This window comes from Mus musculus, chromosome X, assembly GCF_000001635.26.
Source record: "Mus musculus strain C57BL/6J chromosome X, GRCm38.p6 C57BL/6J".
Taxonomy (NCBI): Eukaryota; Metazoa; Chordata; class Mammalia; order Rodentia; family Muridae; genus Mus; species Mus musculus.
The window spans coordinates 104800292-104872380 of NC_000086.7; the positions used below are offsets into that span (position 1 = coordinate 104800292).

General features: G+C 41.0%; 1 protein-coding gene and 1 long non-coding RNA gene across 2 annotated transcripts; one reads left to right on the forward strand and one right to left on the reverse strand.

Annotated features, from left to right (window-relative positions):
* Positions 1 to 16484: 16484 nt before the first annotated feature.
* 1700121L16Rik (RIKEN cDNA 1700121L16 gene) lies at positions 16485 to 42164 on the forward strand. The gene is made up of 3 exons (NR_045453.1): positions 16485 to 16551; positions 32752 to 32847; positions 41767 to 42164. It is a non-coding gene; the product is annotated as an RIKEN cDNA 1700121L16 gene (long non-coding RNA).
* Positions 42165 to 54660: 12496 nt separating this feature from the next.
* Magee2 (melanoma antigen, family E, 2) lies at positions 54661 to 56976 on the reverse strand. The gene has a single exon (NM_053206.2). The coding sequence runs from the start codon at positions 56750 to 56752 to the stop codon at positions 55181 to 55183; it is 1572 nt and encodes a 523-aa protein (NP_444436.1). The 5' UTR covers positions 56753 to 56976; the 3' UTR covers positions 54661 to 55180.
* Between the last annotated feature and the right edge of the window lie 15113 nt (positions 56977 to 72089).

Below are 72089 nucleotides of genomic sequence, written 5' to 3' on the forward strand. Positions count from 1 at the left end.
ATGAAAGGCTGGAAAACAATTTTCCAAGCAAATGGTATGAAGAAACAAGCAGGAGTAGCCATCCTAATATCTGATAAGATTGACTTCCAACCCAAAGTCATCAAAAAAGACAAGGAGGGACACTTCATTCTCATCAAAGGTAAAATCCTCCAAGAGGAACTCTCAATTCTGAATATCTATGCTCCAAATACAAGAGCAGCCACATTCACTAAAGAAACTTTAGTAAAGCTCAAAGCACACATTGCACCTCACACAATAATAGTGGGAGACTTCAACACACCACTTTCACCAATGGACAGATCATGGAAACAGAAACTAAACAGGGACACACTGAAACTAACAGAAGTGATGAAACAAATGGATCTGACAGATATCTACAGAACATTTTATCCTAAAACAAAAGGATATACCTTCTTCTCAGCACCTCATGGTACCTTCTCCAAAATTGACCACATAATAGGTCACAAATCAGGCCTCAACAGATTCAAAAATATTGAAATTGTCCCATGTATCCTATCAGATCACCATGCACTAAGGCTGATCTTCAATAACAAAATAAATAACAGAAAGCCAACATTCACATGGAAACTGAACAACACTCTTCTCAATGATACCTTGGTCAAGGAAGGAATAAAGAAAGAAATTAAAGACTTTTTAGAGTTTAATGACAATGAAGCCACAACGTACCCAAACCTTTGGGACACAATGAAAGCATTTCTAAGAGGGAAACTCATAGCTATGAGTGCCTTCAAGAAAAAACGGGAGAGAGCACATACTAGCAGCTTGACAACACATCTAAAAGCTCTAGAAAAAAAGGAAGCAAATTCACCCAAGAGGAGTAGACGGCAGGAAATAATCAAACTCAGGGGTGAAATCAACCAAGTGGAAACAAGAAGAACTATTCAAAGAATTAACCAAACGAGGAGTTGGTTCTTTGAGAAAATCAACAAGATAGATAAACCCTTAGCTAGACTCACTAAAGGGCACAGGGACAAAATCCTAATTAACAAAATCAGAAATGAAAAGGGAGACATAACAACAGATCCTGAAGAAATCCAAAACACCATCAGATCCTTCTACAAAAGGCTATACTCAACAAAACTGGAAAACCTGGACGAAATGGACAAATTTCTGGACAGATACCAGGTACCAAAGTTGAATCAGGATCAAGTTGACCTTCTAAACAGTCCCATATCCCCTAAAGAAATAGAAGCAGTTATTAATAGTCTCCCAGCCAAAAAAAGCCCAGGACCAGACGGGTTTAGTGCAGAGTTCTATCAGACCTTCAAAGAAGATCTAACTCCAGTTCTGCACAAACTTTTTCACAAGATAGAAGTAGAAGGTATTCTACCCAACTCATTTTATGAAGCCACTATTACTCTGATACCTAAACCACAGAAAGATCCAACAAAGATAGAGAACTTCAGACCAATTTCTCTTATGAACATCGATGCAAAAATTCTTAATAAAATTCTCGCTAACCGAATCCAAGAACACATTAAAGCAATCATCCATCCTGACCAAGTAGGTTTTATTCCAGGGATGCAGGGATGGTTTAATATACGAAAATCCATCAATGTAATCCATTATATAAACAAACTCAAAGACAAAAACAACATGATCATCTCGTTAGATGCAGAAAAAGCATTTGACAAGATCCAACACCCATTCATGATAAAAGTTCTGGAAAGATCAGGAATTCAAGGCCAATACCTAAACATGATAAAAGCAATCTACAGCAAACCAGTAGCCAACATCAAAGTAAATGGAGAGAAGCTGGAAGCAATCCCACTAAAATCAGGGACTAGACAAGGCTGCCCACTTTCTCCCTACCTTTTCAACATAGTACTTGAAGTATTAGCCAGAGCAATTCGACAACAAAAGGAGATCAAGGGGATACAAATTGGAAAAGAGGAAGTCAAAATATCACTTTTTGCAGATGATATGATAGTATATATAAGTGACCCTAAAAATTCCAACAGAGAACTCCTAAACCTGATAAACAGCTTCGGTGAAGTAGCTGGATATAAAATTAACTCAAACAAGTCAATGGCCTTTCTCTACACAAAGAATAAACAGGCTGAGAAAGAAATTAGGGAAACAACACCCTTCTCAATAGCCACAAATAATATAAAATATCTCGGCGTGACTCTAACGAAGGAAGTGAAAGATCTGTATGATAAAAACTTCAAGTCCCTGAAGAAAGAAATTAAAGAAGATCTCAGAAGATGGAAAGATCTCCCATGCTCATGGATTGGCAGGACCAACATTGTAAAAATGGCTATCTTGCCAAAAGCAATCTACAGATTCAATGCAATCCCCATTAAAATTCCAACTCAATTCTTCAACGAATTAGAAGGAGCAATTTGCAAATTCATCTGGAATAACAAAAAACCGAGGATAGCAAAAACTCTTCTCAAGGATAAAAGAACCTCTGGTGGAATCACCATGCCTGACCTAAAGCTTTACTACAGAGCAATTGTGATAAAAACTGCATGGTACTGGTATAGAGACAGACAAGTGGAACAATGGAATAGAATTGAAGACCCAGAAATGAACCCACACACCTATGGTCGCTTGATCTTCGACAAGGGAGCCAAAACCATCCAGTGGAAGAAAGACAGCATTTTCAACAATTGGTGCTGGCACAACTGGTTGTTATCATGTAGAAGAATGCGAATCGATCCATACTTATCTCCTTGTACTAAGGTCAAATCTAAGTGGATCAAGGAACTTCACATAAAACCAGAGACACTGAAACTTATAGAGGAGAAAGTGGGGAAAAGCCTTGAAGATATGGGCACAGGGGAAAAATTCCTGAACAGAACAGCAGTGGCTTGTGCTGTAAGATCGAGAATTGACAAATGGGACCTAATGAAACTCCAAAGTTTCTGCAAGGCAAAAGACACTGTCTATAAGACAAAAAGACCACCAACAGACTGGGAAAGGATCTTTACCTATCCTAAATCAGATAGGGGACTAATATCCAACATATATAAAGAACTCAAGAAGGTGGACCTCAGAAAATCAAATAACCCCCTTAAAAAATGGGGCTCAGAACTGAACAAAGAATTCTCACCTGAGGAATACCGAATGGCAGAGAAGCACCTGAAAAAATGTTCAACATCCTTAATCATCAGGGAAATGCAAATCAAAACAACCCTGAGATTCCACCTCACACCAGTGAGAATGGCTAAGATCAAAAATTCAGGTGACAGCAGATGCTGGCGAGAATGTGGAGAAAGAGGAACACTCCTCCATTGTTGGTGGGATTGCAGGCTTGTACAACCACTCTGGAAATCAGTCTGGCGGTTCCTCAGAAAATTGGACATAGTACTACCGGAGGATCCAGCAATACCTCTCCTGGGCATATATCCAGAAGAAGCCCCAACTGGTAAGAAGGACACATGCTCCACTATGTTCATAGCAGCCTTATTTATAATAGCCAGAAACTGGAAAGAACCCAGATGCCCCTCAACAGAGGAATGGATACAGAAAATGTGGTACATCTACACAATGGAGTACTACTCAGCTATTAAAAAGAATGAATTTATGAAATTCCTAGCCAAATGGATGGACCTGGAGAGCATCATCCTGAGTGAGGTAACACAATCACAAAGGAACTCACACAATATGTACTCACTGATAAGTGGATACTAGCCCAAAACCTAGGATACCCACGATATAAGATACAATTTCCTAAACACATGAAACTCAAGAAAAATGAAGACTGAAGTGTGGACACTATGCCCCTCCTTAGAAGTGGGAACAAAACACCCATGGAAGGAGTTACAGAAACAAAGTTTGGAGCTGAGATGAAAGGATGGACCATGTAGAGACTGCCATATCCAGGGATCCACCCCATAATCAGCATCCAAACGCTGACACCATTGCATATACTAGCAAGATTTTATCGAAAGGACCCAGATGTAGCTGTCTCTTGTGAGACTATGCCGGGGCCCAGCAAACACAGAAGTGGATGCTCACAGTCAGCTAATGGATGGATCACAGGGCTCCCAATGGAGGAGCTAGAGAAAGTACCCAAGGAGCTAAAGGGATCTTCAACCCTATAGGTGGAACAACACTATGAACTAACCAGTACCCCTGAGCTCTTGACTCTAGCTGCATATGTATCAAAAGATGGCCTAGTCGGCCATCACTGGAAAGAGAGGCCCATTGGACACGCAGACTTTGTGTGCCCCGGTACAGGGGAACGCCAGGGCCAAAGGGGGGGAGTGGGTGGGTAGGGGAGTGGGGGTGGGTGGGTAAGGGGGACTTTTGGTATAGCATTGGAAATGTAAATGAGCTAAATACCTAATAAAAAATGGAAAAAAAAAAGAAAGAAAGAAAGAAAGAAAATGTGCAGAAAAGGATAGATAGAACTTTTAGAGACCACATTCAGCGGATAAGCACTGTCTCCCTGGTTGAGGGATGGTGCCACCCACTCATCTCAAAGTTTTTAACTCAGAAATGTTCCTGTCCAAAGGAAAGACAGACAATAAATGGAGCAGAGACTGAAGGAAGAGCCATTCGGGACCAACCAACCCTGGGGATCGATCCTGTCTGAAAACACCAAATATACTCTGTTTCTGTTGCTAAGAGGTGCTTACTGACAAGAACCTGGTGTAGCTGTTCCCTGGGAGGTTCTGCTAGCACCTGACCAATGCAGATGAGGATGCATACAGCATATGAGCTCTGGTGCATCGGGGAGTAGGGGAGCTGGCAGAAGAACTGGAGGAGCAAAGGGGGATTGTAACATCATAAGAAGAACAATGTTGTAGAGACTGCCTTATCCAGGGATCCACCCCATAATCAGCATCCAAACGCTGACACCATTGCATACCCTAGCAAGATTTTATCGAAAGGACCCAGATGTAGCTGTCTCTTGTGAGACTATGCCGGGACCTAGCAAACACAGAAGTGGATGCTCACAGTCAGCTAATGGATGGATCACAGGGCTCCCAATGGAGGAGCTAGAGAAAGTACCCAAGGAGATAAAGGGATCTGCAACCCTATAGGTGGACCAACATTATGAACTAACCAGTACCCCGGAGCTCTTGACTCTAGCTGCATATGTATCAAAAGATGGCCTAGTCGGCCATCACTGGAAAGAGAGGCCCATTGGACACGCAAACTTTATATGCCCCAGTACAGGGGAACGCCAGGGCCAAAAAAAGGGAGTGGGTGGGTAGGGGAGTGGGGGTGGGTGGGTATGGGGGACTTTTGATATAGCATTGGGAATGTAAATGAGCTAAATACCTAATAAAAAATGGGAAAAAAAAAGAAGAACAATGTTGGCTGGCCTGACCACCCAGTGCTCCTAGGGACTAAACCACCAACCAAAGAACACACATGGAGGGACCAGCTGCATATGTAGCAGAAGATGGCCTTTTCTGACATAAATGAGAGGGAAGCCTCTTGTTCTTGTTGAGGTTTAATGTCCTAGAATTAGGGAATTCTGTAGTGGTGGGGTGGGGCTGTATGAATGGGTAGGGGAGCACCCTCAGAGAGAAAGGGAAGTGGGGAGAGGGCAGATGGGATGGAGGGTTGTAAAGGAGTAACTGAGAAGGGGAATATCATTTGAGATGTAAACAAATTGAATGATTAATAAAAATCATTAATTATAAAAAAGAAAAAATACGCCCACCTGGGAGGGCTTTGCAGAGCACCTGGGGGAGCCATCTTGGTCCCCAGATCCCTCAGAGACTAGTCTGCGCAGGTGAGAGTGCGGACTACAGAAGCTAACAGATTCAGGGACAGGCAGAAGCCACACAGCTTCTGGGGCAGACACTGTTTCAGGCTCCAGACATTTGGGCACCTTCCCTGCCAGAGGAGAAGAGTCCACCCCACCTGGGAGGACTTTGCCAGAGCACCTGGGGAGCCATCTCTGGTCCAGGATCTCCCAGAGACTAGACTGTGTAGGAGAGAGTGCTGACTACAGAAGCTACACAGCAGAAACCAAGACCACTCACCATCATCAAAACACAGCACTCCCAACTCACCCAGTCCTGGGCACCCCAACACACCCGAAAACCTAGACCTGGATTTAAAAGCATAACTCATGATGATGGTAGAGGACATCAAAAAGGGCATTAATAACTCACTTAAAGAAATACAGGAGAACACTGCTAAAGAGTTACAAGTCCTTAAAGAAATACAGGAAAACACAACCAAACAGGTAGAAGTCCTTAAGAAAAACAGGAAAACACAACCAAACAGGTGATGGAATTGAACAAAACGAAACAAGACCTAAAAAGGAAAGTAGACACAATAAAGAAAACCCAAAGTGAGGCAACACTGGAGATAGAAACCCTAGGAAAAAATCTGGAACCATAGATGCGAGCATCAGCAACAGAATACAAGAGATGGAAGAGAGAATCTCAGGTGCAGAAGATTCCATAGAGAACATCAGCACAACAATCAAAGAAAATGGAAAATGCAAATAGATCCTAACTCAAAACATCCAGGAAATCTAGGACAAAAGGAGAAGACCAAACCTACAGATAATAGGAGTAGATGAGAATGAAGATTTTCAACTTAAAGGGCCAGCAAATATCTTTAACAAAATTATAGAAGAAAACTTCCCAAACCTAAAGAATGACATGCCCATGAACATACAAGAAGCCTACAGAACTCCAAATAGACTGGACCAGAAAAGAAATTCCTCCCGACACATAATAATCAGAAAAACAAATGCATTAAATTAAAATGGAATATTAAGAGCAGTAAGGGGAAAGGTCAAGTAACATATAAAGGCAGGCCTATTAAAATTACACCAGACTTTTCATCAGAGACTATGAAAGCCAGAAGAGCCTGGACAGATGTTATACAGACACTAAGAGAACACAAATGCCAGCCCAGGCTACTATACCCAGCCAAACTTCCAATTACCATAGATGGAGAAACCAAAGTATTCCATGACAAAACCAAATTCACACAATATCTTTCCATGAATCCAGCCCGTCAAAGGAAAATAAAAGAACAAAAAACACTACAAGGATGAAAACTATGCCCTAGAAAAAGCAAGAAAGTAATCCTTCAACAAATCTTAAAGAAGACAGCCACAAGAACAGAATGCCAACTCTCACAACAAAAATAATAGGAAGCAACAATTACTTTTCTTTAATATCTCTTAGTATCAATGGACTCAATTCCCCAATAAAAAGACATAGACTAACAGTCTGGCTACACAAACAGGACCCAACATTTTGCTGCTTACAGGAAACCCATCTCAGGGAAAAAGACAGACACTACCTCAGAGTGAAAGGCTGGAAAACAATTTTCCAAGAAAATGGTCTGAAGAAACAAGCTGGAATAGCCATTTTAATATCGAATAAAATCGACTTCCAACCCAAAGTTATGAAAAAAGACACGGAGGAGCACTTCATACTAATCAAAGGTAAAATCTTCCAAGAAGAACTCTTAATTCTGAATATCTATGCTCCAAATGCAAAGGCAGCCACATTCATTAAAGAAACTTTAGTAAATCTCAAAGCACACATTGCATCTCACACAGTAATAGTGGGAGACTTCAACACACCACTTTCATCAATGGACAGATCATGGAAACAGAAACTAAACAGGGACACAGTGAATGTAACAGAATTTATGAAACTAATGGATTTAACAAATATCTGCAGAACATTTGATCCTAGAACAAAAGGATATACCTTTTTCTCAGCACCTCATGGTACCTTCTCCAAAATTGACCACATAATTGGTCACAAAACAGGCCTCAACAGATACAAAAATATTGAAATTGTCCCATGCATCCTATCAGATCACCATGGACTAAGGCTGATCTTCAATAACAACATAAATAATAGAAAGCCAACATTCACGTAGAAACTGAACAACACTCTACTCAGTGATACCTTGGTCAAGGAAGGAATAAAGAAAGAAATTGAAGACTTTTTAGAGTTTAATGAAAATGAATTCACAACATACCCAAACTTAGGGGACACAATGAAAGCATTTCTAAGAGGAAATCTCATAGCTCTGAGTGCCTCCAAAAAGAAACTAGAGAGAGCACACACTAGCAGATTGACAACACACCTAAAACCTCTAGAACAAAAAGGAAGCAAATTCACCCAAGAGGAGTAGACAGCAGGAAACAATCAAACTCAGGGGCGAAATCAATCAAGTGGAAACAAGAAGAACTATTCAAAGAATCAACCAAAAGAGGAGCTGGTTCTTTGTGAAAATCAACAAGATAGATAAATTCTTAGCCAGACTCCCTAGAGGGCACAGGGAAAGCATCCTAATTAACAAAATCAGAAATGAAAAGGGAGACTTAACAACAGATACTGAAGAAATACAAAACACCATCAGATCCTTCTACAAAATGCTATACTCAACAAAACTGTAGAGCCTGGATGAAATGAACAAATTTCTGGACAGATACCAGGTACCAAAGTTAAATCAGGATCTGGTTAATGATCTAAACAGTCCTATATCCCTTAAAGAAATAGAAGCAGTCATTAATAGTCTCCCAACCAATAAAAGCCCAGGACCAGATGGGTTTAATGCAGAGTTCTATCAGACCTTCAAATAAGATCTAATTCCAGTTCTTCTCAAACTATTCCTAAAATAGAAGCAGAAGGTGTTGCGTCCAACTCATCCAGCAAGAAAAAAAATGCAACCACCGGTTCTTCTTAAAGCAGTTTACTCAGGTAGCTTCTCTCTTCAAATCCCCTGGGCCTCGGGGTACAAGCGTTTTTATCAACTCAAGCCACAACCACGACTCAACCAATCACCTAGGTCACATACCTCACCAGGCAGGCCTGCTCAGCCAATCAGGGATTAAGGGCGAGCCAACCACCAAATATGGGCTTGTTTACTGCCTGGCACAGATTTTAGTCTGGGCTGGCCAGGGAGTCCGGAATGGCTTTCCACAATTCCCCCTCTTATATTCTTTTGAAGCAAGCTCCATGGGTGAAGATAGAGGTCTGGTCCCCAGTGTGCAGAAATAGGGGCTATGTACAGGATTGACTCTTAGGCTCACAGGTTTTTACTCAGAGCAACCCTGACCTGCTCCCGTGCCGTTTTTCCTGGGGGAAAGAAACTAGGACACTCAACCCTCATGTAATCAGACATACCCCCCAGAGATTGTTAAACAGCTTCCAGACTAACCTCTGTGCAGTGCTTAGACTTACAACCCTACTTTCACTACCCTCTTACTTTCACTTTCTCCTCTGCAGAGCCGGAGAGCCTTATTGTCTCTTACCAAGAGCCTTATTGTCTCTTACCGAGAGCCTTATTGTCTCTTTACTGAGAGCCTTATTGTTTCTTTACCGAGAGCCTTATTGTCTCTTTACTGAGAGCCTTATTGTCTCTTTACCAAGAGCCTTATTGTCTCTTTACTGGGAGCCTTATTGTCTCTTTACCGAGAGCCGAATTGTCTCTTTACTGAGAGCCTTATTGTCTCTTTACCGAGAGCCTAATCCCAACCCTGGGATGGTGAGCTACTTACCGTACTCATCCTGTCAACAGACCCTGACTGCAGAAAGTTCTGAACCTCTTCAGTGGGGGAGTCGGGTCCCGGATTTCGGCACCGTTGAGTCCAACTCGACCAGCGAGAAAAAAATGCAACCACCGGTTCTTCTTAAAGCAGTTTACTCAGGCAGCTTCTCTCTTCAAATCCTCTGAGCCTCGGGGTACAAGCGTTTTTATCCACTCAAGCCACAACCACGCCTCAACCAATCAGCACAGGTCACATACCTCACCAGGCAGGCCTGCTCAGCCAATCAGGGATTAAGGGAGAGCCATCCACCACATATGGGCTTGTTTACTGCCTAGCACAGATTTCTGTCCGGGCTGGCCAGGGAGTCCGGAATGGCTTCCCACAAGAAGGTACTCTACACAATTCATTTTCGAAGCCACAATTTCTCTAATACCTAAACCACAGAAAGACCAAACAAAGATAGAGAACTTCAGACCAATTTCCCTTATGAATATCGATGCAAAAATACTCAATAAAATTCTCGTTCATTGATTCCAAGAATACATCAAAACAATCATCCATCTTGACCAAGTAGGTTTCATTCCAGGGATGCAGGGATGATTTAATATATGAAAATCCATCAACATAATCCACTATATAAACAAACTCAAAGACAAAAACCACACTATCATTTCGTTAGATGCAGAGAGAGCATTTGACAAAATCCAACACCCATTCATGATAAAAGACTTGGAAAGATCAGGAATTCAAGGCCCATACCTAAACATGATAAAAACAATCTACAGGAAACTAGTAACCAACATCAAAGTAAATGGCGAGAAGCTGGAAGCAATCCCACTAAAATCAGGGACTAGACAAGGCTGCTCACTTTCTCCCTACCTATTGAACATAGTCCTAGCCAGAGCAATTAGACAACAAAAGGAGATCAAGGGGATACAAATTGGAAAGGAAGAAATCAAAATATCACTTTTTGCAGATGATATGACCCTAAAAATTCTACCACATAACTCCTAAACCTGATAAACAGCTTCAATGAAGTAGCTGGATATAAAATTAACTCAAACAAGTCAATGGCCTGTCTCTACACAAAGGATAAACAGGCTGAGAATGAAATTAGGGAAACCACACCCTTCACAATAGTCACAAAAAATATAAAATACCTTGGTGTGACCCTAACTAAGGAAATGAAATATCTGTATGATAAGAACTTCAAGTCTCTGGAGAAAGAAATTAAAGAAGATCTCAGAAGATGGAAAGGTCTCCCATGATCATGGATTGGCAGGATCAATATAGTAAAAATGGCTATCTTGCCAAAAGCAATCTACAGATTCAATGCAATCCCCATCAAAATTCCAACTCAATTCTTCAACGAATTAGAAAGGGCAATCTGCAAATTCATCTGGAATAACAAAAAACCGAGGATAGCAAAAACTCTTCTCAAGGATAAAAGAACCTCTGGTGGAATCACCATGCCTGACCTAAAGCTGTACTACAGAGCAATTGTGATAAAAACTGTATGGTACTGGTATAGTTACAGATAAGTAGACCAATGGAATAGAATTGAAGACCCAGAAATGAACCCACACACCTATGGTCACTTGATCTTTGACAAGGGAGCTAAAACCATCCAGTGGAAAAAGACAGCATTTTCAACAATTGGTGCTGGCACAACTGGCGGTTATCATGTAGAACAATGCTAATTGATTCATTCCTATCTCCTTGTACTAAGGTCAAATCTAAGTGGATCAAGGAACTCCACATAAAACCAGAGACACTGAAACTTATATAGGAGAAAGTGGGGAAAAGACTCAAGGATATGGGCACAGGGGAAAAATTCCTGAATAGAACAGCATTGGCTTGTGCTGTAAGATCGTGAATCAACAAATGGGACTTCATAAAATTACAAAGCTTCTATAAGGCAAAAGACACTGTCAATAAGACAAAAAGGCCACCAACAGATTGGGAAAGGATCTTTACCAATCCTAAATCAGATAGGGGACTAATATCCAATATATATAAAGAACTCAAGAAGGTGGACTCCAGAAAAATCAAATAACCCCATTAAAAAATGGGGCTCAGAGCTGAACAAAGAATTCTCACCTGAGGAATACCGAATGGCTGAGAAGCACCTGAAAAAAAATGTTCAGCATCCTTAATTATCAGGGAAATGCAAATCAAAACAACCCTGAGAGTCCACCTCACACCAGTCAGAATGGCTAAGATCAAAAATTCAGGTGACACCAGATGCTGGCGAGGATGTGGAGAAAGAGGAACACTCCTTCATTGTTGGTGGGATTGCAAGCTTGTACAACCACTCTGGAAATCAGTCTGGCGGTTTCTCAGAAAATTGGACATGGTACTACCGGAGGATCCCGCAGTACCTCTCCTAGGCATATATCCAGAAGATGTTCCAACTGGTAAGAAGGACACATCCTCTGCTATGTTCACAGCAGCCTTATTTATAATAGCCAGAAGCTAGAACGAACCCAGATGTCCCTCAACAGAGGAATGGATACAGAAAATGTGGTACATTTACAAAATGGAGTACTACTCAGCTATTAAAAAGAATGAATTTATGAAATTCCTAGGTAAATGGATGGACCTGGAGGGCATTATCCTGAGTGAGGTAACCCAATCACAAAAGAACTCACATGATATGTACTCACTGATAAGTGGATATTAGAACAGAAACTTAGAATACACAAGATACAAGATACAATTTGCAAAACACATGAAACTCAAGAAGAACGAAGACCAAAATGTGGACACTTTGCCCCTTCTTAGAATTGGGAACAAAACACCCATGGAAGGAGTTACAGAGACAAAGTTTGGAGCTGTGACGAAAGAATGGACCATCTAGAGACTGCCATACTTGTGGATCCATCCCATAATCAGCCTCCAAACACTGACACCATTGCATACACCAGGAAGATTTTGCTGAAAGGACCCTGTTATAGCTGTCTCTTGTGAGGCTATGCCGGGGCCTGGCAAACACAGAAGTCCATGCTCACAGTCAGCTATAGGATGGAACACAGGGCCCCCAATGGAGAAGCTAGAGAAGTACCCTAGGAGCTAAAGGGGTCTGCAACCCTATAGGTGAAACAACAATATGAACTAACCAGTACCCCTGGAGCTCATGTCTCTAGCTGCATATGTAGCAGAAGATGGCCTATTCGGGCATCACTGGGAAGAGAGGCCCATTCCTCTTGGAAACTTTATATGCCTCAGTATGGGGGAACGCCAGAGCCAAGAATTGGGAGTGGGTGGGTAGGGGATTGGGGGGAGGGTCTTGGGGACTTTTGGAATAGCATTTGAAATGTAAATGAAGAAAATACCTAATGAAAAAAAGGGGAAAAAAAGAAGAAAAAAAAGAAAAAATACAACTTCTTTGCCATAGTATAACAGGACATTTTTTTTTATTCTCCATATTCTGCTTCATTCCCTAAGGTTATAACTTTTACTTTACTATTGGTAGTATACTGATTATTACATGTATATTCCATAACTTGAGATAAAATTACATTTCTAAAATTGTATGGAAATGTCCTAAATATTTGTTAAACCTATTAATCTTAATGAGCTATGTCATGGAATGTGTTTTGTCAGTAGTTTTATATGGAACCCTATTAAATTGAATGTGCTTTTAATTTCCAAGGTGTGAACATTTTCTGGACTGTTACATGGTTTTATATGAATGCAAAATATGACCTGCTTACTTTTTTCATTTTTATATTCATTAAAATTTTGTGGCCTATGTTACTTGGATATTTTCAAAAAGCAAGATTTCTGTTGCAGAGCAGTATTCCATGAGCAAATGCCATTGGAAACCAATACCAGAGAGAAAGGAGAAGAGAAAGGGAGTTTATTGCAAAACTTAACTGTAAAGGAGAGCTGATAAAGGTTGATTCCCCCACCCCCCAGAGACACATTGCCCATTGTCTCTGTGCATATGCAGATGCCTCTCCAACAGCAATCCTTTGTAGCTGTGCCTGTGTACCTCATAAAATCGCTTTTCCTGGCTTTCTACATAGTGCTCTATCATTGCCCTCTATTGCAGGATGCAGCAAGAGTTTCCCTAACAAACAGATCCGAGCTTCCTACAGAGACAGGCCTGGGTCATGAGCCCTACTCCTACACACATCCTCTCAGTAATGATGTGCACGCACACCCTGTGACCTCACAGCAGATGCTGCTTTCAACTGCAATTTCCTGGTAGATGTAGAGATGGAAAATGGAATTGCAGTTCTTCTAGGTGACAGAGGAGGGGCTTGCGTTCTCTCACCAAGCTCTCCCCTTGTCTGGGAGTGATCTTTGGACACTCTGTGGAGCACAAGGCCACCTCATTCTTGCAGCTGATGGAGCACACACCTGTGGATGTGTGGGACAGAACCCTCCATGAAATCCCAGAAGTCAGTAGGGTGTCAGAAGTAAAACATGTGTTGGCATTGTCCTCCATAGAAGAATGACGGGCAGTTGAAGGCTCTAGGGAGAGGGGCAGACTGCTATAGACATCGGGCTGGCTCAGAGACCTGATTCAGACATTTGAGTTTGGATTTTAAAGGACTTGTGGAGTGGGGAGCATTCTTCAAATGCCCACATGCAAATAAGTGTGGTGACAGTCTGACATAGAGCTGAGCAGTGTCTTCCCTTGTGTAAATTAAGGGGACATGATGTCCTGTTACTGGTCATGGAAGTTGCACCCATGTGACAGGACCCAACTGAGTGATTCTTTTCAGGAAGTGAAGACTGCAGCTATTCAGCTGTGCTCAGGGGGAGGGCATCATCAGTCAGTGCTCTAGGTGACAGGCAAGCAAACCCACAAATAGGGTGTCAGCTAATACCTTGGTATTCACCAGAGAGTAACTCTTGGCAACTGTGTGAGATATGACTGTATATAAGCAATAGCTTCTCACTGGGTAAACAGGACTGTAATGCCGCCCACACCCTCTTCATGTTTGTGAGTGTATAGCATTTGTGTGTATGTGTGTGTGTGTGTATGAGTGTGTGACTATGTGTGTTTGAGTGCGAGTGTGTGTATGGGTGTGTGTGTGTGTGTGTGTGTGTGTGTGTGTGTTTGACCTCCAGTGTCTCCCTCAGTCACCTCCCCCGTTATTGTGTGAGAGAGGGTCACTCATTGATCCTTGAGCTTTCTGGTCTAGTGAGACAGCTGACCAGCAAGCCCCAGGGATCATTCTGACCCTGCTTTCCCAGTACAGGGCTCAAACATGCATTCCCCAAGGCTAGCTTTTATTTGGGTGTTAGAGACTGAATTCAGGTGCCCAATATTGTGTAGCAAGCACTTTACCAACTGAGCCATGTCTCAAGACCCTGTCTGGCATTTATTAAAGCAATATGGCAGAGGTGGGCAGGGTTCAATCTTCTGTCTCCTGTCTTCTCTTTGTCCTCCCTTCCCCTTCTCTCCTCTCTCCCTTCATTTCCACTTTCGCTTTTGCTTTTTGCTCTCTCTCCAGCCCCAAATCTCCTCCATGTTCCACTTAAGATTCTGCTCTGCTATTTCCCTGCTCCAGATACCCATGCTTGGCCTGGCAAAGGGAGGCTTCCTGAACCATGTCTCCTCTTTCCTTACATTTCCTTGGTCCACCAGGAAAGTCTCCTCACTCTGACCCAGCTTGCCCGGGTCCAGCAACTCTGAAAAGTCAAAGGCCAGTATTAAAGTAACCCTGTAGTCTCCTCTGCCCTTTCTACATATAAGCCAGTATATTCCAGTGTCCCTCTAGTTTCTTATCACTGTTGGTTTTGACTCATTCTATGATGCTTTAGAACACAGCAAGGGTTCTTTCCTGGAACCCTTTCAAAGCCTCTGGGATCCGGGTGTGGTAGCTCAGACCTGTAATTCCAGAACTTGGGAAGAGCACAAGGGAAGATCAGGGCTCCAAAACTGTCCCTAGCTTTACAGGGAATTCAGACCTAGCCTGGACTTCCTGTATCACTGTCTCAAAATGAAAATAGGTTTTGATGGAGGGATGGAACAGACAGTCAATCACATGAGATATTGAAGTGAAATGCAGGAATACTGGGGGTAAATGGGAACAGCTGAGAAAATGAGAGTCAGTAATGTGGGTGTTCTGGTGTACAAGGCCAGAAGAAAGTCAACCAAAGCAAAGCATGTATGAAAATACTGGAAGGAAGCCTGTCATTTTTAAGTCAATTAAACAAAAGACACACACACACAAAAGAAAAGCATCCTGGTTAGAGTCTGAACCTTCCTCTGTGGTCAGGATCAGGGACCCAGGACCCTTGGAAAGTCACACAGTACCTTGTTCCCAGCACCTAGATGTCCCCTGACACCTAGGTGAGAGCATGTTCCCCAGGGAAGTTTGCATGAGAAGGGTGGGCATGTGCAAGTGGCTCTAACTGCAGCTGTGTACCTGATACACACAGCCCAGATTCCCTCATCATGAGACCCTGGCCCCACTCCCAGCCTTGCCAGTAGCCTGGAATCCAGCATAGGAGATGGTATCCCCTCATGGAGAAATGTTCCTTTGCAGCAAGCCTCACTGCCAAGAGGCTATCAGAACCATACAAATTAGCACCCTGTGTCCCCAGGCAAGTTGTCCCAGGGAAAACTGAAACTCACTTCCAGACACTATGCAGCAAGGAGCTAGTTCACAAGGACCTCACAGGGGCCAGCAGGGAGCAGGTTCTTCTTCCCTTCCCCTGCTTCATCACCTCCTTCTGAATGACCATTATCTCCTTCCAGAATGCAGAGTCTCTGAGAAACTTCTCATCTAGCCCTCCATGTCACACAGGCTGTCTATAAAATCCAGGGATCCTTCTGTGCTCCCATGGTCACTCTTGGCCACGTGACATGTGAGGAAAGCTGTATTCTGCCACAGAGGGCTTTGTGGCTATTGGCAGGCCGCTTTCTCTCAGTGGAGAACGAGGTGCACGTCCGCAGAGTTCTCAATTGGAGTCTTGGTGGGAGCCAGTGCTCTAGGTGCTCTGGAACTCAGAAGCCCACTGGCTTCTTTCCCAGCATGCATTTAACTCCAGTCTCCTCATTCCCGAGCCTCAGATTCCAGGGAATGGCATAACTGATAATTGAGGAGGAGTCATGCAGTATTCAGGTGAGGTTCCTGACCCCGTCCCATGCCAGTGTCTTTCTGAAACTCATACCAGAGAGCCCGAGCAGCTACAGAGTTCCTCTGTCATCCTCTGGACTTCTCCATCGTGTCTTATGCATCCCTTTATTTTGATGCCCAGATAAGTGTCCAGGCCCCTTGTCCTTGTCCCGTCACCCATGCTTATGGGCTTTTAATCACCAAAGGCTGTCAATTAGTGTAATTAATGATTTCTCATATTCAGTCTTGGACCATTTCGTTTTCTGTCCCCTCCCACTTCAGTTCTCTCCTATTTTAACTTAGTGAGCAGAGCTCCTGGCTGCATCACCATAGCAACCAGCGATGAGGGCCAATTAAGCCATGACTGAGCCATTAGACACCTAAGCTGATTATAGAGTCCAAAATATTGGCTTAAAGGAGACAAACATGGCAGATCTTCCCTGCAGAGGTGTGAGCAGAACAACCAGTGAATGGACCTGGGCTCCAAGCAGCTGAGCTGTGGGCCTGTGTGCAATCTCCAGGGCCTGTGTCCTAGCCCTCCAGGACAGAGAAGTGCTGTTCTCTTGTTGGGATAGCCATTCTGAATGCCCCTCTTTCAATAGGCTCCAAGTAACGACAGGAATCTTCAGTGTTAAAGGACATTCAGTGGGACATCCAGGGGCAGTCACCCAGTTCACCCCGAGTCCTAATTTCTTTGCACCTCCCTTACCTTTTGCATTCCTCGGTCGGGTTTTCTACAAAGAAATGGGCCTTTTCCAACTTGCTGGTCCTAAACATGTCCCCTGTTGCTCCAGTCTGTGTTTGTGCCTTTTGAATCACATGTGTATCAATTAGTGCAATTAAGACATTCAAATTATAATTGGACCCCCTTTCCTACATGCCTAAGCCCCCCAAGTTTCCTGCTGCCTTTCATTTCATTTACCGGGTAGAGCTCTTGCAGAATTGCCATAGCAACAGGCCATTGGGCAGATTAAGCCATTATGGGTCTGGACACTGACACTCAGAACTGATTACCGGTCTGGAAACTTGAATGGCTGAACAAGAACCCTGGAATTCGGACAAGGTGGCTCTTAGCCGGAGAGAAGGGGCAGTTCCACAACAGCACAGGACTTTGTTCAAATCCTGACCCCCGACTTCATCTTCTCCCCTGCTTGCTTCAGCAGAGATGAAGAACGAGACAGCAGGAGTTGTAGGTGGGAAGCCTGCTATTAAGCATGAGCGCCTGAGTTTTGATGACATATCTCTACTCTTTGAATAGCCTCTGCTCAGTGTCAACATCTCACTTCTGAGCATGATCTCCCTTGACTATACCTCATTCTCATGGTGAAGAGGGAGGTACAGGAACCTTTTGGGGAACAGATTATCATGAATGTATGTCTGAGTTTGCCCACATTCCTAACCCTGTTGTTGAACCTGCTGTGCCCATTGGCATCTCAAGTCCTAGTAAGGCACCTGGCCTTTGTGTTTACAAGATTGCTAAGCAGGGAAGATTAGGCACTGCTCTTTTAGAAGACCCAAATATGGATCTCAGAGTTCTGACTTCCTGTTATAGCTTCTAGAGTCTAGAGGGAAAGAAATGCTGCATACAGTCACACACACACACACACACACACACACACAGAGAGAGAGAGAGAGACATACACACACACAGAGAACAGAGAGACAGACACACACACACACACACAGAGAAAGATACACACAGAGAGAGAACAGAGAGAGACAGACAGACACACACACACAGAGAGAGAGAGAGAGAGAGAGAGAGAGAGAGAGAGAGAGAGAATCCATTACACCATGCAGTATACCAAAGCTTTAATAACAAGTACAATAAAAAATGTGATTTCACTTAATTTAGGGTGTCTTATGTTTTCATGTGGTGTTCTGTGATGATTTTGTGTAAGTGGAAGATATAGCACTCAATTCCAAGTACTGAATAAAAAGTAATTGTGTATCTTTTATGTCCTAGATTCTAGGACAATGTAGGTTATGTGTGTGTTGATAAGAGAGTAAAGCACTCAGAAGATTCTTGCTTAATATTGGCTCTTGGAAGGCATGTCCAAGAATGAGCCTAATCATTTTCAGAGGAGCCTAACTTAGTTTATTCAAGCAGAGAATCTTTCTTAGTCCCTGTTGTTATTGTACTATATAAGTCATTTGTTTATTCTGTAGTCCTGTTTCACTAAGGACACTCTAGCCATCTCTTGATATGTTATAGTATCAAGAGTATTAAAGAGTATTAACTGGAATCTGCAGGTAAAGCTGTATGGTAAAGCTCTTGCCAGGTATGTGTGAAGCATTGGTTCATTACCCAGTACCACAAAGATAATTAGATGAAAGGTAGTAGGAGAAGTAATGTATTCAGTGAGTAGAACATCTAAAATTAACTTCAAAAAAGATTAATAATGGAAACCTGGGTTTTATTCCAGAGCTCATCCAGAGAGCTGTTTAGACTTATGCTGTAAATATCTTTAAGTGGCACAGTAAGACAGTAAATACCAATAGACTGATCTCTCATATTGTAGGTTGAATGTGTCCAGTGCTAAGTTTCTGTGTTATATGTTCTTCCAACATTATGTGATAGCATCTAATTGCAGTATTTCTCTGAAGTTTATATTAAGCTGTTCAATTTTAGCTTGCAGGGCTGTGATAAAGAGATTGGCTATTGTCAAGTCAGGAGACTGGTGAAAATGAAAATATTAGTTTGTATAATTGCAATCAGAAATTGGAAGAAAGCAGAAATGAGAAATAATGGAAAGTACTATACTTTTCTACTGACACATAAAGATTTCACTATAATTACCCTGCTCTTTTGATCAAAAATGACCAAAGCATTAAACAAGAAATAAAATTGTATACAGAAAGTAAATTTGATCATATTAGATTTTACCTAAGGCAATACACACACACACACACACACACACACACACACACACACAGTGGGGGGGGACGGCAATTGGCCCTAGAGGCCTTTTCAGTTTGCTTTCCTGGAATTTTTTTTTAGTAATATCAGCGTAGACTTTTAAAAGCCTCTCAAGGTTAGAGCTCCAAGCCAAGCATTCACTAATGGGCTTCATTAGTAAAAGCTTTGGTTTGAGTGACACACACTCTCTTTCTTCCTAAGATCTCTATGATGTTGAGTATTTTTTGGTTCTGCCAGTTAATTTTATCTTACTTTTCTGTACAACTGTGCTCCCTGCAAATCAGGGCTATTTTCCTAAGAGGGTTTGCTAAACATTGAATCCAGAAAGTCATCTTTAATTCTTTAAATCTGACATTCCAATAAAAACATTGGTTTTATAACATTTTCAATTATATCTTGTTATAAGGAGGATAGTCTTATTGAACTTTCTCAAAAATTAATATTGCAATGCAAATAAGAATATTCAGTATGAGTTTCTGAAATTTGGAAGAGCCAGGTGCAGAGAAAAGATAAATATTTCATTGATATTTATAAAAGTATAAGCTACTAAGCTGGTGTAAGTATAGATACTTAAGAGAAAATGAAAAAATTTTCTTTATATCCAGAAAAGGACACACTCTAGGGCCAGCAACGTTTCAAGCAAAGCTATTAGCATCATTTATCAGTTCAGTCAGTCATATGCAATTAATTCTTTTGTTTGCTTGACCTAAACCTAGTAGCTTTATGAACTTGTCTATTTATCCACCAAAGTCTTAAAAATCCATATTAGGTCCAGTGGTATGATCTCATAAGTATGCAAGCAATGTACTCATGAAAATGTCTGGTTGATAATTTAGATTATCATATTTTAGATTAAAACAAAAGTGAAATAAAAGCTGTTTTTAGATAACATGCTTAAAAGACAGGTTTTGTCACATATGCCTGTAACCCCTGTACTTTGGCCTCAGATTCAGAAGGAACAATGGAAATCCAAGGCCAGCATGGAATGTATAGGGAGTTCCAGCCCAGCTTAGTGGTTACATAGCAAGAACCTATCTCAAAAAGACTAAATAAATAAAGCCTAAAGATAAGAGCTATGTCAGATGAAATCCAGACATGGAGGCACATGCCTGTAATTTTAGCACTAGGCAGGAGGATTGAAAGTTCCTGACTAGCTTGTGCTGGTATGTCATGAACCTGTTTTGAAGAAACAGAAATATTTGATAAAAAATTAGACAATGAAATTGTTTCTTTCTGTGCCTTACACAGTGCTTAAAGTAGTAGCTGAGATTAAAACTGACAGAATTATACTAGATGTACTATACACAAGCGTATTGACAAATGTCTATAAACATTTTATTGTATAAATATGGAGCTATCATTTTTTTAAAATCTTCAGATTCTTGGGACACTGTTCTCTTGTAACAAACTACTTTACAGTTTCTAAAAGTTATTGACCAAAGCTGGAAGAACTTGAGTCTTCTCAAGAGAGCATATGGACAAATAGGATAAACAAAAATAAAATGTTAAAAATATGATGCCTGACCCTCCAGAATGCACCAGAGACCTGGGAGGTGAGAGACTCTTAGGACTCAAAAGGAGGGACATTAGATGAAATGCCCAACAGTGGGGAGAGGGTAGAGTCCACCTCCAGCAGGAAGACAGGACATAAAGTGAGGAATGGGGTTGCCATCCCACAGTCACACCTCTGACCCATAATTGTTCTTGTCTGAAAGAACTGCAGGGACAGAAATGAAGAGGAGCTTGAGTAAAAGAAGGTCCAGTGATATGTCCAAAGTGGGATCCAGGTCAAGGGGAGGTCCCAAAGCCTGACACTATTACTGAGGCTATGGAGCACTCACAAAAAGGGACCTATCATGACTGCCCTCTGAAAGACCCAACAAGTGGCTGAGAGAGTCAGATGCAGATATTTGCACCCAAACAATGGACAGAAGCAGCTGACTCCTGTTGTTGAATTAGGGAAGGCTGAAAGAAGCTGAGGAGGAAGGGATCCTGTAGGAGGACCAGCAGTCTCAATTAATCTGGACCCCTCAGATCTCTCAAACACTGAACCGCCAAACAAGCAGCATATACCAGCTGATATGAGGCCCCCAACACACATACAGTAGAGGACTGCTGGGTCTGGGTTCAGTGAGAGATGATGTACCTAACTCTCAAGAGACTGGAGGTCCCAGGGAGTGTAGAGGTCAGGTAGGGACATCCACATGGAGACAGGGGGTGGGGAGGAGGTGTGGGATGTGGAACAACTGGACAGTCAGAGGGTGATAGGGAATAAAATATGTAGTGTAAAAAATTAAACCAATTAAAATAAAAACAAAACAAAACAAAAAAGGATGATGTCTGATAAGGGAGCAGCCAGATAAGAAAGTAGAAAAGAAACTGTAATTTAAAGTATGTTCTAATTATAATGTGGGTTCTTCTACTTTAAATCCTTTTTTTTTTCTAGTTTGACTATTTATTTTTTTAGTCTCATTAATTTATTTATTCACTTTGCATCTCAAACCCAGCCCCTCCCTCTTCTCTCCCCCAGTCCCACCCTCCCACTCTTGTTTTTTGTTTTTGTTTTGTTTTGGTTATTTTATTTATTTACATTTCACTCTAGAGCTGGTGAGACCTGGAAGAATGGAGCTGATAAATGAGGTGGGCTAAAGTCTCATGCAATAGCCATCTTTATTCAGACCATCATCCAATTTACACTCGTAGAGTCACCTGAATTAGGTGTTCGATCACATGAACAAGTCACATAAGGCAAATGCATATTTTTCCATAGAGGCACATGAATAACAACAACTGAAACTCACTCCTATCTGCTACACCTGGGAGGAGGCATGAAAGCATAATCGAAAAAATTCTGTGTTTTTAGAGAAATTGATGTCTTTCTTTCTTCCTTTCTCCTTTCTTTCTTTCTTTCTTTCTTTCTTTCTTTCTTTCTTTCTTTCTTTCTTTCTTTCTTTCTCTCACAAGCACTCAGAAATCTCCTCACAAGATTTCATTCTTGGACCATGTTCCAACACAAAAATACAATAAGAAGATGTGCTTTTTGAGTCCATTATTTTATTTTTATTTTTTTAAAGATTTATTATGTATACAGCCTTCTACCTGCAGATATGACTGCAGGCCAGAAGAGGGCACCAGATCTCATTATAGATGATTGTGAGCCACCATGTGGTTGCTGGGAATTGAACTCAGGACCTCTGGAAGAGCAGCCACTGCTCTTAACCTATAAGCCATCTCTCCAGCCCCTTTTGAGTCCATTCTTGAGATATTTTGTTGTCTATGTATCTGTCAGGTTTATGTATTTGTACACTGTCATGAAGGGAATCATCCGGATTTGGGTCACATACCAATGAACAAATAGAAGAACTTCGAGTTTGGGGTGTCAGGGAATTATTGTTTCTCTCACACTGGTTCTGCTAGGTACAGGTACTTTCACACTAAAATTAGGAGGCTGGAGCCGAAGGGTGGGGAACAGAGGCAGATCTTAGGATGGAGAGCCAGGAAGAATAGGCTAGTTTTCTTTTCTTTTTTTTTTTTTTTTTTGATTTGATGATGCTTTTGATGCAACTGAGCATATATAATATATAAATTATTTTAATACTTGTATTTTCACAAGGTAAAAGAAATTATGTTATGGTCACTTTCAGATCAAGAAGTATCATTTAAAGTTTAATTTTAGGAAAACAAAATTGTCAAATGAAAACAAAACAAAATTTAAAAAGTCTTATCTCATTTAAAAGTAAAAAAAAATCTAGGTTCCTATTATCTTGATAAAACACAAAAGTTTAGTTTTCTAGGCAGGTGTTTTTAGTAAAGAAAAACCTTTTATAGTTATTTTAACGAGCAGAAAAACAATCCAAGAAAACCAAATTAAAGTTGACTTTTATATCAGCACTTTATTGGATTTGAACTTTACTGTAAACTTTTCATAACTTTCTTTTTTATGAGTATTTTTATTAGATATTTTCTTCATATACATTTCAAATGCTATCCCGAAAGTTCCCTATACCCTCCCCCCCCCCCGTCCTGCTCCCCTAGCCACCCACTCCTGATTCTTGGCCCTGGCATTCCTCTGTACAGGGGCATAAAAAGTTTGCAATACCAAGGGGCCTCTCTTCTCAGTGATGGCTGACTAGGCAATCTTCTGCTATATATGCTGCTAGAGACACGAGCTCTGGGGGGTACTGGTTAGTTCATATTGTTGTTCCACCTATAGGGTTGCAGACCCCTTCAGCTCCTTGGGTAATTTCTCTAGCTTCTCCCTTGGGGGCCCTGTGTTCAATCCAATAGATGACTGTGAGCATCCACTTCTGTATTTGCAAGGCGCTGGCATAGCCTCATATGAGACAGCTATACCAGGGTCCCTTCAGAAAATCTTTCTGGCATACGCAATAGTGTCTGGGTTTGGTGGCTGATTATGGGATGGATCCCCAGGTGGGGTAGTCTCTACATAGTCCATCCTTTCATCTTAGCTCCAAACTTTGCCTCTGTAACTCCTTTAATAGGTATTTTGTTCCCTATTCTAAGGAGGGTTGAATTATCCACCCATTGGTCTTCCCTTTTCTTGATTTTCTTTTGTTTTGCAAATTGTATCTTGGGTGTTCTATGTTTCTGGGCTAATATCCACTTATCAGTGAGTGCATATCTAATGACTTCTTTTGTGATTGGGTTATCTCACTAAGGATGATATCCTCCAGATACATCCATTTGTCCAAGAATTTCATAAATCTATTGTTTTTAATAGCTGAGTAGTACTCCATTGTGTAAATGTACCACATTTTCTGTATCCATTCTTCTGTTGAGGGAAATCTGGGTTCTTTCCAGCTTCTGGCTATTATAAATAAGGCTGTTATGAACATAGTAGAGCATGTGTTCTTATTACCAGTTGGAACATCTTCTGGGTATATGCCCAGGAGAGGTATTGCTGGATCTTCTGATAGTAGTATGTCCAATTTTCTGAGGAACATCAAGACTGACTTCCAGAGTGGTTGTACAAGCTTGCAATCCCACCAACAATGGAGGAGTGTTCCTCTTTCTCCACATCCTCGCCAGCATCTGCTGTCATCTGAATTTTCGATCTTAGCCATTCTGACTGGTGTGAGGTGGACTCTTAGGGTTGCTTTGATTTGCATTTCCCTGATAATTAAGGATGCTGAATATTTTTTTCAGGTGCTTCTCAGCCATTCGGTATTCCTCAGGTGAGAATTCTTTGTTCAGCTCTGAGCCCCATTTTTTAATGGGGTTATTTGATTTTCTGGAGTCCACTTTCTTGAGTTCTTTATATATATTGGATATTAGTCCCCTTTCTGATTTAGGATTGGTAAAGATCCTTTCCCAATCTGTTGGTGGTCTTTTTGTCTTATTGACAGTGTCTTTTGCCTTACAGAAGCTTTGTAGTTTTATGAAGTCCCATTCGTTGATTCACGATCTTACAGCACAAGCCAATGCTGTTCTATTCAGGAATTTTTCCCCTGTGCCCATATCCTTGAGTCTTTTCCCCACTTTCTCCTCTATAAGTTTCAGTGTCTCTGGTTTTATGTGGAGGTCTTTGATCCACTTAGACTTGAGCTTTGTACAAAGAGCTAAGAATGCATCAATTTGTATTTTCCTACATGATAGCCACCAGTTGTGCCAGCACCATTTGTTGGAAATGCTGTCTTAGATCTATTTAGTTTCACCTAATTTTCCTCTCTTATTATATCTTTAAAAATTATACAATTTCCTTAAGAAAACACATTTTCATTCCTTTCGTACATTTCCTTACCAAATATATCATATTTTTCTTAAAAACCTTGTATATAGAGGTTTTGTTCTTTTATCTTTATTCCTCCTAATAGTTCACTTTAATATATTGATTAGAATTCTTAACTCTAAGTGATTTTAATTTCTAGGAAAAAAATGAAAATGTAAGCAATTGTGAAATGTCATTTGTCAGCATTCTATAAGATATTAGGACGGGGCTCAAGTCCCTTCCAGCCGGCCCACTGCAGCACCGTGGTCCCTGGCCCGGGGGAATCTGCAGACACCCGCAAGGACCCACACAGGATCCGCCACGGGATCCTAAGTCCTCTGGTGGGTGGAACACAACTTCTGCCAGGAGGCAGGTTCAAACACCAGATATCTGGGCACCATCCCTGCAAGAGTGGAGCTTGCATGCAGAGAGTACTCTGACCACTGAAACTAAGGATAGAGCTAGTCTCCCAGGTCTGCTGATAGAGGCTAACATAATACCTGAGGAACAAGCTCTAACCAGAGACAACTAGCTCCAGAGAATACAAGATGGCAAAAGGCAAACGTAAGAATCCTACTAACAGAAATCAAGACCGCTCACCATCATCAGAACGCAGCACTCCCATACCACCTAGTCCTGGGCACCCCAACACAACTGAAAAGCTAGACCCGGATTTAAAAGCATATCTCATGATAATGGTAGAGGACATCAAGAAGGACTTTAATAACTCACTTAAAGAAATACAGGAGAACACTGTTAAAGAGTTACAAGTCCTTAAAAAAAAACAGGAAAACACAACCAAACAGGTAGAAGTCCTTATAGAAAAACAGGAAAACACATCCAAACAGGTGATGGAAATGAACAAAACCATACTAGACCTAAAAAGGGAAGTAGACACAATAAAGAAAACCCAAAGTGAGGCAATGCTGGAGATAGAACCCCTAGGAAAGAAATCTGGAACCATAGACGCGAGCATCAGCAACAGAATACAAGAGATGGAAGAGAGAATCTCAGGTGTAGAAGATTCCATAGAGAACATCTGCACAACAATCAAAGAAAATACAAAACGCAAAAAGATCCTAACTCAAAACATCCAGGAAATCCAGGACATAATGATAAGACCAAACCTACAGATAATAGGAGTTGATGAGAATCAAGATTTTAAACTTAAAGGGCCGGCAAATGTCTTCAACAAAATTATAGAAGAAAACTTTACAAACCTAAAGAATGACATGCCCATGAACATACAAGAAGCCTACAGAACTCCAAATATACTGGAACAGAAAAGGAATTCCTCCCGACACATAATAATCAGAACAACAAATGCATTAAATAAAGATAGAATATTAAAAGCAGTAAGGGAGAAAGGTCAAGTAACATATAAAGGAAGGCCTATCAGAATTACACCAGACTTTTCACCAGAGACTATGAAAGCCAGAAGAGCCTGGACAGATGTTATACAGACACTAAGAGAACACAAATGCCAGCCCAGGCTACTATACCCGGCCAAACTCTCAATTACCATAGATGGAGAAACCAAAGTATTCCACGAAAAAACCAAATTCACACATATTCTTCCCACGAATCCAGCCCTTCAAAGGATAATAACAGAAAAGAAGCAATATAGGGACGGAACTCACGCCCTAGTACAAGCAAGAAAGTAATCCCTCAACAAACCAAAACGAAGACAGCCACAAGAACAGAATGCCAAGTGCAACAACAAAAATAAAAGGAAGCAACAATTACTTTTCCTTAATATCTCTTAATATCAATGGACTCAATTCCCCAATAAAAAGACATAGACTAACAGACTGGCTATACAAACAAGACCCAACATTCTGCTGCTTACAGGAAACCCATCTCACGGAAAAAGACAGACACTACCTCAGAGTGAAAGGCTGGAAAACAATTTTCCAAGCAAATGGTCTGAAGAAACAAGCTGGAGTCAATTTTATTCTAATATCGGATAAAATCGACTTCCAACCCAAAGTTATCAAAAAAGACAAGGAGGGACACTCATACTCATCAAAGGTAATATCCTCCAAGAGGAACTCTAACTTCTGAATATCTATGCTCCAAATGCAAGGGCAGCCACATTCATTAAAGACACTTTAGTAAAGATCAAAGAACACATTGCACCTCACACAATAATAGTGGGAGACTTCAACACACCACTTTCATCAATGGACAGATCGTGGAAACAGAAACTAAACAGGGACACAGTGAAACTAACAGAAGTTATGAAACAAATGGACCTGACAGATATCTACAGAACATTTTATCCTAAAACAAAAGGATATACCTTCTTCTCAGCACCTTAAGGGACCTTCTCCAAAATTGACCATATAATTGGTCACAAAACAGGCCTCAACAGATACAAAAATATTGAAATTGTCACATGTATCCTATCAGACCACCATGGCCTAAGGCTGATCTTCAATAACAACATAAATAATGGAAAGCCAACATTCACGTGGAAACTGAACAACACTCTTCTCAATGATACCTTGGTCAAGGAAGGAATAAAGAAAGAAATTAAAGACTTTTTTAGAGTTTAATGAAAATGAAGCCACAACATACCCAAACCTATGGGACACCATGAAAGCATTTCTAAGAGGGAAACTCATAGCTTGAGTGCCTCCAAGAAGAAACGGGAGAGAGCACATAATAGCAGCTTGAAAACACATCTAAAAGCTCTAGAAAAAAAGTAAGCAAATTCACCCAAGAGGAGTAGACGGCAGGAAATAATGAAACTCATGGGTGAAATCAACCAAGTAGAAACAAGAACTATTCAAAGAATTAACCAAACGAGGAGTTGGTTCTTTGAGAAAATCAACAAGAACGATAAACCCTTAGCTAGACTCACTAGAGGGCACAGGGACAAAATCCTAATTAACAAAATCAGAAATGAAAAGGGAGACATAACAACAGATCCTGAAGAAATCCAAAACACCATCTGATCCTTCTACAAAAGGCTATACTCAACAAAACAGGAAAACCTGGATGAAATGGACAAATTTCTAGACAGATACCAGGTACCAAAGTTAAATCAGGATCAAGTTAATGATCTAAACAGTCCCAATTCCCCTAAAGAAATAGAAGCAGTCATTAATAGTCTCCCAGCCAAACAAAGCCCAAGACCAGATGGGTTTAGTGCAGAGTTCTACCAGACCTTCAAAGAAGATCTAATCCCAGTTCTGCACAAACTATTCCACAAAATAGAAGTAGAGGGAAGTCTACCCAACTCATTCTATGAAGCCACTATTACTCTGATACCTAAACCACAGAAAGATCCAACAAAGATAGAGAACTTCAGACCAATTTCCCTTATGAATATCGATGCAAAAATCCTCAATAAAATTCTCTCGAACCGAATCCAAGAACACATTAAAGCAATCATCCATACTGACCAAGTAGGTTTTATTCAAGGGATGCAGGGATGGTTCAATATACGAAAATCCATCAATGTAATCCATTATATAAACAAACTCAAAGACAAAATCCACATGATCATCTCGTTAGATGCAGACAAAGCATTTGACAAGATCCAAAACCCATTCATGATAAAAGTCTTGGAAATATCAGGAATTCAAGGCCCATACCTAAACATGATAAAAGCAATCTACAGCAAACCAGTAGCCAACATCAAAGTAAATGGAGAGAAGCTGGAAGCAATCCCACTAAAATCAGGGACTAGACAAGGCTGCCCACTTTCTCCCTACCTCTTCAACACAGTACTTGAAGTCCTAGCCAGAGCAATTAGACAACAAAAGGAGATCAAGGGGATACAAATTGGAAAGGAAGAAGTCAAAATATCACTTTTTGCAGATGATATGATAGTATATATAAGTGACCCTAAAAATTCCACCAGAGAACTCCTAAACCTGATAAACAGCTTCGGTGAAGTAGCTGGATATAAAATAAACTCAAAAAAGACAATGGCCTTTCTCTACACAAAGAATAAACAGGCTGAGAAAGAAATTAGGGAAACAATACCCTTCTCAATTGTCACAAATAATATAAAATATCTTGGCGTGACTCTAACTAAGGAAGTCAAAGATCTGTATGATAAAAACTTCAAGTCCCTGAAGAAAGAAATTAAAGAAGATCTCAGAAGATGGAAAGATCTCCCATGCTCATGGATTGGCAGGATCAACATTGTAAAAATGGCTATCTTGCCAAAAGCAATCTACAGATTCAATGCAATCCCCATCAAAATTCCAACTCAATTGTTCAAGGAATTAGAAAGAGCAATCTGCAAATTCATCTGGAATAACAAAAAACCTAGGATAGCAAAAGCTCTTCTCAAAGATAAAAGTACCTCTGGTGGAATCACCATGCCTGACCTAAAGCTTTACTACAGAGCAATTGTGATAAAAACTGCATGGTACTGGTATAGTGACAGACAAGTAGACCAATGGAATAGAATTGAAGACCAAGAAATGAACCCACACACCTATGGTCACTTGATCTTTGACAAGGGAGCTAAAACCATCCAGTGGAAGAAAGACAGCATTTTCAACAAATGGTGCTGGCACAACTGGTTGTTATCATGTAGAAGAATGTGAATCGACCCATTTCTCTCCCTTTGTACTAAGATCAAATCTAAGTGGATCAAGGAACTTCACATAAAACCAGAGACACTGAAACTTATGGAGGAGAAAGTGGGGAAAAGTCTCGAAGATATGGGCACAGGGGAAAAATTCCTGAATATAACAGCAATGGCTTGTGCTGTAAGATTGAGGATTGACAAATGGGACCTCATGAAACTGCAAAGCTTCTGCAAGGCAAAAGACACCGTCAATAAGACAAAAAGACCACCAACAGATTGGGAAAGGATCTTTACCTATCTTAAATCAGATAGGGGACTAATATCCAATATATATAAAGAACTCAAGAGGGTGGACTCCAGAAAATCAAATAACCCCCTTAAAAGATGGGGCTCAGAGCTGAACAAAGAATTCTCACCCGAGGAATACCGAAAGGCTGAGAAACACCTGAAAAACTGTTCAACATCCTTAATCATCAGAGAAATGCAAATCAAAACAACCCTGAGTTTCCATCTCACACCAGTCAGAATGGCTAAGATCAAAAATTCAGGTGACAGCAGATGCTGGCGAGGATGTGGAGAAAGAGGAACACTCCTCCATTGTTGGTGGGATTGCAAGCTTGTACAACCACTCTGGAAATCAGTCTGGTGGTTCCTCAGAAAATTGGACATAGTAGTACTGGAGTATCCCGCAATACCTCTCATGGGCATATATCCAGACGATGTCCCAACCGGTAAGAAGGACACATGCTCCACTATTTCATAACAGCCTTATTTATAATAGCCAGAAGCTGGAAAGAACCCAGATGCCCCTCAACAGAGGAATGGATACAAAAAATGTGGTACATTTACACAATGGAGTACTACTCAGCTATTAAAAAGAATGAATTTATGAAATTCCTAGGTAAATGGATGGACCTGGAGGGCATCATCCTGAGTGAGGTAACCCAATCACAAAAGAACTGAAATGAAATGTACTCACTGATAAGTGGATATTAGCCCGAAACTTAGTGTAGCGAGATATAAGGTACAAGATGCAAAACACATGAAACTGAAGAAGAACGAAGACTAAAGTGTGGACACTTTGCTCCTTCTTAGAATTGGAAACAATCACCCATGGAAGGAGTTACAGAGACAAAGTTTGGAGCTGAGACAAAAGGATGGACCATCTAGAGACTGCCATATCCAGGGATCCATCTCATAATTAGCCTCCAAACGATGACACCATGGCATGCACTAGCAAGCCTTTGTTGCAAGGACTGTGATATAGCTGTCCCTTGTGAGACTAGGCCGGGGCCTAGCAAACACAGAAGTGGATGCTTACAGTCAACTATTGGATGGATCACAGGGCCCCCAATGGAGGAGCTAGAGAAAGTATCCAAGGAGCTAAAGAGATCTGCAACCCTATAGGTGGAACAACATTATGATCTAACCAGTACCCTAGAGCTCTTGATTCTAGCTGCATATGCATCAAAAGATGGCCTAGTTGGCCATCAATGGAAAGAGAGGCCCATTGGTCAGGCAAACTTTATATGCCCCAGTACAGGGGAACGCCAGGGCCAAAAAATGGGAATGGGTGGGTAGAGGAGTGGGGGGGGGGATGGTGTGGGGGACTTTTGGGATAGCATTGGAAATGTAATTGAGGAAAATACGTAATAAAAAAAAGATATTAGTAAATTTGTATCACTTCTTGGCCTTTTGGCTATGATCCAGTGAAGATATTAGTAAATTTGTGAAAAAATCATTTCACAACTTCTAAAAATACTCTTTTCGTTACGTTAAGATTTTTAGTGTGGAAAAATAACATGTTACTAGCATGCACAGGTATTTTTTTATCAATGTATCATATTCAAATAAAGTTTCTAAGCATAAATTTATATTTAGTAATAATTACTTTAATTATCTTACTTTGACATTATCAATGATTATTTTAAACATACAAAATAGATCAGTGAAAGAAAGTGCTTCTGAGAAAAGATGAAATTGATAAACTATTAGTCTAGAAAAAATAAGCCCAATGTAAGTAAATGTAATAAAGAAAAAAATAGTTATACAGAAATACAAAAGATCACTAATTATTACTATGACTGTATTCCAAAAAATTATAAAACTTAGAATAAATAAAGCTCTGGACACATATCACCTACTGAAGCTAAACAACAAAGCCATTGACTCTAAACAAACCAATAGGTAATGTGGTGCTGAGAATCAGAAACAGAGTGTCCGTTAACTAAAAGAAAAAAAAAAAGTCCAGATTGAGTAGAGTCTCTGTTGAGTTCAATCAAAAATGTAGGTCATGGTACAAGTGATATAATGGGGAAAATGGAAAAAGGGGGTTTAATTAGGAAAGGGAAGATATAAATACAGGAAGAAGAAAGAATTGGTAAAATAACAGTAAGGATGTTTGGGAAAAGGTCACAAGGAATCATACTTTTAACTATATACCTAAAAAACTACAATAATACACACAATTTTACGTATAAATATGCATATATAGTTTAAATGAAGTTTTTCCATCTAGGACAATACTTCCTCCAAGAGCTAAAGTCCATCTAACAAAAACAAAACAATAACAAACAAACAAACAAAAAACCCTACCAGGCACAGGAAGTTTTTTTTTTTTTTTTGAGTTGTTGGTTAACATTGTCCAAGAGACTCCCAAAACATTACAGGCTATTGCTATTGCTGATTGGTTGCCTTCCAGAGGTAGAAGGTTAGTCCCTATCTCTGTAAATATCATGCACTTCAGGCATAGAGCCCAGAGACAGCTGAGCTGGAACTGACATGAAAGCTTGGTCCCTACAGAATAACTTTCATGCTATCAGAAGGCATCACGCAGGCTTCCAAAGAAAGGAAGCAACCAAAAGTCCTACGCAGCTATGATGCCTTATGAACTGTAGCCTCCCCTAGCCTTGAAGCAGGCTGATTCAGATTTTGCTGCCACTGAATATGAGATCACCTGGGTGTAGCCTTCCGATTTAGATGGCTATATTTTTATGTCAACTACAGCTGCTCTTCTCCGAGACTCTGCTACCTGCTGAGAGACCCTTGAGACATTCCTGAGACACATCCTATCCTGCATGTCACCTACAGGCTTGGCTCCAGGTACCAAGAATGGACTGGCGAGTGTGTGTGGGGGGGGAGGATATGGGCCTTCCCCCTTATAAGCACAGTCTCTTTGTAAACTCGAGGGCCTTGATCAGAGAAAATTTGTCTTGGCCTCATGCTTCTCTCGCAGTCTAAGTCTCTTTCAGCCTGCCTTCCAGGAGTACCCGGTTCATGGAGGCCTGGCCGGCTTACAACAACAATGAACCACAACAATGACCAGCATGACACAATAACCCTGAGGATATAGTAATGGCATGCATACCTTGGTGGTAACCAACAGCTCTCTATTTGATCTTAAGACCCACTCAACAAAAGAGAAAACATGCCTTGGTACTGGAAATCTAGCCAACTACTGAGGGCTAGTAAAATCATGGATCTTGGAGGAGAACATACAACCACCATTTCACTAAACAATATAATCTTAAACTACATTCTCAATATTTGTCCTTACCCACACAGGTGAGTGTAGTCCCCACCCTTCATCAAGTGTTCCTCACTTTGCAATAGAGACTTTTATAGAAAACCACAGTCAATCAAAATGCATAATTGTGGAGCTCAGTCCCAATGGGATTCATGTATAATACAACTTCTGCACTTAAGGTTCAGGGAACACTGTAGAAGAGGGGGCATGACTGAAAAAAAATTAAAATTCAAGGTCCATGACTCATGCGGCTTGCTAGTTAGGAAGGCTTTTTGGGACTAGAGCAAAGAACAAAGGCTGTAAAGTCATCCCAGGAACTGGCTAGCCATAAAGATAGGGAAGACATACAAGAATGTCCGGACTGGCCTGGTGCCTCCCTATCTCCTGCCCTTCTGACCTGGGTTAAATGTTAATCAGATGCTCTGCTGTTACCTCGATCTGCATGTACAGTCTGCTGATGTTTAAATGAACCAATCGTGTGAAACCGTGCCAATTCCTCCCCCAGCCCCAGACCCTTTTCTATAAAAACCCCTAGCTTTTGAGCCTCATGTCTCTTGACATGACATGACAACTTCATGACAACCTCTGTCTCCTGTGTGAGATATGTGTCGGCCAGGAGCTCCTTCATTAAACTACCTCGTGTGTTTGCATCAAGACAGTCTCTCAGGATTCCTTGGGTGCACGCCAACTCGGGACACGAGCGGGAATTTCCCCACTAGGTTCTTTCAGGACAAGAGCTAGTTGACAGGAATCTGACATAGCTGTCTCCTGCAAGGCTCTGCCAGTGCCTGACAAATACAGAAGAGAATGCTCACAGCCATCCATTGGATGGAGCACAGGGTCCCCAATGAAGGAGCTAGAGAAAGTACCCAAGGAGCTGAAGGGGTTTGCAGCCCCATAGGAGGAGCAACAATATGAACTAACCAGTAACCCCAGAACTCCCTGGGACTAAACCACCAACCATAAAGTATACATGGTGGGACTCATGGCTCTAGCTGCATATATAGCAGAGGATGGCCTTGTAAGGTATCAATGGTAGGAGAGGCCCTTGGTCTTGTGAAGGCTGTATGCTCCAGTGTGGGGGAATGCCAGGGCCAGGAAGAGGGAGGGAGTGGGTTTGTGAGCAGGGGGAGGGGATAGGGGGATTTTGGAGGAGAAACTAGGAAAGGGGATAACATTTGAAATGTAAATAAAGAAAGTACCAAATTTAAAAAAAAAGCAAAGTAGCCCTTAAAACATACACACACACACAACATACACACGGGGCAGAAAGATTATAAGAGACAGAGGATAAGATGAGATTGCTGGGAAACTATGTCTCCTAGTAATGTTAGAAGTTGTACCCATAGAGTCTCACCAACATTACTGTCTGACATTAGCTTAACAAGGACAACAACACCTTCCATGGGTGTTTTGTTCCCAATTCTAAGAAGGGGCAAAGTGACCACACTTTGGTCTTCGTTCATCTTGAGTTTCAAGTGTTTTGCAACTTGTATCTTGGGTATTCTAAGTTTCTGGGCTAATATCCACTTATCAGTGAGTACATATCATGTGAGTTCTTTTGTGATTGGGTTACCTCACTCAGGATGATGCCCTCCAGGTCCAACAACAATAGTTATGCTAAAGTGAATGGGGAAAAAAATCCCCAAATGCTTCAGCCCTACACAAAGAATTACAGGCAGCTAATGAGTGTTGAGAATGGGAGAAAAAGTCTTCCCCAGAGAAAAGCACACAAATTATTCAGTACCAAATGGTCAGCCCTGAAATCAATGTATAACTAACATTATACAGACTAAGAAAATTGTGTGTGTGTGTGTGTGTGTGTAAAACAACAATTAATAAAAAAGAGACCATGAATTTGAGTGAGGATAATATGGGAAGGTTTTCTTTTTTTTTCTTTTCCATTTTTTATTAGGTATTTAGCTCATTTACATTTCCAATGCTATACCAAAAGTCCCCCATAGCCACCCACCCCCACTCCCCTACCCACCCACTCCCCCTTTTTGGCCCTGGCGTTCCCCTGTACTGGGGCATATAAAGTTTGCGTGTCCAATGGGCCTCTCTTTCCAGTGATGGCCGACTAGGCCATCTTTTGATACATATGCAGCTAGAGTCAAGAGCTCCGGGGTACTGGTTAGTTCATAATGTTGTTCCACCTATAGGGTTGCAGATCCCTTTAGCTCCTTGGCTACTTTCTCTAGCTCCTCCATTGGGAGCCCTGTGATCCATCCATTAGCTGACTGTGAGCATCCACTTCTGTGTTTGCTAGGCCCCGGCATAGTCTCACAAGAGACAGCTACATCTGGGTCCTTTCGATAAAATCTTGCTAGTGTATGCAATGGTGTCAGCGTTTGGATGCTGATTATGGGGTGGATCCCTGGATATGGCAGTCTCTACATGGTCCATCCTTTCATCTCAGCTCCAAACTTTGTCTCTGTAACTCCTTCCAAGGGTGTTTTGTTCCCACTTCTAAGGAGGGGCATAGTGTCCACACTTCAGTCTTCATTTTTCTTGAGTTTCATGTGTTTAGGAGATTGTATCTTATATCTTGGGTATCCTAGGTTTTGGGCTAATATCCACTTATCAGTGAGTACATATTGTGTGAGTTCCTTTGTGAATGTGTTACCTCACTCAGGATGATGCCCTCCAGGTCCATCCATTTGGCTAGGAATTTCATAAATTCATTCTTTTTAATAGCTGAGTAGTACTCCATTGTGTAGATGTACCACATTTTCTGTATCGTATGGGAAGGTTTTCAATGGAGGAAAGGGAAGAGGAAAATAATATAATTATATTGTAATCTCAAAAAATAAAAGAAACAATTAAAAATTTAAGGAATAACTAACATTACTACTCAAATTATTCCAAAATTGAAATAGAAAAGATACTTCAAAGCTGAATCTGCAAGGCCAGAATTGCCTGGATACTGAAGCCAGAAAAGTACACAGGAAAGAAAGAAAACTATAGGCAACATAGATGCAAAGATTCTTAATAAAATACTAGCAGACTGAACCAAACAGCATGTTAAAAAACATTCATCATGAATAAGTGGGATTTATTAGAGATGTAAGTATGGTTCAGTATAGGTAAATCAATAAATGTAATGAATCACATTAATAACACAAAGGGCAAAAGTCATATGATAATCTAAATAAATGCAGGAAAAATTCAATTCAACATTCCTTTGTGAAGAACTCTGATCAAATTATATATAGGCAGAACATAATAAAGGTTTTATAAACAAACTCAACCAACAGCATACTGAATGAGCATCAACAGTAGGACATCACCTTTCACTCCTCTCATGTAACATAAAACTCAAAGTCATAGCCAGAGGAATTAGACAAAAGAAAGAAAGGCCATGTGAGTAGGAAGTGAAGATGTCAAATTGTTCTTCTTTGTAGATAACAAGATTCTACATGTAGAAAACCCCGATGGCTCTGCTAACAGACTATTACAACTGATAAATGAATTTAGTAAAGTTTATGCATACAAAATCAATACACACAGTTTGGTAGCATTTCACACCCAATAGTGAGACTGCTGCAAAAGGTAACATGAAAGAATTGCTATTCAAAATAATTATAAAAATCCATATGTATAAATTCAACCAAAGTAGTAAAAGATTTCTACAGTGAAAATCGCAAAATTCTAATGCAAGAAATTTCAGGGTGCATAAGGGAATGAAATGTCTACTCATGTTTATGGGTTAAGAGAACTAATAATTTAGTCAGGAAGAATAAATTTACCACCCTTCTTTCTATAGATCTTGAAAAGCATATTGATCACCTTTTAAAGCTCTTTTCCAAATTCACAGACTATCCAACTTATTTATATAAGAAGAGAAAAGATCCTGGATTCATGCCATAGAAACCAGAAACCAATCAGAATTGGAAATTACTGCAGTCCCTAGACACCAAAGCTTATTGAAATATATGTTGAAAAAGTACTAGCTTTGGGGAGGGAAATATTCTCAGCTGGGGACAAGTGGTTCATTAGGGCCTCCATGATGGTTATTGTTTATTAATTTGACAGGGCCTAGAATAACTCAGTAAACAAACCCCACAGGGTGACTGTGAGGGTTCAGAAAGGTTCAACTGAGGAGGGGAAGACTCTCTTTGGTTGGGTGGCTCCGTTCCATTGTCTATGGACCTATACTGAAATGAAGCATAGAAACAATTACTCTGCATCCTGATTGTGGGTAAAATGTGATCAGCCATTTTCCTGCTCTGCTGCAATGTCCAGCCAAAATAAACCCTCTCTCCATTTAGTCTTTTATCATATCAATGAGAGGAATAATGAATGCAGCCCTTCAGTTCTCAACATATATCAGATTTTATCCTTCATCACATGCTTCAAGGTAAGAAAAGCAGTGAGGGCACATTTTGTTTTCTGTGGAACCAATGAGGGCAGGGACAACAGGCATGAGTTATCTCTTTGTTGTGTCCTGCTACCAAAAAAATGCATAAATGAACATAGACTCCACAGACGCATTTCCATAGCTGCATTTCCTTCACCTAGAATTGTCAGAAATAGGGTATATGTCTTCAACTATGACCTGGTGCAATTCTCCAGTTCACTCCACCATGTCCATCACAGTTCCCTCCTTATCCTATCTCCACAAAACTGCACCTATTTCTCAAATAGCAAAAATATTACTTGATTACACCTAGAATGTGGAAGTAAGGGAAACTTTACAAACTGTTTCCAAAACCTCCTACTCACCTCTATCTCAATACTCCACTTGACTTCTTGTCACTCTGTATGAACTGTTTATACTGCTGTCAAAACCAGGTCCTTCCTGTGCTTTGATATACCTGGTGGTGTCTCCCATATTATGTTTTACCTTGCTCTGTTGGATTCTTAATAATACAGAATGACCTGAAAATTTTCTCAACAAATAAGGAGGAGGAGGGAGAGGAGGAACAGGAGGGCCAGAGAGCACAAGAGTTAGCTTAGCAGTTAATAGCACTTTCTGATCTTGAAGAAGATCTGCAGTCTTCCAAGAACTACTATTATAGCCATGCAGCAACCACATGTGCTTCCAACCACGTGGTCTTATTTTCACACTTTGAATATATTATTTTACCCTCTTCTTGCTTTCAAATTCTCTCACTGTCATCTGTAACTCTCAGCAGTAATAGAATGCTCCTATGCAGACATTAAATTTAGTTCCTTTGGAGCTCTTTAGGCTTCATGGTGATGGATATTAGTTTCTTGACTTAGTTTTAGGAGGTTTACACATAGTAAGTATTTCCTTGAATAGGCTACCTTAGATGTTTTTATATTGGTGTGATAACACACCTCCACCAAAGAAACTTATTAAGCATTTATTTGGTGCTTTACTGTTTCAGAGATTAGAGTTCTTGAACCCCATGACAGGGAGCATGGCAGCAGGCAGGAGGCAAGCATGGCAATAGAACAGTACCCGAAATTTTACATCTAGATCCACAAGCACGAGGCAGACAGAGCTAATTGGAAATGGCATGGATGTTTGAAGTCACAAAGCCTACCCTCTGTGACACACCTCCTCCAGCAAGGCCACATTTCTGAATTCTTTCCAAACGGTTCAACCAACTAGGCAAGTATACAAACATATGAGCTTGTGGGAATCCATTCTTTTTAACTCACTTATTTATTTATTCATTCATTCACTTACTTTACATCCCGATCTCAGCCACCCCAGTGCCCCTATCACATAACCCCCTTCCTTACCCCCCTCCTCCTCTGAGAAGGGGAAGGCACTCCCAGGTACTAACCCTGGCATATCAAGTCACTGCAGCAACAGGTACGTCCTCTCCCACTGAATAAATTCCCAAATTAGGGAAATGGGATCCATAGGCAGGCAACAGATTCAGAGACAGCCCTCACTCCAGTTGTTGGGGAACCTGAATGAAGAACCACGCTGCATATCTGCTACATATGTACAGGGTGCCTAGGTCCAGCTCATATATGCTCTTTGCTTTGTGGTTCTGTCTTGGGGAGCTGTGGGAGCCATTCTTACCCATAATACCATATTGTATTCCATGGCCCTCCATAGGTTTATGACCAGTGCAAACACATACAGCCCAAACTCAAAAGTCCCAATAATCTTTCAGTCTCAAGATGATTTAAAAGTACAAAGTACAAAGTCTCTTTTGAGACTCAAGGAAATCTCTTAATTATAACCTCCTATAAGGTCAAAATGCAAATTATATATTTCCACCATACAATGGCACAGAATATGCATTATTATTCCAAAAGGGAGGAAATGTGCCACGGTGCAGAAATACTGGACCAAAACAAGACCAAAACCCAGCAGGGCAAATCCTGTAGCTCCATGCCTGGTAATCAAAGGGTTTAGACAGCTCTGTTGTTCCAGCTTTGCTGCTGTTACATGCTTTTCTCTCTTAGGCTAGTTCTATTCCCTAGATGCAGCTCTCCCTGACAGACATCCATTGTTCTGGCATGGCCAACATTCTGGATCTCTAGTGTAATCCAGGCTTCATTTTCAGTTTCCTGGAATGGCATCTTAGAGCTTCCATGCAGGGACTCATTCCCCTCTCACATGCCAGACCTCAGCAGTTCTCCTTAACTGTGAAAAAAGATTCCACATCCCTCTTTCTCATTTATCCTTTATGACTCTAAAGCCAGAATCACATGGCCAATGCTGCCAAATTCCTCTGCCCACTTGGGATCAGGCCTGGCCCCTGCATGAATTACATTTGCTTAAGATTTAATTTGTTGTTTCATTTTAGCAAAAATTCCTCAGGCCTTTTCCTTTCATAAGTTGCAGGATTAGCTCCATGGCATCATTCCTTTTATTCTATTTTGCAACTGGCCCCTCCTATCTTTTTCAACATAAGCCTTCTCTCTAACATTAAATTTCCTGGTGCTCTTCTTACCAAATTATACATTCTATATCTTTCTTTGTTCTGTTTGCTCTTTTTTATTGTAAGAATAATAGGGATGTTTAATAACCACACCACAGAGTCAATATCAGACTGTCTTGAAATCTCCTCAGTCAAAGAAATTAATTCATTAGTTTTCAATTTTGCCTCAGGAAAATTTTTAGGACTAGGGCAGGAAACATCTATATTCTTTGTGAAAAATATCACAAGAATGACTCTAGCCTAGTTTCTGATATTGTTCCACTCTAAAACCTCTTGAGCTGGGTCTCCATGATACATATTGCTCTCAACACTACTGTCTTCCAAGTTCCTACTAGGATGACCCATTAAGGCCTGCTTACAGTGTTCAAGTGCTTTTCAAGTCCAAAGTCCCCTGTAGCACAGTCAGGTCTGTCATAGTAATGCCCCATTCCTGGTACCAATTTGTATACCAGCAATTTTTTCTATGGCTAAAGTAATGCACATGACCAAGGCAGAGTGTGAGTCCATGACCATCATGGCATAGCATCAGGCAGGCAGGCAGGCAGGCAGGCAGGCAGGCATGGCCCTAGAACAACAGCTGGTATTTTATATCTGATCCACAAGCAGGAAGCAGAGATAGAAAAAGAGAGAGAGCTAATTGGGAATGCAATGGGCTTTTGAAACCTCAAAGCCCATGGTGATATACATTCTCCAACAAGGCCATACCCCTTCATCCTTCCCAAAAAAATCTCACCAACTGGGTACCAAGTATTCAAATATATGGGCCTATGGAGGCCATTCTTATTCAAACAACTACATAGACTTTGTGTCCCTCACTATCTCTTATCTCCTTAATATGCACTACCATAAGGCACAATATGGTTTGCCTGATAAATTTTTACAAGTTCACTCCTGAATTGACTGAGTTTCCCAATTGTTTTTTATTTTTATTTGTCCACTCCTAAATTGACTGAGTTTCCGAATTGTTTATTCTGCTATATCAAGTCTATGTTTGCACCTGTGTAGTGAAATTTTAATTTTAGTTGCATATTTGTAATTGTTTCTATGTATTGATATTCTCATTTTTTGTTCCTATCATTTTAATGATTTCTTTTGATGTGCTATCTGGTTTATTTTAGCTCACTGAGATTTAAGAAAATTATTTTAAACTGTCAGACAATTAGTAGATCTACATTTTTCTGACCAGTTAATGGATATTTATTTTTGACCTTTGCTTGTCTCATGTTTTAACAATTCTCACATTTTTTGTAGCTTTATATTAGAGTCTATGCTTTTGAAGAAATGGCCCATTCTCTCAATTTTTATGAACTGGCTTTGACTTGGAAAATAATATTGATATTCTCCAGCAGATATTTTGAATCTCATTTTCTAGATGCCCCAAGGATATAGTCTTTTTAGTCAAAGGAGCCTGCAATCTTTTGGGTACAGTTATGTCATTGTCCCTTGAGTTTGTTTTGAGGTATGATGGCCACTGTCCCCTGTAAAATGCACTGAATGTTCATGTAGTTGGACACAGTCTTTCTCATTCCTGAGGATAAAACTTAGTTCTGCTCAACTTCCCAGTCTTGCATTACTGTGATGTTTACAATTATCTAACCTCCCTTCATGTTCACATCTGCCCAGATATCTAGTTATGTTGGTCCTATCAAGAATTGTCGTGAGATAAAGAAAAAAAGTCTCTGGGAAACTTATCAGACTATTCACAATAAGGTGTTCAAAACGTCGTTCATCTGCTAAAGGTCTTCCATGATGGAACAGTTCGTGTGCATGCTCTTATCCGCAGAAGAAGTTATCTCTCCATCTAACTCACATCTGGCCATGGTCCAGAAATGGAGAATTCTGAGTGCTTGTGAGAAAACTCCAAGAAACCAAGACAAGAGTCTTATGACCTGTTTCTCCAAAATAGAGAACTGGCATGGTTTTTTGTGCCTCTCAAGGTGTAGTGGATAAGAGTGAGTTTACTTCAGATTACTCACTATTGTTTGCTGCTGTTAGTCAATTAAACATTTAAACTATCCTTTATATACCTGCTTGGGAAAACATGTTTTTTTTTTCCGTGTGTGGCTTGTCCTTGTCATTGCATACACCTTGAACTTATGAGAATGTAACTCATATGGCCTTTCAGAGTATAAACTGTCCAAGGCTCTAACTAAAGTTGACTATTGCATGAGACTTTAGACTGCTTCATTTATCAGCTCCCTTCACCCAGGACCCACTGACTCTAGATCAGTGACAAACACACATTTAGAATGTTAGGATTCTTTAAAATAAATGGCATCATCACAGTTTGTCCTTGTTTCTATCTCCAATTCATTGGAATGAATGTAATTTCACTGTGAAGTATTTAAAAGGTGCAAATGAATATATAAAATCAACAATAAGCCTCTATAAGACCACTAATAAAGACGGAGAGTGTTATGATATGGCTTTATATATTTTATGCATTAACACCTTTTAATGTTTCACATTTTTTTCCAGAAAATTGTAACAAAAATACATGGAATTGCAATTTGAGTTACAGTACATTGTGTGACTACAGAATCTAAACAGTGAAGTTATTCTTTCTCCTGCAGGGAAAACATTGCATTCCACTAAGAGGATCACAACATGATTAGGCAGTTACTCTATACTATCTGTTTTTCTAATCTCAGATAATGGCAGACTTAGGAAAAAATAGAAAATGGTAAGAAATAAATAAAATTGAACACAATCAGCTCCCTGGGTTCCCCTGTCCTTTTACCTCTTCCCATGGTTTCACAGAAGGTGATGGGATGAGGTTGTGAGGGAGCCTTGTAGGGCAGAGTAGGTGCTGCTGACTGAATGCCAGGCAGACACATGTTCCCTCAAGTGAAGTCTATTGTGAAAACACCACTCGGTACCGCAAGTGGAGACAGGTAGAGAGGAGGCAAGGAAAGAAGCTACAGGACAGAGGCAGGTGCTCTGATGTCTCAAAGATGTTCTTAACACAGTCCTCAGCTAGTGTGTTTACAAAGAAACATGTAACCCAGGGACTAAGACTATGTTGTAAAAACACCAGCTGCGATGCTGACAGAGTGTTGCCCCTTCTGCCAGGGTTCATTCAACAAAAAAAGAAAAATCTATTTGGTTTTTCAATGCAAATACTAATGTCCACCTGTGTAGTAGTAGTAACAACAACAACAACGATGATGATGATATGCATATGTCATGAATGGCTTCCTTACAAAAGTAATTACCTCAGAAAATGTATGTGCTACATGTGAAAAGAACTACTTGCCCATGAATGGTTTTAGGAGAGGACTGACACATAAAGCTAAATCCACCTCACAAAAACAAGAAGTCTAAAGCAAATTAAGCATTTCTATTGCAAACAATCTTAGCTTGATCAGACCAAGAGACAAACTAGATCAAGTAAAACATTTACTGCTTGCCCAAGTATCTTTTTCTTTTTAATTCATCCTTAGAAGCTGGGACACTGGTGATAGCTCAGTTGTAGAGTGTTTGCCTAGCACGGACAAGGCTCTGGATTTTCTCCCCCAGTGCCATAAAAGTGGAACTGCCATGTGCTATAGCATAACATTTTATTCTATATTTAATATACCCAATTTCACATAGCATAACCTACATGTAAGTACCTGTCTGTGTGCTTATTTCTTCCAGAGCTTAATTACCTTGGTTATTATAATATTCTTGTTTTTACTGCTGTAAGATTACTCTAGAGCTTAATTATTATAGACAGATTCTGTCGCTTTAAATATGGAATTTTATTCATCTGCATGTTGATTTATTTTCAAGCAAAAGTAGGAACTTAAATCACTCAATTTTTTTAGCTCTGAGATAAACACTCATGTTATCTTCCTATTGCTGCTATAACAATTACAGACTTAATGGATTAAAACAAGAAAGATTTATTATCTTATCATTTCTCAGCTCAGAAGTTCAAAATCAGCCTCACAGGACTAAAGCCAGACTGTCATCTGGGTTGATGAAGCTCCAAGAAGATGATCCATCTCATTGGCCTATTTGGTTTCTTTGTGCATCTCAAATTGTTCAGTTTGTGACCATTTTCTTGTATCAAGTCCACTTCCTTCTGGCGTTCTATCTCCTACTACTAATGACTGATCATCAGAATTCCCTTTTTGGGATCCTTACGGTTTAGATGGTGTTTAAGTTTTGTCCATTTAAATCAAGCCAGGATTATCTGTGAGGGGCTGTTATTCTGCCTGCCAAGCCACTATTCAAAGCACCTGCATAATATACATTCGCATTACCTTTACACTTTTATGAAGCAATACTGACATTGCATTCTTATCCACAGCTTATTGCTTGTCTAAACAATATACATTGACCATTATTTACATTTGAATGCTCTTGTATGCCATCCTGACCAATGATTTCATACTGTTTTGCTAGAAGTAGGGCTACAAGTTTCACAAACAAGTAAAACCAAAATTGTTGCAAATTTAGGTTGTTTTTAACTTTTATCTGTTAAAAGAAATGTGTCTCAGTCAAAATGTGGAACTAAGCCTCTGTTTTCTCCTTTTTTTCTCAAATTCCATTGATATGAAACTAAACATTTATTTCTTTCAGTGATTTTATTTTTTATTTTTATTTTTGTTTTATGTGTATTGGGTTTTGCCTGTATGTATATCTGTGTGAGGGTGTCAGATCCCTTGAAACTAAAGTTATAGACAGCTGTGAGATGCTATGTGGGTGCTGGAAATTGAACCCAGGTCCTCTGGAAAAGTAGCCAGTGCTCTCAACTGACATTTAGAAAGAGAGTAAACGCTAAGTACATGAAGTCATAGTGGGTAGCAGAGATTCAGGTAAGCAACCAAAGGGTCTTTGTATAGGAGAAGGCGCTAGCGTGGCAGGAATTATCCTCTCCAGGGAGCCTCCAAACTCAGAAGGACATTGTGTCTGTATTGGAAAAACTGGAGTGGAGCTGCTGCATGTGGTCACACATCACTCCATCCTATTCTGATCCCAGAGGGAGAGACTGCCAGCAGAGGCACTGTGGGAGCTTCCTTCCTTCCTTCCTTCCTTCCTTCCTTCCTTCCTTCCTTCCTTCCTTCCTTCCTTCCTTCCTTCCTTCCTCCCTCCCTCCCTCCCTCCCTCCCTCCCTCCCTCTTTCTTTCTTTCTTTCTTTCTTTCTTTCTTTCTTTCTTTCTTTCTTTCTTTCTTTCTATTAGGTATTTACTTCATTTACATTTCCAGTGCTATCCCAAAGTCCCCCATACCCTCCCCACTGTGGGAGCCTTCAATGACAACTCCTGCTAAAGATTAGCCCATCAATTCTATAAGTGTGTGTATGTGTGTGTATAAATATAAAAATCCTATTAGATATAGAGCAAATTCAACAAATGGCAGAATTTACAAATAAAATAAAGAATAATAGAAGACTGGTAGACAAAAGGTATTTAAAATAAATCTGCTTTAGAGATTGAAAGACATGAAAATAGACTGATAAATTTTTGACAGTGTCTTAGTTATGTTTTCTATTGCTGTGATAAAACACCATGACCAAAAGCAACTTGGGGAAGAAGGAATTTATTTGGCTTACAGATTATAGCAAATCATTGGAGGAATCCAAGGCAGATCATGGAGGAATGCTGCTTATTGGGTTGCTCCCTCTAAGCATTCTCATCTTGCTTTCTTATATACCCTAGAACCACCTGCGGCCCTCCCACACCAACCATTAATCAGTAAAATGCCCCCACAGGCTTTCCTACAGGAAAATCTGGTAGAGGCTGTTTATTTTATTTTATTTTATTTTATTTTATTTTCCAATTATGGGTTTGTTTTAGGGTTATTATTGCTGCAATGAAACACTATAACCAAAAATAAGTTGGAGAGGAAAGTGTTTATTGTGTAGTCCATCACTGAAGGAAGCCAGGACATGAAAAACAGGGCAGGAATTGGAAAGCAAGACCTGACTCAGAGGCTGTGGAGGAGTGCTGCTTACTGGTTTGCTCCTTGTGGTTTGATCAGCTTGCTTTCTTCTAGAACCCAGGACTACCAGCCTAGGGGTGGCTTCACCCACAATGGGCTGGGCCCTCCCCTATCAATCACTAATTGAGAAAATGCTCTACATGCTGGCCCACAGCCTGATGTTGTGGAAGTGTTTTCTCAGTCAAGGTTTCCTCTTCTCAGGTAACAGTAGCTTGTGTCAAGTTGACATAAAACTGGCCAGCACAAGATTCTTTTCCCATGATAACAACAGAGCCTGTGTCAAATTGGGAGAAAAAAAAACCTAATTGTGACAGGTAACATTGAGCTTTAGCAGGAAGTGATTTTAATGAAGGATTGAAGTCAATCCTAGGGACATGAAATTATCTATCTAGAAGCCATGTTGGAGTTTGAGTATGTCTTTTAGTATACAACTTTGAATGGATTTTTTTATATGCCAAGAATTCTGCATTTTTAGCTGTTGGGAACTATGGGAATGTCCATTTCCATATTTATGTGAGAGAATATTATATAAATGTTTGCTGTTAATAACTATGTCAAAGCTGCCTCTCCTTAATCTCTCCTCCTTAGCATTGTACTCCCCATCCAAATCCAGAGTATGATGCAGAACTGTTCCCACAACCAGATCTCTCAATAGAAGAGAATAGCCAATGCAATGGTGATCCTTGTGTCCTTTCTTTGCAACCTCCATCTCTTAAGTGAAGTAGGCACAGAGAGGACATAAGCTCTATTCTGATCAGCACATGCCAAACTGAGCATTCTCAGGAGAGACAGTGGAGGCAGACATCACAGACATTAACTGCCATACTCATCCTAAATCACTTAACTATATAAACCCTTAGAAGGGACGCAACCATCCCAGAAATGCAAAGGATTTCTTGGACAATTGACAGTTTCTTTAAATAAGCTGTCCATGAACCCCAGGGGGGAAAACTTTGTGAATTAATTTCTGCAAGGGATAATTTATTGATACAGATAACCTCCAATTGATAACCACCATAGTTATATGTACACAATGTACTTTTTAAAAAAAATTAAAGGTGTACATCACCATTCCCAGTCTCTATCAGTTTCTTGAAAACAGCTTCAAATAATCAAAAAGTAGATGTTTTTATTTTAAATCACCTACCAAAGAGTTGACAAATAGCAATCCTATTTTACTTTTTCTCTCTTCCTTTAAATTTTTTTAAAAAGATGTGCTCTCTGCCTACCAAGTGATAGAATTAAAGGTATGCACCACCTGAAAATAGCTTCAAATAGAAAGAGATGTTGAAAACCTTACCCAATGATGTATGGCTACTAAGTGATAGTCAAGTTTACATACATCCAGACGTAGTAACTGTTCCAATGTGTGTCTACTTGGTCATCACATGCTTGATTTATTGCTATATTTCTTTTCCAGTGTCCCTCATAATTAGCCTGTAGCCCTGCATGCAGAAAATGCCTTAAGGCATCACTGATTATTCAGTGAGTGGAAAAAGATGCTCTATTTAGTCTGGAGATTGATTACCTGTAAAAAGGCAGAAGTTGGTACCAGGAACTGGGATATTGCTGTGATAGGTCTGACCATGCTTTTGTTTGGAAGAATGTGTACTTTCAGACTTTGAATTAAGAAAACTTTTGAATGCTTTAAGTGGGGCTTAATGGGCCATAATAATAGGAGCATGGAAGAATTGTGGATTAACAGCTTTGGCAGAGGAGATTTCCAGATGGCATAGTATTGATTGTGTTGCATGGTTATTAGTGGCTAGTCTTAGGCATATCTATAACGAAAGGGATCAAATTGAGCAAGAAAAAATACAAAATGTACAATTTGAGAATAAAAGAGGCACTGGGAAGTGTGATAGACCTAAGCATTGTGTTCAGGTAGATAAGTAGACTAAAGAAAAAAATCTGAAGCTAAATTGAATAAAGGGAGTGGGTAATTGAATAAAGGTGTGTACCACCACACCCTTAGAGCTGGGTGTGGTGGTACACACCTTTAATCCTAGAACTGGAGGTAGAGGCTGGAAGACTTCAGAGTTCAAGGCCATCCTGGTCTGTATAGAGAGTTCCATTAAGTTTAGGGAGTAAAGAAAACCATCAAAAATAGGAAGCTGGTGAAAATGTATTTGAATGACGGGCCATGTTCCAACCCAACAAGGAGCCAACCTTGGCAACTTTGGTCATATGGTTCTATCAAGTTTTAGAGTCAAGGATATAAGAAAATGGTTATGGAATCTCCCTCCAAGACTAAGGAAAACCATTGATGCCAGGCATGTGTCAGAGGTGTCCCTGCATGGAGGTCTAGAGAGGCCATTATGTGAAGATATAAAGGTCAAACCTAGATTGCCTTGGAGACCCCAAGATGTTAGAAATGTCAAAGCCATGGAATACCTGATGAAGAAACATGCTAACAGAAAATGGAACCAGCCCAGGTGAAAGAAGTGTGCAGCAGTCAACAAAGCTGAAAGGAGTTGGAGATCTGAAGAGTGTTTTGACATCGGACATGGAGATGTAGAGTTTGGAGTTTTCCCAGTTGGTTTTCAGTCTTGCTTCGTTCTGGTATGTCCTCACTATGCTCCCTTTCTTCCTCTTTGGAATGGTAATGTATATCCTGTGCCATTATATGTTGAAAATATGTGATCTGGCTTTTTCATTTTGATTTTACAGGGGATTAGAGTTGAAATATTTCTATGAATCTCAGAAGAGACTTTGAACTTCGTACTTTTAAACAGAGTTGAGGTTGTGATACACTGGATGGGGACTTCTGAGGTTAGACTAAATACAGTTTTTCATTTTTATATAGCTACAAGCCTAACATGCCTATGGGAACCAGGGAGTAGATTTTGGTGGTTTGAATAAAAATGACCACCATAGCCTCAGAAGGAGTGGCACTATTAGGAGATGTGGCCTTGTTAGAGTAGATCTGGCATTGTTGGAGAAAATGTGTCACTGGGGTAGACTTTGAGGTTTCAGATGTTCAACCCAGACCCAGTTTCTCTCATCTCTCCTTGCTGTCTGACAATCTGGATATAGAACTCTTGGCTCCTTCTATAGCACTGTGTCTGCCTGCATGCTGCCATGGTATCTGCCATGATGACAATGGACCAAACTGTAAACCAGCCCCAATTAAATGTTTTTCTTTATAAGAGTTGCCATGGTCATGGTGTCTCTTCACAGCAGTAGAACCTGTGACTAAGATAGCAGACTAGGATGTTCATGCCTGAACCTAAAAGGTGCTTATAGGCCACTCCATATTCCAGATTCTTAAACTCTGAGATGGGACCCTGTAATTGAATGTGTGGGTTTCTAAAAGTTTGGCGACAGTAAAAGATTTCTGAATGTATAACAACACAAACTGATTCAAAGTTAAATACACCATGGCTACAGATGTAGCTAAGTTGATAGAGTGTTTAGCATGCCATATCAGAAGTTCTGGGTCGGGTCTCCAGCACTGCATAAATTAGGCATGGTGGAACACATATGTAATACCATCACACCAGAGGTGTAGGCAGGAGAATCAGAAGTTCAGGTTCACTCTCAGCTACATTGCAAATTTGAGGCCAGCCTTGGTGATTAAAATTGAAAAACAAAATGAATTTGAAGAGTTTCTGGCAGTACTTGTTCATGTTTTACCACATGATGTCAGATATGGTTCTCAACATACAACATGTGTAGTGTACAATGTGCATGCTGTTACAACATGCAATGGTTAGGAATGTATCCTGAAAAACTTCAACAAAGATTGAGATTGCTCTTGGAATGAAGAGCAGAGTTTTCTGCTCTTATAGAAACATAATAGTTCTATTACAGTAAACAAAGACTTTTAATATTAATATTTTCTTGCATTATTTCTCAGTATGTACATATCAAGCCAGTACAATTTTGGATTGTAGAAGAATTTTTATTTTTAAGTATTTAATTTTATTTAAAAATGGTATGTATGCTTGTCTGTATCTGTGTGTTGGATAAATGCATGTGAGTATAGGTACCCACAAAAGCAAGAGGCTTTGGATCTCCTGGAGCTGGAGTTACCTGACACGAGTTCTGGGAACTGAACTCTGGTCCTCTGCAAGAGCAGCACGCAGTCTTAACTACTGAGCCATCTCTCCAGCCACAGAATGATTGAGTTTAAAACAGTAATTGAGTTTCTGAGTTGAGTTTTATAAAAATGTAACCATTAATTAAAATGTGGCTTCATATTAAGACAGAATTCCAAACAATTTGTTAAATGGCCCTAGATATATTTCTTGTGTGTCTATATACATGGTTCTGGTATGCATGTGTGTGGGTATGTGTGTACATGTAGGGGAAGGGGCAAAGTTTGACAATTATTTTTCTCTATTGTTTTCCACTGCATCATTATTTTTGAGACAGATTCTCTCACCAAACCTGATGTACATTAATTTGGCCAGCAAGCCTCAGGATATTCCTGTCTCAAACAGTTCAATGGTGACATTTCAGGTTCATGCCACTACACTTGGCTTTATTTATGTTGGTGCTGAGGTTCTGAATTCAGGTGCTCATACTTGCATGACTAGTGACTTTAGTGGCCGAGCCACCTGTCCAGCCCTGTTAAAACATACCACTGCCACTTTGTACTATGTACTTATGTGAAGTGGTAGTCTGGCTGTTGATGACTAGCTATTAAATCAAAATATTGATCAGCTTTGAAAAATGTTGAAGATGCTCCATCTACTATACTATCAAATATTTGGCTGTGATTTTTATTTTTGAGACAGAATCTCACGTCTGTCCTTGAATTCCCTACTTAGCTAAGGATGTTCTTAAGCTTCTGATCTTCCTGCCTCTACCTCCAAAGTGCGAGAACTACTACAGGCACACACCACCACCACTACCACCAGCACCTGTTTTATATGGTGCTATGGATAGAAACTGGGGTTCTATAAGTTCTAGGTGTGCACCCTGGAGATCTACATCCCCAGCTCTCAGCTAGAAGTTCTTTATAGAAAAATAAACAAACACATCTATCTTACTAGGACACACAATTACTTTTGCCTTTAATGGGAAAATTGTATGTATATCAATGAACTTATTTTAAAGAAAAAAGTTATGTATTATCAATATGTTTGATTTGTATATACCTATTTGATATGCTTAAATAATTGAGGTTATGTAAACATTTCTTGGCCCATAAACAGTCGTGAGTGGAAAGAGTTTAAGAAGCCTTGCTTGGGCTCATAGGAGCTCTCAGAGACAAATATGAAGCCTGCATGGGTCTGCACTAGGACCTCAGCAAATATGTTATGGCTGTATAGCTTTGTGTTCTTGTGGGACTCTAAGCAGTAGAAATGGGCATTGTCTCAGACTCTTTTGCCTGCTCTTGGGACCCTTTTTCTCCTACTGGGTTGCCTCACCTAGCCCTGATATGACTGTGCCTAGTCTTATTGTAACTTCATATGCTGTATTCAGTTGATATCTCTGGGGGACTTGCTCTTTCTAAAGGGAAATAGAGGAACAGGTGGACCTTGGGGAAAGGAGAGGTAGAGTGGAAACTGGGAACAAATGTCAGGAATGGCTTTCTTAATCGAATAAAAGAGTATTCCCTTGGGCCTCAAATACTGAAAATGAATATTCTCACCAAGTTATCTCCTTGGGAAAAATCCCAGTCATAGGACACAGGTGACTCGAAGTGGCAGGTGAATATAGGATAATGATCAAACCAACACCAATTCATCAAGTTCATAACTTGGAGAAAACACCCATAGTAGGTGTGTGCTGGTGGTATTCATTTACAAGATTTCCCATTTTTATTCATGAGTGTCCATTTGTGTGATATGCATGCATTTATGTGTGTTTAGCTTCGCATGAGCACATGCTTGCAGAAGCCAGAGGACAATCTCAGAAACACTGTCCATGTCCTTTGAGCCAGGGCCTCTCCTTAGCCTAGAGCTTATCATAGGCTAGGTTGGCTGGCCAGCCAACGCCAGGGATCCTCGAGTTTCCTCCTCCCCAGTACTGAGATTACCAGCATGGCTTTTCACATGGGTGCTACAGGGTCAAAGTCAGGCCCTTATACCTGCAGAACAAGCACTTTACCGACTTAGCTTTCTCCCAAGGCCCAGTTTTTCAACTTAACATGGGTGACAAGGATACTTGAGTTGGGATTTTGAGGCCTGATAGCTGATGCCCATTGGAGTAATTCTTGCAGTGTTCTCTATAACTCTTGCTTACTGGCTATTCCTTCCCACGGTTAAGTGTTTCTCCCACTGGTGTTCTAACTTGGTTCCTAAATCGGGTGAAATGCCTGGTTACCTCAGAGATACTACATCTTTTCCTTTGCCATGGGCACCTGCCCTGAAAATGTTACTTTTGCCCTTTCTGGAAAGTTGCATGTGGCATCTGTGACATAGGGCTATATTCCACTTTTATTTTTGTATTTTTGAGCAGATTTGGATAAATGGGAAGTTTTTTTTTTAGGTTACTGTTCCGTCAGAGTTGGGGGGAAAATCCCACTAAATACTTCTAAAGGTCCAGAAATGATGATTTTTGGCTGTCCTGGGTGTAAAGCAGCAGATAAGGCTAAGACTTACAGAAAGCAGGCGGAGCAAGACTGACAGGACAAAACAGGAAGGGTACACACAAACGCTTGTTCTAGTCAGGGCAGCTCAGTGGAGCCCCAGTGATAGCACAAGAATGGGCCTGGAGAAATTTCAGCCTCACTCTCTCCACCGCCTTCCTCCTTCGGAGAGAATTGTCTTGCCTCCACAGCCTTGCCTCTCTTGTATCTTGAGAGTCAGCAAATTTGAGTGACAACATAACACAGGTCATAGGTGATCTAAAGGTCTCAGACTGGAAGCTTAGATCTCCCTGGTGGCTATGTGACTTTGGGAATATTAGTTAAGCCTCAGTCTACCTTTGTGTCAAATGGAAACATTAAAATGCTCCTTAAGAACAGAGGGAACAATTATAGAGTTAAGCATGGGAAAAGCCCTGTACAGTTCCTGGCACATATTTAGTATTAAAACAAATGGAGCTTTATGTTAATGGTTGTTGGTCTGTCCGGATGCCACAACTTTCCCTTGGACATGCCTGAAAAGCAGACGTGTCTGAGGACCCTGCACCAATTCAGAAAGTCACAAGAAAGAAACACTTGGCGCCTTAGTCAGCTTGCTTCCTCTCACTACCCCAGTCCCACTCTGCAAGCATAAACCTTTGTAGGTCTAAGAAAGCTGAAGAGACTCATGCAGTTTATCGTGTGGGTAAAACCATGGTCTCTGAGTCGGTTACTCTTCCTTACCCCCACTGCCCCAAGTCCTCTTCATCCCATTTCCCCGAATTTTATCAGCTCAGGCTCTCCAGGTATTAGCTTTCTCATCATCAGAAATTCTACCCCAACCCCGCCACTTATTTAGTTCCTGGAATGCTACCCCAGAGGAGATTAAGTGAGACCCGGCGGGGGTGATATCGTCCTGGCAACAGCAGAGTGCGCCTGCGCAGACTTTTTCTCAAGCTGACTGCTCTTAATTGGGTTCCTGCAATGCCGCAGGTCAGACCTGGGGGCCAAAAGGGTGAATCTCTCCTCCCATTGTCCAATTCCTGAGTTGGAAATTATACTGTTACCTCTCTGGGGCTAAGAAAAATGTAAGAAATGTCAGCTTACTCTCTACCATCTGCTAGGAGGTGAAACTTCAGGCAAACCTCTGATAATTAAAAGGATGCAAAGGGGAGAAGGCTTGAGGATGCCAGGAGATGAGGCACCATACAGCGTGCCATACTAGAAGGCATTACTGTCTTTCCCTCCTCAAAGGATACTTTCCCCATGATACCCATCCCTGTGCCAGGGATGCCTCTCAGAAACTGTTACCTGGAGGCTTTCCAGGGAAGGTTTGTGAGTCGGGTTATAAACTTTCAGAAGAATCAGAATGAAGAGACCTAAAATGCTAATTTTTACCTTAGCAGCTTGAGTGTTAAAATAAAGAGTGCTAGCAAGGGGTATAGGGTGTGGACTAAATCTGCCTGATGATCCTAGACCAGTGTGTTTGAGAAGGCTATTACTATTTCCTAAGAGCCACTCTCGGGACATAGGGCCTTTGTTAGCCCCTGCCACAGATTTCTCTCTCCCATTCCCCTTCTGACCTCAGCATTGTCTTTTCTGGGTGACCTTTAAAACCCCGATGGGGATTGTACCCACAGCCTATATATTCACTCACCAGTTCCTCCATCTGTTCCTCTCCTCAGTCTCAGGTATCACTCCTGAGATATCACTAAAGCATAATGTGTCCCCAGCCTTTCATTCCACTTTGTCCTTCCTACCACCTCCCTTGATTATACCCTCACCCATCTCCTGCTTCATACTCCTGATTTTTTCCCACCTTCCTTTTTTTTGCCATTGCTTTCTCTACTGTCCTCCCATCACATAGTTAGGAGTTATACTTGTGGACTTCGATAGCATGCCCCACCCCACCCCACTGGTTCATTGCCATGCCTTTCCTCCTTGAAAGGGAAGTTCTGAGCCCCAGCTCAGGCTTCTTCTTTACCCTCGTAGCCCTGGCATGTGGCCTTCTTCTGAGCACACAGTGCCTGACAAATGTTTATTAAATAAATGATCACATAAGCATGGCATCTAATTCATTATACTTTTATTTTTTACTACACTGTGCAACCGCAAATTAAATACAGGGAAGTAACAGTCTTTAATTTTTGTTAGTTTGTTAACACAACAATAGACTCAAAAGGAGAGCAACCACATGACTTTGTGTTTGGGGTGTGTGTGTGTGTGTGTGTGTGTGTGTGTGTGTGTGTGTGCTCGCGCGCACACACATGTGTATTATTACTGTTATTTAGCTTATTTTACTGGTTGTTCAAATATGTAAATATTACCAACACATTTTATACAGCTATCTGAACTCTTATACTGAAACAAGACAGGAAAAGAAAATGAGCAATTTCACTTATAAACACTGATCATGAAGACAATTAAAGAGGATATTAGAAGGGAAGAAATGCTATTAGAATTGGAATGCAATAAACACAAGGTGTACTCTTTCCCACAACCCTCTCAACTTTTGATTTAGGACCCTAGTGTCCATTTCCCAAATGCCCTTTTAACAGATGTCACTCAACTAAAGTGAAATGTCCAACGTCAGATGGAACCGAAGAAGAACATGGCTGTTGCCTCAGACCTGGCCCTGGCCTCCTCATCTTCCACAGCCTCCCTGTATTGCTCTGGCCAGTCCTGTGGCTGTTTTCCATAGAACCTAGCCATATATTCCAAGGCTTTCATTTTGGTGATTTCATGGTGAGCCCGAGGACCCCAGAGCAGCTCGTATTCAACTGGATTCGAGTAGGAGAGCGGCCTGCATTCTAGGTAGCGTTGCCTCATTAGCTTACAGGTGATGGCATGTTTCCTCCCTACATCAACACTGAATCTCTGGAGTAAGTTCCAGATCTTGGCCTCTTTGACACGGTTGCCCATCAGGAAGATCAAACCCAGGATTGGCATCAAGTATTCTTGGGTGGGTCTGCCCAGGCTCTCTAGCATTACTTGTTCTTCTTCTGATTCTGGTTGGGGGACAAGGAGGTAGATGTGCTCACTGGTATCAACCTCAATCAGAGAGAACCCATAAAACAGATCAAGGATTAGAGTGGCTCTGCTGAGGATATTTGGGAACACATCCTGGAATTCTTTGCCAGTATTAGCAAATAGCTCATCCTGATGGATAGGCAGCAACTCCTCAGTGACACCAATGGCCAACTGGACCAATTCATTTGCTTTATCATTCATAGTGTCCTCTGACCAGAACTCTAAGCCAGCAGCCTGGCTTCTCTCTTTGGCTTTGTCAGCTTCCAGAGCTTTGTTATATTCTTCTGGCCAGCTCCAGGGTTCTTCATCATGGGCCTCTGCTACAAACTTCAGGGCTTCCATCTTTGTGATTTCACTGTGAGCTCTAGAGCCCCACAGGAACTCAAATTCAAGGGGATTAGTGCCATATACTGGCCAGTACTCCAAAAATCGCATATGGACAAAGTCAATAGTAAGGAGGTTTCTTGTGTTCCCAAACTGGTTGTTGATCCTCTGAGACCCATCTATCACATCCACCTTTAACAGCAGGTCCCAAATGGAGGCCTCTCTTGCCCGGTTGCCATTCAAGAGAATATGGCCTAGGACCAAGGCCAGGAGACCCGCTTTTGGTATGTCCAGGGTCTCTGCTAGCCGTTCAGTGGTCTGGGGACCTGGTTTGCTGATTAGGTTGTAAGTGTCCATCTGAGGATCAAGGACTCTCAGATTCAACCCAAAGACCCGATCCAGATGAGCTGAGGCTCGTCTGAGTATCTCAGGGAACTGATCTGAGTATTCTTTGAGAAACTCCAGCATTTCTGACTGTCGGATAGACCCCTCATTTTGGCTTTTCATGCGCATGAAATTCACTAAAGCAACCGACCTCTCTTCAAGAGGGTCGTGGACCCTGAGCGCCCCCAAACGTCGGGACTGCTCGTCGATGAGAACCTCGATGTCACTCGGGTCCCGCACAGCCTGGGAAGCGCTGGCTCCCTGTGGATCGTTTGGAATCTCAGGGCCCTGGGGAGCTTCGAGGGCTAGCATGGAGGTGGCAGGCCCGGAGGCATTAGTAGCCTGCATTTCACCCTGGCTGTTGCTGTAATCGGCGGTAGTCTCTGCGCTGCTTTGGCGCGCATTCTGGCTTACCAGAGACATGGTTCCAGGAGACAGGAACGCGAACGCGGAGGTCAGCGATCCGTCGCAGGGAGGATCTGAGGTGTGTTGGCAGCTCAGCTCAGAGCCGAAGCCTGATACTCAGGAGCTGTGCGGTTCGAAAGTGAGAGCTGGCGAGACAGGCGATCCTTTTACAAAAGCAGTAGCCAGCAATGAAGGAAAGCCTAAGAGCACCTAGCTTTGCCGCATCCTACGCAGGCGCACTCAAGCTCTGCAATGTGGTGACCACGCCCCGCTCAGGCTTCCTCTCCCGCCCCCTCCCACTACTGACTGAAAGGCCAGGCTTGCTGTGGGGTTCGAACTTATTAGGGAATCAAATTCGCACAAAGGAACAACGGAGATGAAGTAGAAGAATTAGAGGAAGGGAACGTTTTTCTAGTTTTTCTGCGAGGTATTAAGCACCTTGGTAAGGCTTAATAGAGGATGGGGGCGGTATTTATGATAATTGTAGAGTCATTAAGGCCTCCGCCAACTAAACAGATTATTTCTTGAGACTATGCCCATTTCAGGCACACTGCTTTGTATTTGTGAGATGCATCACTGATTGCTGTGAGGACAAATTGATTATTCCTTCCCATATGGAGCTTGCAGACCATGCATTCTAGGGTTCCTTCAACCAGTGGTGATGCGCGCCAACCCTTTATCTAGCCCTTACTAGGTAACAGACCTAGTGTTTCACTTTTCTCATATTAAAATCACTGAGTCTTAACTAGTCTAAATGGTGTTCATCTTAAAGATGAGAAAACTGGCACAGGGAGGTGAGTTTGACTGTAAAAACTCGGGCAGCTACAAGGGAAAGAGATCCGGCTTGAATCCTTTTATCAGAGCCCAGAACATAAGCACTTTTCTATCACACCATCTGACTTTCAAGGAGTTCTTAGTTCTATTTTATAAACGCGTCTCAGATAAAATTGATGGAAACCAGCACAAGTCAATTTACATATAGCACAAACACAGAAGTAGTGAATGTCAGTTTTGTCTGAAGTGTCTTGGATTGGAGGTAGTTGCTGAAAAAGAGTCAGAGGAGCTGAGCTCTAAGTGATCAGAGGAATGGGAAGAGTTCATGCTTTGCAAGGGTGTTGTAGCGTTTGGTAACATCAAGAAAGGTCCAGAAGTATGAGAATAAAGTATGAGGGTGTGTAACTGCCAGTTATCCATGTCGGCTAGAGTATGGGTGGGAGACAAGGACAGAGGTGGCTAAACAGGAAGGACTGGCTTTTTCCCTGTATGTCAGAACTGTTTAGGGCTGCACACAAGAGTAGGTTTGTACATGTGTATTTGAGGACTGACCCATAGTCCAAACACTCTGGCCAGGAAGAAAGTTGGGTTGCTCTATTTTCTTGGAGTGCTGCCACAGTAGTTAGGCTAAAAGCTCAGTTGTAATCCAGGAATTCAATGAAAGGAAGGAAGGAAGAAAAAATATGTCAGATTGTCATCTGCAGCCACATTTGAAGTCCTTCCACATTCTTGATGGTAATGGTTACTGTTTTACATTCAGTGATCCACTGCCCTGAAATTCCTTCAGAGGCCACTCACTGACATGCACCCATGACATTTTCCACATCTTTCTTTTTAAAATGTACACTCTACTATAATAGAAAAGTAGGAGATACAGGATCAAGTATTTTGCCCAAACTGGGCAAAAGGGACTTGTGTTTACTACACAAATGTGTATTCATGTTCTATAAGACAGAATGTGTGCTGTGTGCTGATCTGTTGATCATGCCTTAGGAGAGTCTTGTGAAAACCAGTGCCCTCTTAGCTGCTGCAACTGTACAACTTGGGTCAGTTTGGAAGGATCTTTTACTCGAGTTTTCCCAGTCTCCAGAAGGTAATGTGTTCTTTGTCTTAGATTGGTGTTTCTCAAAGTAAAACTAAGTTTAGTTTGTTTGTTTGTTTGTTTTAAATCCTCTCTACTTGCTAGAAATAAAACCTCACTCATAGTGGGAGTTGGACTTATTTTTCCCATCTAGTAAAGGGAAGCAACATCAAAAGGAAAAACAACACCTTAACTCTGAAATGATATCTCAGTCCCACTTCTTGGCATTCAATCCCTTAACAAGTTCATCTGTACCTGGTTCTCTATCTTTCTCATTATTCCAAGCACATTCTTCCATGAAGTCATCTCCTGGACACACTGACCTGCATTTTCTATTCATTCATCTATTTTTGTATTCTGTAAGCCAATGAAGATATCTAATTATTGCTAAATAAACAACAAAGGAGCTATGTCTATGATTTACATATGTCAATGTAAATGCAAAAAGATGGGCTAACATTCTTTATCTCAAATCTCTTGAGACTTTCTGTTAACTTTTGTTTTACACATTTTTGAAGAATGAATATTTTCCATACTATATTATCTTCAATATAATTTTAATAAAGTGTTTCACTTGACTACTAGAATATGCACATAATAAAGTTCATAAATCACAAATGTGCTTGATAGGTTATGACACATTTAACATACCTTGTGATCATGATGTCAGTTAAGATAATTTCCAGCATCTTGAAAGTTCTTGTGCCCTTTATCCCAATTCTTTCCTTCCCACTTGTCCTTAAAAAAATTAGCATACTGAAAATTGGTATGTGCAGATACTCACTATATATACTTTAAATAATAATATTAGAATTATAGAGAATGTATTTATTTGTATCCTTTCTCAAGAGCTACCACCACTCTATTGCAGTTTTATCCCTGTTGTTTATAACAGTAGTCTGCTAAATTTCACTACTATGGAGTTTATAATTGTGTGAATATGGACTTCTAAGAAGGCAGATACATATCTATTATATGATTATGAATTTATAATATACATAACACATTTTACAAAGGACCATTAGTCAAAGAAATAATATAATTATGCAAACCCTCACATATATAAATCTAATTCCTGGATTTTGTTTTATATATATATAACATTGTAGCTAGGGTACAAGGATGTTTGTTAATCATTGTGCCTGAAACATTTCCATGCTTGTTTGTTTGTTTGTTTGTTCCTCTTAAGTTGTGATTATAGAGTCATCATGTTTCTGTCTGGCTCAACCCTCATAACAGAATATTCTTATTTGAAGCTGATAACCTGTGAAATTGTTCGTGCAAACAGGAGAGCAACAATATTTATCTGACAACTAATAATGGCATCAGTTAGATACCAGGAACTGCCTATCTCTTTTACAATACCCTGCTTTATCCAAGGGCAGAAGGCATTAGGTCATAGGAAATAAATACACAATATTTATTGCTTTCTTCATTACTCTGATGAAATACCCAACAAAGGGATGTAAGGAAAGAGGGGTTTGATCTTGGTTCACAGTTTGAGGGACTGAAATTAGGAAATAGAGAGAAATGCCTGCTCATTTATTTTTCCTTTTTATTAATCTCAGGACCTCAGTCCACAGAATGATGCCATCTGCAGTCAGGGCATGTCTATATGCTCCAATTAACCAAATACAGAACTTCCCTCAGGACACACCAGAGGCTTGTCTCCTAGGCTAAAATTTTAACATAGAGATTAGAGAGTATAGTCTGAGATTGATTCTGGTTAGTTTCCCTTGCTCCACTTATTTCAAGGTAAGTTGAATTCTCTGATGTGAGACTAGCTAAGCAGTAGCATATAAGTTTCTGAACAAGATCCATGTATCAACTGTAACACAGAAAGTTTTAGAAATCAGTTATTAGTCCTTGAATTCTCCTAGAAGTTCAGAACTTATAAAATACAATCAATAAAACTAGCTTGTTATACTTAGAAAGCTACATAATCATGGCTTGTTTTTTTTTTTTTTTTTTTTTTTTTTTGTAGACTAAAGGTACAGCAAAATATATCTGCATGGCTATTACTAGCTCTATACTCAGCAGAATCAAGTAAAGGATATCATATATAGAAGTTGCTTAAATTTAAAGTGGCAATAGTTTAGAAAGACCTTATAGGAAAATGTTGCTTTTCCTTAAGTGACAAGAGACTATATAGGATAAAATAACAATATGAAGATGAGTGAGAGTAATATTAGTACCAAAGCAAATACTCCAGCCTCTTGAATTAATTTTTTTACACCATCTAAGGCGGAGGCTGTTCATTTTTTTATGGCAGAAGCTTATCTCATTGTTTGGAAAATGTTACTTCCATAAGCAAAGGCTAATAAGAACCTTATTTAAAGTCTTTTGTAGTTAATATTCCAGGAATCAAGAGGAAGTTTGTCAAAAGCCAGCTCTGACAGATTAAGTGCTGAAGAGGAGATGTGGAGTTGATGATTAATCACACAGCAGACTTTTCCTTCTCAAGGAACAAAACTTAATTCTCTGAGACCAGGGAAAAGGGCAACACACACACACACCACTTTATTGTTGAAGAATGCTCAAAATCTTCACACTTTATTTTTTCTCTTATCCTTTTTATACCACCTAAGACAAAATTCTCACAGAAGAATTAAGATGATCTTCATGACTCTGTGAGGGAGGGAACAGGAGGGGGAGCAGTGTTTGCAATGTTAGTCAATTAATTTAAAATGTATACAATAGGGGGAGGCGGCCTAAGCCACAGCAGCAGCGGTCGCCATCTTGGTCCGGGACCCGCCGAACTTAGGAAATTAGTCTGAACAGGTGAGAGGGTGCGCCAGAGAACCTGACAGCTTCTGGAACAGGCGGAAGCACAGAGGCGCTGAGGCAGCACCCTGTGTGGGCCGGGGACAGCCGGCCACCTTCCGGACCGGAGGACAGGTGCCCGCCCGGCTGGGGAGGCGACCTAAGCCACAGCAGCAGCGGTCGCCATCTTGGTCCGGGACCCGCCGAACTTAGGAAATTAGTCTGAACAGGTGAGAGGGTGCGCCAGAGAACCTGACAGCTTCTGGAACAGGCGGAAGCACAGAGGCACTGAGGCAGCACCCTTTGTGGGCCGGGGACAGCCAGCCACCGTCTGGACCGGAGGACAGGTGCCCGCCCGGCTGGGGAGGCGGCCTAAGCCACAGCAGCAGCGGTCGCCATCTTGGTCCGGGACCCGCCGAACTTAGGAAATTAGTCTGAACAGGTGAGAGGGTGCGCCAGAGAACCTGACAGCCTCTGGAACAGGCAGAAGCACAGAGGGGCTGAGGCAGCACCCTGTGTGGGCCGGGGACAGCCAGCCACCTTCCGGACCGGAGGACAGGTGCCCGCCCGGCTGGGGAGGCGACCTAAGCCACAGCAGCAGCGGTCGCCATCTTGGTCCGGGACCCGCCGAACTTGGGAAATTGGTCTGAACAGGTGAGAGGGTGCGCCAGAGAACCTGACAGCTTCTGGAACAGGCGGAGGCACAGAGGCGCTGAGGCAGCACCCTTTGTGGGCCGGGGACAGCCGGCCACCCCGGGACTCCAAGGAACTTAGGAATTTAGTCTGCTTAGGTGAGAGTCTGTACCACCTGGGAACTGCCAAAACAACACAGTGTCTGAGAAAGGTCCTGTTTTGGGCCTTCTTCTTCGGCCAGGAGGAGGTCCAAATACAAGATATCTGCGCACCTTCCCTGTAAGAGAGCTTGCCAGCAGAGAGTGCTCTGAGCACTGAAACTCAGAGGAGAGAATCTGTCTCCCAGGTCTGCTGATAGACGGTAACAGAATCACCAGAAGAACAATCTCCAAACAGAGTCAACTATAACTACTAACTCCAGAGATTACCAGATGGCGAAAGGTAAACGGAGGAATCTTACTAACAGGAACCAAGACCACTCACCATCACCAGAACCCAGCACACCCACTTCGCCCAGTCCAGGGAACCCCAACACACCTGAGAACCTAGACCTAGATTTAAAAGCATATCTCATGATGATGGTAGAGGACATCAAGAAGGACTTTAATAAATCACTTAAAGAAATACAGGAGAACACTGCTAAAGAGTTACAAGTCCTTAAAGAAAAACAGGAAAACACAATCAAACAGGTAGAAGTCCTTACAGAAAAAGAGGAAAAAACATACAAACAGGTGATGGAAATGAACAAAACCATACTAGACCTAAAAAGGGAAGTAGACACAATAAAGAAAACTCAAAGCGAGGCAACACTAGAGATAGAAACCCTAGGAAAGAAATCTGGAACCATAGATTTGAGCATCAGCAACAGAATACAAGAGATGGAAGAGAGAATCTCAGGTGCAGAAGATTCCATAGAGAACATCGGCACAACAATCAAAGAAAATGGAAAATGCAAAAAGATCCTAACTCAAAATATCCAGGAAATCCAGGACACAATAAGAAGACCAAACGTACGGATAATAGGAGTGGATGAGAATGAAGATTTTCAACTCAAAGGTCCAGCAAACATCTTCAACAAAAGTATTGAAGAAAACTTCCCAAATCTAAAGAATGAGATGCATATGAACATACAAGAAGCCTACAGAACTCCAAATAGACTGGACCAGAAAAGAAATTCCTCCCGACACATAATAATCAGAACATCAAATGCACTAAATAAAGATAGAATACTAAAAGCAGTAAGGGAAAAAGGTCAAGTAACATATAAAGGCAAGCCTATCAGAATTACACCAGATTTTTCACCAGAGACTATGAAAGCCAGAAGAGCCTGGACAGATGTTATACAGACACTAAGAGAACACAAACTGCAGCCCAGGCTACTATACCCAGCCAAACTCTCAATTATCATAGAGGGAGAAACCAAAGTATTCCACGACAAAACCAAATTCACGCATTATCTCTCCACGAATCCAGCCCTTCAAAGGATAATAACAGAAAAAAACCAATACAAGAACGGGAACAACGCCCTAGAAAAAACAAGAAGGTAATCCCTCAACAAACCTAAAAGAAGACAGCCACAAGAACAGAATGCCACCTTTAACAACTAAAATAACAGGAAGCAACAATTACTTTTCCTTAATATCTCTTAACATCAATGGTCTCAACTCGCCAATAAAAAGACATAGACTAACAAACTGGCTACACAAACAAGACCCAACATTTTGCTGCTTACAGGAAACTCATCTCAGAGAAAAAGATAGACACTACCTCAGAATGAAAGGCTGGAAAACAATTTTCCAAGCAAATGGTATGAAGAAACAAGCAGGAGTAGCCATCCTAATATCTGATAAGATTGACTTCCAACCCAAAGTCATCAAAAAAGACAAGGAGGGACACTTCATTCTCATCAAAGGTAAAATCCTCCAAGAGGAACTCTCAATTCTGAATATCTATGCTCCAAATACAAGAGCAGCCACATTCACTAAAGAAACTTTAGTAAAGCTCAAAGCACACATTGCGCCTCACACAATAATAGTGGGAGACTTCAACACACCACTTTCACCAATGGACAGATCATGGAAACAGAAACTAAACAGGGACACACTGAAACTAACAGAAGTGATGAAACAAATGGATCTGACAGATATCTACAGAACATTTTATCCTAAAACAAAAGGATATACCTTCTTCTCAGCACCTCATGGTACCTTCTCCAAAATTGACCACATAATAGGTCACAAATCAGGCCTCAACAGATTCAAAAATATTGAAATTGTCCCATGTATCCTATCAGATCACCATGCACTAAGGCTGATCTTCAATAACAAAATAAATAACAGAAAGCCAACATTCACATGGAAACTGAACAACACTCTTCTCAATGATACCTTGGTCAAGGAAGGAATAAAGAAAGAAATTAAAGACTTTTTAGAGTTTAATGAAAATGAAGCCACAACGTACCCAAACCTTTGGGACACAATGAAAGCATTTCTAAGAGGGAAACTCATAGCTATGAGTGCCTTCAAGAAAAAACGGGAGAGAGCACATACTAGCAGCTTGACAACACATCTAAAAGCTCTAGAAAAAAAGGAAGCAAATTCACCCAAGAGGAGTAGACGGCAGGAAATAATCAAACTCAGGGGTGAAATCAACCAAGTGGAAACAAGAAGAACTATTCAAAGAATTAACCAAACGAGGAGTTGGTTCTTTGAGAAAATCAACAAGATAGATAAACCCTTAGCTAGACTCACTAAAGGGCACAGGGACAAAATCCTAATTAACAAAATCAGAAATGAAAAGGGAGACATAACAACAGACCCTGAAGAAATCCAAAACACCATCAGATCCTTCTACAAAAGGCTATACTCAACAAAACTGGAAAACCTGGACGAAATGGACAAATTTCTGGACAGATACCAGGTACCAAAGTTGAATCAGGATCAAGTTGACCTTCTAAACAGTCCCATATCCCCTAAAGAAATAGAAGCAGTTATTAATAGTCTCCCAGCCAAAAAAAGCCCAGGACCAGACGGGTTTAGTGCAGAGTTCTATCAGACCTTCAAAGAAGATCTAACTCCAGTTCTGCACAAACTTTTTCACAAGATAGAAGTAGAAGGTATTCTACCCAACTCATTTTATGAAGCCACTATTACTCTGATACCTAAACCACAGAAAGATCCAACAAAGATAGAGAACTTCAGACCAATTTCTCTTATGAACATCGATGCAAAAATCCTTAATAAAATTCTCGCTAACCGAATCTAAGAACACATTAAAGCAATCATCCATCCTGACCAAGTAGGTTTTATTCCAGGGATGCAGGGATGGTTTAATATACGAAAATCCATCAATGTAATCCATTATATAAACAAACTCAAAGACAAAAACCACATGATCATCTCGTTAGATGCAGAAAAAGCATTTGACAAGATCCAACACCCATTCATGATAAAAGTTCTGGAAAGATCAGGAATTCAAGGCCAATACCTAAACATGATAAAAGCAATCTACAGCAAACCAGTAGCCAACATCAAAGTAAATGGAGAGAAGCTGGAAGCAATCCCACTAAAATCAGGGACTAGACAAGGCTGCCCACTTTCTCCCTACCTTTTCAACATAGTATTTGAAGTATTAGCCAGAGCAATTCGACAACAAAAGGAGATCAAGGGGATACAAATTGGAAAAGAGGAAGTCAAAATATCACTTTTTGCAGATGATATGATAGTATATATAAGTGACCCTAAAAATTCCAACAGAGAACTCCTAAACCTGATAAACAGCTTCGGTGAAGTAGCTGGATATAAAATTAACTCAAACAAGTCAATGGCCTTTCTCTACACAAAGAATAAACAGGCTGAGAAAGAAATTAGGGAAACAACACCCTTCTCAATAGCCACAAATAATATAAAATATCTCGGCGTGACTCTAACGAAGGAAGTGAAAGATCTGTATGATAAAAACTTCAAGTCCCTGAAGAAAGAAATTAAAGAAGATCTCAGAAGATGGAAAGATCTCCCATGCTCATGGATTGGCAGGACCAACATTGTAAAAATGGCTATCTTGCCAAAAGCAATCTACAGATTCAATGCAATCCCCATTAAAATTCCAACTCAATTCTTCAACGAATTAGAAGGAGCAATTTGCAAATTCATCTGGAATAACAAAAAACCGAGGATAGCAAAAACTCTTCTCAAGGATAAAAGAACCTCTGGTGGAATCACCATGCCTGACCTAAAGCTTTACTACAGAGCAATTGTGATAAAAACTGCATGGTACTGGTATAGAGACAGACAAGTGGACCAATGGAATAGAATTGAAGACCCAGAAATGAACCCACACACCTATGGTCACTTGATCTTCGACAAGGGAGCCAAAACCATCCAGTGGAAGAAAGATAGCATTTTCAACAATTGGTGCTGGCACAACTGGTTGTTATCATGTAGAAGAATGCGAATCGATCCATACTTATCTCCTTGTACTAAGGTCAAATCTAAGTGGATCAAGGAACTTCACATAAAACCAGAGACACTGAAACTTATAGAGGAGAAAGTGGGGAAAAGCCTTGAAGATATGGGCACAGGGGAAAAATTCCTGAACAGAACAGCAATGGCTTGTGCTGTAAGATCGAGAATTGACAAATGGGACCTAATGAAACTCCAAAGTTTCTGCAAGGCAAAAGACACTGTCTATAAGACAAAAAGACCACCAACAGACTGGGAAAGGATCTTTACCTATCCTAAATCAGATAGGGGACTAATATCCAACATATATAAAGAACTCAAGAAGGTGGACCTCAGAAAATCAAATAACCCCCTTAAAAAATGGGGCTCAGAACTGAACAAAGAATTCTCACCTGAGGAATACCGAATGGCAGAGAAGCACCTGAAAAAATGTTCAACATCCTTAATCATCAGGGAAATGCAAATCAAAACAACCCTGAGATTCCACCTCACACCAGTGAGAATGGCTAAGATCAAAAATTCAGGTGACAGCAGATGCTGGCGAGGATGTGGAGAAAGAGGAACACTCCTCCATTGTTGGTGGGATTGCAGGCTTGTACAACCACTCTGGAAATCAGTCTGGCGGTTCCTCAGAAAATTGGACATAGTACTACCGGAGGATCCAGCAATACCTCTCCTGGGCATATATCCAGAAGAAGCCCCAACTGGTAAGAAGGACACATGCTCCACTATGTTCATAGCAGCCTTATTTATAATAGCCAGAAACTGGAAAGAACCCAGATGCCCCTCAACAGAGGAATGGATACAGAAAATGTGGTACATCTACACAATGGAGTACTACTCAGCTATTAAAAAGAATGAATTTATGAAATTCCTAGCCAAATGGATGGACCTGGAGAGCATCATCCTGAGTGAGGTAACACAATCACAAAGGAACTCACACAATATGTACTCACTGATAAGTGGATACTAGCCCAAAACCTAGGATACCCACGATATAAGATACAATTTCCTAAACACATGAAACTCAAGAAAAATGAAGACTGAAGTGTGGACACTATGCCCCTCCTTAGAAGTGGGAACAAAACACCCATGGAAGGAGTTACAGAAACAAAGTTTGGAGCTGAGATGAAAGGATGGACCATGTAGAGACTGCCATATCCAGGGATCCACCCCATAATCAGCATCCAAACGCTGACACCATTGCATATACTAGCAAGATTTTATCGAAAGGACCCAGATGTAGCTGTCTCTTGTGAGACTATGCCGGGGCCTAGCAAACACAGAAGTGGATGCTCACAGTCAGCTAATGGATGGATCACAGGGCTCCCAATGGAGGAGCTAGAGAAAGTACCCAAGGAGCTAAAGGGATCTTCAACCCTATAGGTGGAACAACATTATGAACTAACCAGTACCCCTGAGCTCTTGACTCTAGCTGCATATGTATCAAAAGATGGCCTAGTCGGCCATCACTGGAAAGAGAGGCCCATTGGACACGCAGACTTTGTGTGCCCCGGTACAGGGGAACACCAGGGCCAAAGGGGGGGAGTGGGTGGGTAGGGGAGTGGGGGTGGGTGGGTAAGGGGGACTTATGGTATAGCATTGGAAATGTAAATGAGCTAAATACCTAATAAAAAATGGAAAAAAAAAAAGAACTCAAGAAGGTGGACCTCAGAAAATCAAATAACCCCCTTAAAAAATGGGGCTCAGAACTGAACAAAGAATTCTCACCTGAGGAATACCGAATGGCAGAGAAGCACCTGAAAAAATGTTCAACATCCTTAATCATCAGGGAAATGCAAATCAAAACAACCCTGAGATTCCACCTCACACCAGTGAGAATGGCTAAGATCAAAAATTCAGGTGACAGCAGATGCTGGCGAGGATGTGGAGAAAGAGGAACACTCCTCCATTGTTGGTGGGATTGCAGGCTTGTACAACCACTCTGGAAATCAGTCTGGCGGTTCCTCAGAAAATTGGACATAGTACTACCGGAGGATCCAGCAATACCTCTCCTGGGCATATATCCAGAAGAAGCCCCAACTGGTAAGAAGGACACATGCTCCACTATGTTCATAGCAGCCTTATTTATAATAGCCAGAAACTGGAAAGAACCCAGATGCCCCTCAACAGAGGAATGGATACAGAAAATGTGGTACATCTACACAATGGAGTACTACTCAGCTATTAAAAAGAATGAATTTATGAAATTCCTAGCCAAATGGATGGACCTGGAGAGCATCATCCTGAGTGAGGTAACACAATCACAAAGGAACTCACACAATATGTACTCACTGATAAGTGGATACTAGCCCAAAACCTAGGATACCCACGATATAAGATACAATTTCCTAAACACATGAAACTCAAGAAAAATGAAGACTGAAGTGTGGACACTATGCCCCTCCTTAGAAGTGGGAACAAAACACCCATGGAAGGAGTTACAGAAACAAAGTATGGAGCTGAGATGAAAGGATGGACCATGTAGAGACTGCCATATCCAGGGATCCACCCCATAATCAGCTTCCAAATGCTGACACCATTGCATACACTAGCAAGATTTTACTGAAAGGACCCAGATGTAGCTGTCTCTTGTGAGACTATGCCGGGGCCTAGCAAACACAGAAGTGGATGCTCACAGTCAGCTAATGGATGGATCACAGGGCTCCCAATGGAGGAGCTAGAGAAAGTACCCAAGGAGCTAAAGGGATCTTCAACCCTATAGGTGGAACAACATTATGAACTAACCAGTACCCCTGAGCTCTTGACTCTAGCTGCATATGTATCAAAAGATGGCCTAGTCGGCCATCACTGGAAAGAGAGGCCCATTGGACACGCAGACTTTGTGTGCCCCGGTACAGGGGAACGCCAGGGCCAAAGGGGGGGAGTGGGTGGGTAGGGGAGTGGGGGTGGGTGGGTAAGGGGGACTTTTGGTATAGCATTGGAAATGTAAATGAGCTAAATACCTAATAAAAAATGGAAAAAAAATAAGTTAATAAGTTTATAGATACTATATCTAAGTCAACTGTATAGTATTCTTCTGTATAGGTCTATATGGAACTGTGACTCCTCAGCTTCATATGTTGAAATCTTACTCTTTAGTGCCTCCAAATGGCTGGAATTGAACATATTTGTAATACAGTCTTTAAAAGATAATAAAATAAAATAAGAAAAGATAAAAAAAAATGTATACAATATTAACAATTGTGAAAGTCATCAAGTAGCTATTACATATACAATGCCTAGCCCATTTGTACTTAGCAACATTGGAGAAAGTACTCTAGTATCTATCCTATTTTGGTGATTTAGAGTTCTATACTTAAGTCATTTTCTATTATACCTCGTAAAGACCTTTCTCTAAATTATAACAATTTAAGCTTAATTCTGAAACTATCTAGTCTTCAACCACATCAAAGACTTGAGAAGGAAAAAATATTACTTGAGTATGCAGGAAGCGGAGAGCAAGCAGCTTCTAACACTATTGAAATGATACAGGTTTCTGGCCATCAGGACAGTCACTCACAAATTGTCTCTAGAACAGTGGAGCATTCATATCCAGCCCTCTGGCCCAGTACATGACAGACTTTTGTGTGAAGCAGGAATTGTGAAGGACTTGCCTACCTTGTCATTGCAAGGATTGTCAGTCAACTTTCCTGCATCTTGTTTGTCCAGTTTGGATAATATTCTGTTTGCAAGTGAGGCAAGGGCACTTTCTTGCCCAGTGGCTGCCTTCACATTTGAAGCAAACTCCATATGGAGGTTATTGATGCTCATCATCTTCTTTGAAGTAGAATGAGGGTGCTGTCAGGAGCAAACCTGTCTCATTGTCAAAAAAGTTTTGTTTTAATAATAAAAAATCTTTAAATGCCATATTCTGTAGCTCTCTAAAGTTTTTGAAAGCCATCTATCCATCCATAATATATGTTAATTATTTGTTTTAAGTTATTTATTATCTGTTCAATTTTGAAAAATATTTCTGTAATAAACTAAACTAGTATCTAAAATGAAAAACAAAAAATATCATCTCGACCGGGGTACCTTGCCAGCGGAGGCGCCCGACATCCGCAAGGGTCCACACAGGATTCCCCACGGGATCCTAAGACCCCGTGGTATAGTAGATGTACCCAGGTATAGTAGATGGAGATAGCAAGGAAGAAATAAACATCATGCCATATGTGAAAAAGGAAATGCAAATTAATGCAGGGGATAGAATTTCTCAGTTGTTGTTTCCTTAAATCAAGGGTAAGGTTGCTCTAGTAGAAAAAAAACAGGAGCTTTTGGGAGTACTGGAAAACAGGTTCTGGCAAACAATGGTTAATGATCAGAGACCCAAATTAATGATTTTGAAATAGAAGGTTTGGTGATGTTGATATACTTCCCTAAAAGTCTTGAAATCCACATTGGCTACTTCAGGAGGTTTATACACAATTTATAGGAATTGGTAAATTATCGTGAATAAGACAGCATGTCTGATGTATTAAATGTCTGGGACCAGAAGGGCAAACAGGAAAGTCAAGACCTTTTGTAACTGACCTATGCAAAAATTTATAGGGAAGGGGCCTTTTACAACAATGGGGTACTCAATATTACTGAAATTCCAAGGATAGCAAATGAGGAAATTGGGGGTGATGTGGTAGATGCACCTGGGGAAGAAAAAAAAATTGATATGGGTGATTGAGAACAATCACAATTTGTGTCTATTGTCCAAACACAAGAAACCACAGGGGCTGAGTTTCCAAATGTATAAAAGGGGACGTTGCTGACATGGCGTGCCCCTAAAATGGTTATCAAACAGACCTGCATGGCAAGAGCAGTGGCCCTTAACAAAAGAAAATTGAAGGCACTTGAACAACTGATACAAGAGAAGTTGGAGGCTCAACATATTGAAAAGTCTATCAGTCCATGGAATTCCCCTGTGTTTGTAAAAAAGATATCAGGTGAATAAAGAATGATAGTGGACTCGAGCCCCGGGCTACCTTGCCAGGGGACTCGTCCAACACCCACACGGGCCCACACAGGATTCCCCACGGGATCCTAAGACCTCTGGTGAGTGGAACACAGCGCATGCCCCAATTCAATCACGCGGAACCTGAGACTGCGGGAAATAGGGAAGCAGACTACCCGGGCTTGACCTGGGCCACAAGTCCCTCCCACTCCACTCGAGCACCAGGGTACCTTGCCAGCAGAGTCGCCTGACACCCGCAAGGGCCCACACAGGATTCCACACGGGATCCTAAGACCTCTAGCGAGTGGAACACAACTTCTGCCAGGAGGCCGGTTCAAACACCAAATATCTGGGTACCTTCCCTGCAAGAAGAGAGCTTGCCTGAAGAGAATACTCAACCCACTGAAACTAAGGAGAGACAAACCCTCCCAGGTCTGCTTATAGAGGCTAACAGAGTCACCTGAAGAACAAGCTCTTAACAGTGACAACTATAACAGCTAGCTTCAGAGATTACCAGATGGCGAAAGGCAAACGTAAGAATCCTACTAACAGAAATCAAGACCACTCACCATCGTCAGAACGCAGCACTCCCACCCCACCTAGTCCTGGGCACCCCAACACAACCGAAAATCTAGACCCAGATTTAAAAACATTTCTCATGATGATGATAGAGGACATCAAGAAGGATTTTCATAAGTC

Coding starts and splice junctions, on each gene's coding strand:
- Magee2 (NM_053206.2), bottom strand. CDS start 56,752: ATGTCTCTGGTAAGCCAGAATGCGCGCCAAAGCAGCGCAGAGACTACC.